The 60,948-nt window shown below is 32.3% G+C and overlaps 1 protein-coding gene across 1 annotated transcript; it reads left to right on the top strand.

The window, feature by feature from the left end:
- Positions 1–24,712: 24,712 nt before the first annotated feature.
- LOC104902172 (probable sulfate transporter 3.5) lies at positions 24,713–37,830 on the top strand. The gene is made up of 12 exons (XM_010689870.4): positions 24,713–25,131; positions 27,908–28,115; positions 30,963–31,134; positions 32,037–32,102; positions 32,982–33,095; positions 34,599–34,715; positions 34,874–35,000; positions 35,136–35,422; positions 36,325–36,515; positions 36,608–36,690; positions 37,082–37,158; positions 37,281–37,830. Exons 1-12 carry the CDS (start codon positions 24,816–24,818, stop codon positions 37,446–37,448), a joined length of 1,926 nt encoding a protein of 641 aa, XP_010688172.1. The 5' UTR covers positions 24,713–24,815; the 3' UTR covers positions 37,449–37,830.
- Positions 37,831–60,948: the final 23,118 nt, after the last annotated feature.

Below are 60,948 nucleotides of genomic sequence, written 5' to 3'. Positions count from 1 at the left end.
AGTCAAAATACGAATTTTAGAGAAGGAATTTGTGGCGGCAACCTAAAGGGTTTGTTGTTTTTATAATTTCTTCTCTAGCATAATACGAGAGTGCCTTTTGATTTACCGGAAGCAAAAGAAGAATTAGTAGCATGTTATCAAACCAAATATATACACATATATTTTTTGTATGACTTCATTTATAGATTATTCAAACGACAATAAAAAACTTTGAACAAAAGTCATTTACAAAACCAAAATATGTTTTCAGTTAATAAGATAATAAACTAGTTTTTAGGTCCGGGCTAAGTCCCGGATAAGGAAAATTTTCATTTATCAATATTGTACTTTAGAATGATAGCACTAAATACAACTTGGTCTAGTGGTTAAAACTTTAGTATATGAACTTGAGGTCATGGGATCAAAACCTATACCATGCAATTTCTAATTTTTTTTAATTGTATATGAATTACATGAACTAAAACTTCCTTAGGGAGAGCGCGACGTGGCACCGTTCCTTGTTTAGGAATGCCTTTTAATATATTTATATAGATTTATCTATATATCCTCAATATAAAAGAAAATTTTGGGGATTTGTGGATCGTTAGATCTCTCGGCGGGCTAACTGATGAGTGAGAATTTGGTCTCACTCATATGCATATTTTGGCAAGATTTACATGATAATTTTGGATCCAAATGCACTTTTCCCCTTAATTTCATCATTTTTCATCCTCTAACAATGCATGCTAGGTAGATGAAATTTCATGGTTCTTTCCCCTCTCCTTTGACCACTAACTATTGTTGATGTGTTTGTTTATGAGGAAAAAGGCAGAAAGGAAAACGGAGCGGGCGCTCCTTGTAAAAGAGGAGCGGGCGCTCCTGAACGTCCCTGTACATGACAAAGCAAACCAGAAAGTTGGAGCTAGGAGGGAGCCACCAAGGAGCTGGAGCTCCTAGCATGAGGAGCAAAGGAGCGAGAGCTCTCAAGGAAACAGGAGCGGGCGCTCCTTTATGCGTTGAGGATGGCAAAGGAGGGCAGAAACTTTGGAGCTACCAAGGAGCTACCATTGAGCAAGCGCTCCTTGGAGCACATAATACAAGGAGCGGGCGCTCCTTTATATTGAGGAGCGGGCGCTCCCCACCTGCTGGGCAGCCACTTTTGTTGGCAGAAACTTTGGAGCGACCTAGGAGCTACCAAAGAGCTCCCGCTCCAGCGCCTCATTTTGTTAGGAGCGAGAGCTCCTGTTTTACAAGGAGCGGGCGCTCCTTGTTATTTGCGATATTTTTATGTTAAACGCTGATTTTAGCCTCGTTTTTGTGGGGATATAAATACCTTTTTCACTTAATGACAAATTAACTTTAATTCCAGTAAATCATTTTTAGAGAGTTCTTAGCTTAATCTAGTGAGAGAAAGTAAGGTTCTAGAGAGAGAAAGTAGATTTTCATGGTTTTGTAGCTTGGATTATGACAAAAATTATGGTTTTTATGCAAGGTCTTCATTTCTTCTTCATGGTTTAAGTAATATCTCCTCTTCTCTCTACTTCTTATACTCTTATCTTTTTGTTTATTTAAGTTTTGTCTAAAATTAGTTTAACCCATGTTTAGATTTTAGTTTTTATCTTAATCTTGATTTAGTTGGTGTGTTGATTGTTTAGTTGTTCATGTTTGATTCACTTTCTCCTTCTATTAGTATTATTATGATGATATAATGATTAGTGAGTAGTTAATTAGTTGGGGGTTGGGGTGAAAACCCAACCATGATTGATTTTGGTATTTGAATAAGAAGATAGGGGTTCTTTGGGTTTCTTAATCGATCAATAGCATAACTATTATCTACTTGCATTCTAGAATTAGGATGTTTGTTGATTTATGCTTTAGTCAAGTTGAGAGAGGAGACTAGAGTTGATGTTTATGTTATTTTCTTACTTAATTGCTCATGAGAGTGAGAATTGAGTGAGGGTTTGTTATTTGATCCTTCCCCTACACTTCGCATTTCTTACTTCCTAAATCATGATTGGAAGGTGTTTATCCCCTTCTCCCAATGTTTTTATCAATCAATTTCTTGTCTAATCATTTAGCTTTTTCTTAAGACCTTAGTTGATTACTTAATCTAGTTCTTAGTTTAACAAACCAAACCTTTTGCTAAATCTTCGTCTTAGTTTGCAACAATTAGCAACATTGGTGTTCTTCTTGCTATTCCCTGTGGATTTCGACCCTTACTTATCACTTTACTTAGTCTAGTGATTTAGTTAGGTTTGTTTGATTTTAGGAAGCTAGTGACGACCTAGTTTTTCCTTTGTCACTAACCTACCCACTGGGTAAACTCAAATGCTCAATGGAACTACGTTAAATTCAAAACTGATCATTTTGGCCCGGCCTGACACACTTATTGGGCAGAAATTTTCGGCCCACGGTCGAGTCGGGCCCTTTTTTTTTTTGCTTTGGGCAGGCCAAAAATAACTTTTTAGTCTATTTTTTGGCATGACTGATTTTGGGCCAAAAAGCCCGCTCATGTTGGCCCGAAATAGCGAGCTTTGGGCACAAAATTTTGGCCCGACCAATAGGCAATTTTTTAAAAAGCGGCCTGGCCCGTGATCACCTCTAGTAAAATTGACACAACCGTGTAAATGTAAGGATCATTATAGAAAATGGCCTAAACACAAAGTTCCCCTATACATTAAAAGGGTCTAAGGCATTTATGGACGGTAAAACCTCTCATATTTCATGATCATAGCCAGAATGTTGTAGTCATATGACAAGTGAGTCGGTCCAATAATTCATTGACTGACTGGTTGAAATGGCCCACAATGGTAACCAGGCCAAACTATACATACTTGATAAAAAGGATGTGGCCTGAAATAAGCCCATAGACATATTAAACGACCCAAATTAGATAGAATACTTCTTCTTGTGTCACTTGGCCCTTGTATACTTTTGCCGAAGAGCTATAGGCTGGGTTAAGCCCGCAATTGTTTAGCTGGACATGGCTAGAAAGCCAGCCTGTTGAGCGTGTTTCATGGTAGGGTGGCCCTAATCTCTGCCTCTCTGGCCCACCAACAGTTTTGTCCCGGAGCGAAAACTAATAGTCTTATTTTATAAATAATTCATCGACAAAATATTACATGAATTTTTAAATTCAACCATCACAACCACAAAACTTTTATACTAGTCTATTATAAAGTTCATGAACATTATGAAATACATGATAGCTAACTCTTCTTGTTTTTTTTTTTTTTTCCTTTTTAACGTAATTGAAAAATCTAAAGAGTCACAGCCGTGAGACTAGGAGAGAAGGAGTTGAGAACTAAATGAAGTGATAGAAAAATATTAAAAATAGGGTAGTTTACTTATAAGAAAAGCAACTCGCTTAAAAAAGTTAAAATATTTTTTATCGTACTTCTTGTCAAAAAGACGGGGATCCAAAAAAAAGATTATGAGCTGTCGTTTAAGATGCTCCCCTTAAAGTCGGGCACTGCCCACCACCACGTCCCCGTGCTAGCTTTGATAATAACTTTTATGTGAAGAATAAAAGGGCCGGGCTGCCCGGAAATAGAAGGCGCCGAAGTGGTAAGATGCATAGAACCTTTTCTATAGCTCAGCAGGACCATTTTTGTGCATCACTAACTCACAACTAGTCACATTGTCACAACTATTGACCAGTGGCACTTTTGTGTGGGCGTGAAAGACATAATGGAAGTGCAATGATAGGGCCTTGTGGGGGGATGGAAATTTTGAGAGGTTGGGACTTTGGGGCCCAAAATAGAGACACAACCATCACTTCCATGCGACCTAATAAGATTTCAATTAATGAGTGTTTTAGGATAAGGCTGACAAATAGGTCGGATAGAGTAATTCGGATACATAATTAAGTCAATAACAAGGTTGAACTTTGAAGAATGTAATTAACAAGAAAATCTCAAACTTAAACATGTTACATGTATAATGTGTTTTGACCCATTTTATCCTAATTAACAAGAAAAAAACTGAAAAATGTAATTAACAAGAAAATCTAAATGAAGTATCCTAACTGATTTTCTGGTGTACGTTAAAGATGTTGGAAGAGCAAATTCACTAATAATATGCGTGTTTAGAGTTTTTCAAAATAGCATGACCTACCAATATAACCTCTTTTTAATATTTGTAACCAAATTTCATAATTATTGTGGTAATGTTTAGGGTCTTTCTTCATAATTAAGTCAAACAAGTTCTAAAAAAAAGTTAATTATTTTAATATTGGAATGAAAATTTTAACTTAACACATGTAATTAGACGAGTTAATCATGTGAAGTTATTTGATCAAATAAGTTAGGAATCCCAACCTTAACTTGGTTATTTCTCATCCACCTTTGTCACACACAAAGGTTTCTCTCTTGCCTTAGCGTACAAGGATGGCTTAAAGACCTGGAGAGGGGCCGAGGATGTTAACATCCAATGGCTGTGGAAGACAAAAACACAACCAAAAGTTACCTTGTTCCTGTGGTTAGTGTGGCGAGATAGACTACCCCACAACCTCCTGCTTTACATTAGAAAAATCGCCACCTCCCCGATATGCCCTTGTTGTGATAGAGAAACCGAGGATAGTAACCACATACTTAGGGGGTGTAGTGTCCCAAGCCGAGTTTGGAACCAACTATCCCCAGGCCACCTAGTAGACGGACCAATGAGTGAGTGGTTAGAAACCAATGTCAAGTGTGATGAGATTGTCCATGGATTAGAATGGAGTGTCCTATTTCCACTCCTTTGTTTTGAAATATGGAAGTCACGCAACGACGTTATCTTTAACCAAGAACCTAGGAGCCTAGAAAAGATAATAAGTATGGCCAAGAGGCAAGCATGGGACTTGAAGAAATATATCCTTCTAACACAACCTACCCCATTGGATGAGATATCTGTCGAATCTCCATCTATACAAACACAACCGAAATTTTTCATACACACGGATGCTTCATTTGGGTCTGATGAAATACCCATGGGACTAGGAGGTGTTCTTAGAGATCCAGAGGGGCGATGGATCCGCGGCTTTGTGCGGACTACGTATGCAGCCAGCAGCCTTGTATCTGAGCTGCTGGGTATTAGAGAGGGGCTTCTCCTCTGCCACAAAAGGAGGATCCAAAATTGCGTGATAATCAACGATAACCGGGTGGCGATTAATTCTTTGTATGAAACTTCTAATCATTGGTGTACCATTACTCCTCTAATTCTTGAATGTAGGGAGCTCTTGCAAAAGCTTAATGAAGTGAAGGTCGAGCACACAAGAAGAGAAGGGAACAAGCTTGCGGATTGTCTAGCGAAAAAAGCTAGAAGTTTAGATGATTGTATGAACATTACTAGGGAGTTTCCACAACCCCCTGATTTTTGCATGTCTACATACATCTCGGATTGTAATAACTCTATTTTTAGTACTTAATTAATGCTTTCCATTTTCACCAAAAAAAAAAAAACTTGGTTATTTCGAGTTAGTTTAGAAATAACTTTTATCCAACCGCAGGTAAGACGATGTTTTATTTAGAATACAAGTTTATTTCTAATTCTATTTAAAAATAAATCATATATGACTAGCTAATCACCTTATTCTAAAATCAATTGTCAAAAATCTTTTGTAGCCTATTAACAAAAAAACAAAAAAAACTATGTTGTATAGCTCAATGAATAAAATTCATATCATGATACTTTTTCCATTATAAATCAAAATAAAAATTCAATCAAAATTCAGCGAACTAGGTGCATTTTTCAAACAGATATATATCGATAGGAAGCAAAGGTAAGATTAATTTTACTCCAACATTTAGGTTTAGACTTTGACAAACTAACTAGTAGGGTAAAGGAACCTCGATCAACACTATGAGTGTATGAAAAATTAAAGAGATGCAGCTCTAATTGTTAACATTTATTTTGTCAAGAACATGATTCTTTTCAAAATAACAAGAAATATTTCCTCATTTCTAAAATAAATGAAACATTTACTATTTTTTGTCGTTTCAAAATAAATGAGTCGTCGTTAAATAAATTAACACTTTCGTGGGTAATTAGGTTTTCTTAATCATATACATAAATTTCCATTTTCTCTTCCATGCAACCTACTTGTCCATGAGTAAATAAATTACTCATACTTTGACTTTTGTGGATTGCGAATGGGCATGTCTAAGCAGTGAAGGACATAGATTCTGTAGTAGTGGATTATTATATGCGGCTTTTGGGTGAATTTAAGGATCTCCATTTAATCAACTCATGCAAGTGCTTATCAGGGCCTGCAGTTTATAAATGTGTTCATATTACAAGTCTTGCCAAACGTGGTAAGTGTTAAACTACTAATGGAGTACATGTAGATTCCCAATCTATTCGTGATTTTCTTCTTGCTTGTTGATACCGCCCATGATATTCTGGGACCTTGAAATTTACCTCCATAGTTCCATGCGAATATGCGATAGATGCACATATTTATCTATGTACGTAGACAAATCAATATAACTAGGTGAGTGCGTCTAAACATTGGAAACATGTTATAATTTAGTACTCTGTATCATAAACTGACACTTTATTAAAACATATACTTCTATAAAAAAAAAAAATATATGTAAGAAAATATTTACACTACTAAACCAGATCGTATATAGTCAACTAAGAAAAGAATTGCATCTCACTACTCAAGGTTGTGAGATGAATCCTTATCAGAGAAACTTTGAGGCATGGAGCTTACCCTTAATTCCCCGCTCCCAATGGCTTTCTTTTGCTACTAAGTTGGGTAGGTCGACATGCCATAGATTTCAGTCTAATAAGAGACTTCATTTACCATCGCTTATACGTGTGTGTACAATCATATATTGTCAATAAAAATCTAATGCTAAGACAATTAGAAAGTGTCTAATTCTGCTGGACAGTTAAAAAGTACCTTAGTATTTTGATTAGAAATATCCATCTAATGATAGAGAATTGCTGGTTCTAAGTCTTCCCTAGTTATTAATCAACAATATGAGAATCTTTGTTAGTGTATTCTTTGTAACAAATAGGGAATCCTATACTTCGTGTACCTTTCCAATCTAAACTTTGGAGGAGCTTCTAGCTCCCTCGCTTCCGTTGGCAAAAATTTTGGCCCACGTCATTTGTTTTGCTCGTTGTTATCCTCATTTCCATTCTATGCCGCCGTCCTTGGTGGTCACCACTTACGTCCCATCTTTGATATCTTTTCTATTTTTTGACCAGGTACCTCTTAGGTTTCTCGATATAATTCATCAAGTACCCATCTTGTTTTAGAAAAGCATTATTTTCCCTTCTGACTTAACAAAAAGCATAAAATAATGTCCTTAATGACTAACTCTGTTAAGTTTTCGTCAGTCACTAAAGCCAAATCAACCTAATTATCACAAATAATCCTAGTTATTCTAATTAATGTTAATTAAATAGTTAGACCTAATCAATTATATCCCCAACGACCCCACCTAAGGACCCCCATCGTCGGGTGTGCAAAGGGTAGGGTTGAACTGGAATTGAGATCGGATTGGATTGGAATTTGGACCAGACCGGACCAAGGATTCTAATCCGGTCCTAGGTCCGCCAAAAATCAGGATTTCGAGTTTCCGATCCGGTCCAAACCTGGAAAATTCCGGTCCGGACCGGATGGCGGAATTTTTTTTTTTTAAAAAAAAATTGTTTCAAGGTAAAAAAAAGTTAAAAAAACCTACTCAACCTACTCTTGATTAACTGTAAGATTATTATTGTTAGAATTAATAAATTTTAATGTATCTATTTTATAAATATTTATAAATTCCAATAAAATAATTTTTTTTTTTAAATTCAAATTCCGGTCCAACGGGTCCAAAACCGGACCAGACCACCAATCCAGCCAGTTCTTGTCGGGTAACGCCCCTAGTGGTGGGGGGGGGGGTGGTTTCAGGGATGGAGTGATGAGTGAGTGGACGTGGTGGCTGGACGGGTGAGGTTGGAGCTGCATCTAAGGGTGGCTAGGTGGGGTTTTTGAATTGATTAGGGTCTAACTACTGTTAATTAGAATTCAGGTTTAGAGTTATTTGGGATAATTAGATTTTGTGATTTTATCACAGCTAGCCGCCCTCAAAGCTACTTGAAATTTTTAACGAAACACGGATATGTCATGTTTTTATCCAGAATCTCCGTATCTCCCAACTTTATGAAATCCTGCTTGGTAACGTACATTAGCCACACAAAAAAAAAAAAAAATACAGCACGTTCACAAAGCCAATAGGTCGTTGGTTGTTTTGGGGACATATATATATGTATGTATAAGTATTATCCGATAGCTGGTGAAAAGTGAAAACTTGACAAAGTCGAGGGGAAAAGGGAAGTATATGATGCAATATTAGATCAGGGATCCTAATTAACAAAGATATCACGATAAAGTATTCTTTTGTAAGTTTAGTGGAAAGTGGGCTCATAATTCATTAACGAAGTTAGCCAAAAAAAACAATTACTGTATATGGACTAATAGGGTCACATAACAAACTGATAAAGATAATAGTAATGTACATCTTTCGGAGTGGGTTTTTCATTAGTCATATATAATGTATATAATATTAAGTGAGATACCATTATATTGCTATGAGAATAATATATTTATAGATTACTATCTTTCATATCTTGACGATATTTATATATTACTTCCTCAGTTCTTTTTAAGATGCAACATTTGATTATTTAATTTATTGTATATGGACTAATAGGGTTGCATCGCAAACTGAAAGATAATAATGTACATCTCTCGGAGTGGGTTTTTTCATTAGTCATATATAATGTATATAATAATAAGTGAGATACCATTATATTGCTATGAGAATAATATATTTACAGAATATTAACTTTCATATCTTGAGGATGTTTTACCTATTACTTCCTCCGTTCTTTATAAGATGCAACGTTTGTCTTTTTTGGTAAGTGGATTAAAATAATCAAATGTTGCATCTAAAAAAATAGAGGTAGTATTTATTATATACTCTTAATTGAAGTAGAAGAAAAACGAACGCTCAAACTAGATCTAAAGTTTGGAAAGATAGTTGCCGAGAAAGGTTTTAAAGGGAAATAATGTGAGTGTCATAACTAATCTACGTTGAATAAAGGTTCAACGAAAATCGTGAAAAAAGCTTGTACATGATGAGCAATTTGCGTCGGGTATGACACCGAATTTGACGCAAAAGGCCCAAATGCCTAAGCTATTTGCGTTGGATGGGAAACCATAACCGAAGCAATTTTTGCTTTTTTATCAAAAAAAAAAATTTCATGCCATCCTTCAACCATCAACCATCAACATGACCATAAACACGAAGCCAAAAACAATGAAATATACTGCAATTCGAAAACTAAACTAATTAAATCCAAAACAAAAGAGATTAAGAAGGGAAGGGTTCAGATCTACAGCTCCTCCAAAACAAATTAATTAGAACTTGGAAACAACAAACAAATCTCTCAATAACTAATCAAATACAATTATTCATAAATAAACTAACCAAATCCTAAAAATCTTAAAAACACTCTAGAAAACCCTAAAATCTATCATGAGTAACTAAAACAAACTAAATCAACGTTAAAATCAAACCAAAACAACTAAAAAAACCGAAAATTTCCACCGCCCACTGATTTCGTTGATGTTGTTCTTCTTCAGTTCATATATTCTTTAAGTTGCGCCGACGTTCTTGCTCTTCTTCAATTTTCTATGACCTTAATTGGTCCTTGAAGTTACTTCTTGGGTATTGCTGTCACTCGTCATAAGGGTGACATGTTTTTGTCTCAACGTAAGTATGTTGTTGAAATCATTGAACAAGCTGGTATGCCAGCTTGTAAACCCTCTTCCACTCCAGTAGACACTAAGCCCAAATTCAGTGCTACTTCGAGTTCATCATATGAGGATCCCACTCTCTCTCCGAGTCTTGTCGGGGCTCTGCAGTATCTCACTTTTACTCGACCCGATATATTTTATATTGTGCAACAAGTGTGCTTATTTATGCATGATCCCTGGGTGAAACACATGACAACGTTAAAGTGCATTGTGCGCTATATTAAGGGTACCCTTAATGATCATGGCCTTCATAACTAACCATCATCTTGTTCTACTCTTATTTAATATATCGATGCTAATTGCGGTGGCTACCCTGACACACTCGCCGCTCCACTCTTGTTACTGTGTGTTTCTTGGGAACAACTTAATCTCCAGGCCAGCTAAACGACAACCTATCTTATCCCGATCCAGTGCTGAGGCTGAATATCGGGGTGTTGCTAATGTGGTCTCGGAATCCTGTTGGTTACAGAATATTCTTCTTGAGCTCCATTGTCCTATACACAAGGCTGCATTGACATATTGTGATAATCATAGTGTCATTTATTTATCTGGTAATCCTTTTAATCACCAGGTGCACTAAGCCTATCGAGATGGAAATTCATTTCGTATACGAGAAGGTTGCCCGTCGGCAAGTACGTACGAGTCTTGCATGTACCATCTCGACATCAGATTATTGCAGATATCTTCACTAAAGGCGGCCTTCCTTTAGTCTTATTTGAAGATTTTCGTGACAGTCTAAGCGTCCGAAAACCTCTCGTTTTAACTGCAGGGGAGTGTTAGAATATATGTGGAAAATTCTTTGTGTAAATATCTTAAAGATTTGTAATCCTTGATTACCTCCGTTAGTTATGTTATGCAATTAGTTGTTTTCTAGTTTGTAGCTTAGGCTTATATATGTTTGGCTATTTCCCATTTGAATGATCAGGAAAGATAATTCTTTCAATAATCAAATATTACATATAAAAAATGTTATAACAGACGTGAGAGAGAAACAAATAATGAATGCAAAACAATGAAAATCAGACAACAGATTACGTGGTTCACCAATTTGACTTCATCCACGGACTGAGAGAGGGAGAATATTTTATTGATGATGATATGAGGAAAAATAGAGTTACAGATATTATATATGCTATCTTAGTCGAGTAAACGTTATTAGGTTAAATAGGAATTTAACCCGGTTAATAATACTTAACAAAACACGCGTCAAAAGTTTTCTCGCAAAGCGCGAGTCGCGGTAAGCTCTCGGCAGATTTAGCCGCGAGTCGTGTTGAATTCTGCGAGTCGCCATTCTTAAGATAACCCGACTATAACATATTCAAGGCATATTTTCACATAAAAAAACAGAGGGAGTATTGATACACTTGTTTATCCCTGTGAAGACTTTCGAAATAATTAAGATGACATATTTAGAGGTGAAATTTTGTTCCACGTGGAGAAGACATCAAAAAAAGAAACAGAAAACACCTACTACTACTATAATGAAATTGAAGACTAGATAGGACATCACTAAAATTGTAGCTATACAAATACATCAACATTCAACGGGACAAACCCACACAAAAATTTTGCTTTTATTTGCGTGCGATGACTTTCAACCTCCTATGCCACATATCTTTATTTGTTGTTTTTCTTTCATATGCCATTTCATCTACTACTATAAGCTGAGGCAAAAGTGTCAAATTAACACATGACACAAAAAAACATAACCAATTTTGACTTATACTATGATTATTATGAAGGTTTGTTGTCCAACTTGACGGTGTTGAAACTCCTGAAAGAATTTTTCTTCTTCACGTAAATATATTTATCGCCGCGTTAATTGTAGTCTTCTTTGGGGTGGCACACTCGGCACCACCTTTCACTATCATGTTTGAATGAAAACAATCGAAGATTGTATTCAAGCATGCGTGGAGATGGCAACGTAAGATTATTAATCCATATTTTGATGCGACTCGAATACGATTTTTTCGAATAACTTTTGAGAATAATATTAGCTTTCACCTTGAACATACTTCTTTTCTTCTAGATAGTTTTTTAAGAGTCAAAAACTAGAATTATTACATAATCATTATTTCTATTAACTAACTTTTACCATAACTTTACTAGTATATACTTCCTCCATTTCGTTTTAAATGTAACAAAATAATATTTTATATCTCACAAATAATACCCATTTGTTGCATTTAAAACGAAATGGAGGAAGTATATATGATTTGTCACTTGGATCTGATTAAAACCGTTTTAGGATGCGTTCTCGTCATCTTAAAAAATATGTTTCAGCTAATTTAATAAATTTTTATTAGTTTCCAATCAGATCCAATCAAAATCAACCAGGTCTCATAAATTCTAACAAGTTTCGATTGACTCTACTAAAGTTCGGAAGAGTTAAAAATTAGTAGATTAGTATTAAATGTGTAATAAAAGTGTCATGATAGTATATTAGTTTATTTTATTATTGTATTATAATCTATATTTTGTATTATAAATATTATTATATTAAATAACTAGCTAGGAGTATTAAGTACTCTTTTCATCTCAAAAAGATGTTTTCATTTCTTCTTTTTACGTTTTTGAATGCATGTTTGTATCATTACTATTTTAAATTATATATTAAAAATTGTAAAGTGTGATTTTCGTACGTATTAACCGAAACAAATCAAACAAGACCACACATGATCGACTATGTTTTATCTTAGACATTGGGAAAAAATTAGAAGATTTTTCAACTTTTGAATAATGCCAAAACTCTAGATTGGAACATCATTTTGGGACGGAAGGAGTACCAATATTATTAGTGGATGATTATTCGTACTATGTTCGTAATTGATAATTATGGGAATTTAATGGATAAAAGTTCCAAAACCATCTAATAAGTTATGATAAATTTCAATCAGATTTAAGAAATTTCAATCACGTCAAATAAGTTCTAATCAGGTTCAATAATTTTAGACAAGTTCAATTCAAATAAATTCAGAACTAAAAGAGATAATCTATAACTTTTGCCCTCATCCCCAACAAACATTTAAATTGCGGCAATACTTGAACCTTCGTTTTCTGATGGAAATTCAGTCTGCTAGACTGCTACTGCCAACCAATTGCATGATGGCTTTAGAATCACATGGGTATTATGCTCTACTATAGATTGATAAAGCTCTAGCCAGTTCTATGGAAGCATTCAAGCTCGAACATGTATCCAGGAGAGCAAACCACTGAATTGATCAATTTTCCAATTTTATTTTGTCTTTTTCTATTTGGCTTTAATGTTTCATAGAGCATCTCCTATGAATTCAAGATGATTTTTCTGTCCTTTGTAAAATGTCATCGTGTAATGCCACTTTTGTCTACAAATTGATATAGTAAATCAATAGAAAACAATGCTAGCAATTTCGGCGGAGGAGGGGAGAAAGGAACAAGAATCATATTGTAGCTAGATGATGTAAATAGCTAAAGCTTCTTATTTTTGGTTTTATTTTATTCAACTTATTTTTAATCATTACAAGAAAAAATAAGTTTCGATAAGTTAGGTTATATTTACTAAATTTAGATAAGTTTAGATAAATTTAGTTAAGTTCAAATAAACAAAAATAATTCTGAAAAAAATGAGCTTTTAACCTAGCTCCATTAGAATATATTTAAATACTCTATTTGTTTATAAATAGATTATTCATATTGACTTATACATTTGTCGATGTACAATTTTGACTATTGATATATTTAATTATCCTTTAGTAAAAAATTATAGAAAATTCATTGAAATTATACATACGTCGAGACAAATTCAATAACATCTTGTCTGCTAACATTGATTTTTATGTATCTGAAAAAATTTATGCTCAAAATAAAATATGTGACTAATGCAAAAAATCAAAGTCCATATAAAATAAACGAAGTATAATTTATAATACTTTTACTCGTGCAAATACCAGCAAGTGAGAAGCTACTATTTTGTAATTGCAATATGTGAATGGTGAAGATTATAATGACACTTTTATAATTTTTAAGGGAGGAAGAAGGAGAAACACCTCCTCATTTTCCAAATCCCCTACAATACTCATAATCATTCTTAAATTTATACAAAATATCTACTTCCTCCGTTTCTTTTTACTTGCAACAGTTTGACTTTCACGCCTGCCAATGCATAATTTCAACCATCAATAAGTTTAATTACCGATAAATAAAAATTATAAAAAGTATATATTTGGAAAATATACATTCATACGAATCCAACAAGATCCCACATGAATATATTTTTCCTTAACTATAAATTATCAAACATAAATTAAGTATAGTTGGTGAATAGTGTAAAAGTCAAACTGTTGCAAGTAAAAAGAAACGGAGGAAGTATATAATATAATATGATACTACTATTTCAAATAATCAGGACAAGCTCACCAGCAAGTCCAACATTGCTCACCGATTTGTAGTATGGATAAGCTAATTAGGATTAAAGTGTGGCCGTGTGGGCCACTGGACCTTACTAATTACTGTTTTAACGGAGAAAAATGTCGACGGACACGGTCCCAAAGGATTTCCAGGAATTTCTAGATAACGGTAGGAGGGATTATAGAACCGACTCGTCACGTCTATACGAATATATTAAAAAGTATTTTAAGTAAGTCTACGCGAATTAGAAACATGCTTAATATAAAATTCGGCTACGTAGCCTAAGTTAGTATACTAAATGTTATAATCAATAAGTTATGCAACATTAAATGATATATAACATGAAAATGTTAATAACTTGAGTTATCGCACGAGACTAAAAACTAGTTAAAAATTTGAGGGTTGGCGAAAGACATGTTTAGTTTCCTTTAACTATAGATACTTTTGTAATACTTTATGTGTATGTGGGTGGTTGTTTCCTCCTCTCAGTTGCTGGAGAGTTTATATTTTACGTGATTAGAAAACCTGAAATATCGGTTTTACTTTTTCTCCTACTTATTTGTTATACTACTGGAAAAGATACATTGTCTTGCATTGAAGGATAACCCTGATTAATTAAGATTATTGTATTTCGTCAAAAAACAGAGATTATTGTATTATGGTAGGCAAACTCAAACCATTAGTAGATTAAGAATTGAAATTAGAATAATATTATATTTTATATATATATATATATATATATATATATATATATATATATATATATATATATATATATATATATATATATATATATATATATATATATATATATATATAATAGTAATTAAAGGAACAATACCATTAATAATATGCTAAATAATAAATGTAACTACAATAACAATAAATCCTATTAAAGAAATGAATATCTAAAGATTAGTTTCATTCAACTTATTTTGTTTTATTTTATTTTATCTTAACTTAATTTATCTCAACTTAATTTATCTCATCTGTTCTTATCTTATCTTATTTTTTCTGAAATAAGTTAAATAAATTGAACAAAACATAACCTAAAAATGGAGTTGGTTAGCTTTTCTTATTATCTAACAGCTAGGTGCGCTAATCGAGTGAATCGATCACGCAGAGGGTTGCTCGACACGTGCTCGCTAAGCTTCGAGTCAAGTCGAGTTACTCACGAGTAGATCGTTCAAAGTTTTCGATTCACCTTGAATTCTAGGATTTTGATTATTATATCTTATTTTCTTTAATTTATGATTTTTTACCTTATACTAGATCAATTTATTTTTATTGAGTGTTAATGTATTTTTGTATTTCAAAGATAAATTAATTGAAAACAATTAAGTTGCGTGCAAGATTATTGTGTTCGAGCTTAATAGAGCGAGCTTGAGCTAACTCGAATCGAGATTGGATCGAGTTGAGTTCGAGCTGCTCAACTCGACTCGATTAGCACCGCTACTAACAAGTACTAACACACAATCATGTCATATATACAATAATACCTATATACCTATTGAGATATAAACCCTAAAGTTTATGTTTGGCACAACCTTGACTTATTTACTATGCTTACAAATTATTAGATATGTTCTTTATGTTATGGATCTTACTAAAAGGTATTTCTTGTGTTTTGAAATGGGTGAATGTGCGTGGTTAATTATTCAATTATTAATTGATTGAGGAATCAACTACCTAACTTCTTAATGTAACCATTAGGCTTTGTTACATTTACATATACCGACTTTCACTAGAATTTTGATGACATGAATCACTTTTACAATAATTGAAACATATTTATATAGTTAGAGAAAAATAATGTTTTTACATTTAGATTTTATTACAATTAATTATATTTAAAAAAAATTTAAATTTCTTAAAGTGATCAGGTCATCATTGTTAGATTAAAATTTCTCTAGAAAATTATAATTGAGGCTTAATGTTTTAATCAGTGAATGAAATGGGCCTAATTGCAACATAAGAATGTTTAGGGATTAATTTAACAATCAAGCAAATTTAACAGGATAATTTTCCACAAATCTCATTTCAAAATGTAAGGAACTCAAGATTTTAAGATTTATGTTTTCTCCTATTGTAAAATTCTACATGTGTCATTTTTCTATTTGTGTATCTATTTGTTTTTTTTTTCCAAAAGGATAACTTTAATAGTTGATTTATCTTACTATATATATATATTGTGATAAAAAGTCAAACCTTAAGATTCATATATACTAGTATTACGTATATGGGTACGTTGTAGCAAAGATACATATATGTTGGATGCGTGCAAAGTAGGTCACAGAAACACATTTGGATGGCATTCACATTGAAATAGGGAGAAATGTTGGAGTCATATAAATTCTATATATTGAATATAAGATGAGAGAAAATTAGGTAAGTTAGGTTAGGAACATGCAACGTCGATTAGCAAATATGTTGGTTATATTAAAATTTGTATGATAATTAAAATTCGTGTTATAATTTGAATGTAAATCATGTATTAATAGCAGCTAGACTAATGAATATGGTATTTAAATTTAATTAATAGAAAATATATACAGAATATTCTCTTCTTCAATTTAAAATATATTAGAAATCTTGTGTATATTCTCTATTTAACGTACACTTAAATTAAAATTGACTCGTCTAAGTAACACGTACCTTTTATACTTGTAAACTAGTTTTGAAGCCCGTGCGTTGCACGGGTTGTTTTTTATATATATTTTTGTTATTTTTCTTAACATTATTGGTTTTGTGTGACTGTATAATGAGATTTTTCAACACGATTTGATTTACATACTTCATCTCTGTTCCTTTTCCATTGCGATAATCACCACTTTGGGCAGTTTTAATATCTATTTGGACCAATCAACTTTTAGTAAAAAAAAATAACTTTAATTGTCAATATTACCTTTACTTTATGTTAATAGTTAGATGGATTATTGGCTATGAAATTGCATAAGAGATTCTGATTTGCATAGTTGATTCATAAAGCTAGTAAAATTCATACCATTATAGGTATGAAAGAGTATAACCTTGAATAAATTTTGGGTTGGATCCTTCTAATTGTCTTCTTTCAAAAATTATCGTTCGACGTCTTTTTCTTGCTTCTCGTGATAAGTTTTGGATCAGAATATTGGTGAGCCATTGTTGTAAGTTGTATTGTTGTAAGTATATGAAAATGGTCAATTGTTAGCTAAACATGCATATTTATAGTAGAGTGAATCATAGCCGTAGAGTGATAAACTCGTATCTCTCAAACTCTAAATTTTATTATCTCTCAAACTCTAAATTTTATTATTTCTAAATTAATAAGATGACGTTACAATTAGATAATTTATATGGGATATGACCATGAGATATTTTTGATGAGGTTTCCTTTGATTTTTTTTCCAGTTGAAACAAATGATAATTCGATTCTCATCATTTGAATTTATTGTTGTAGTAGATATTTCTTAGCAATTGTAACGCAAACAGAAAAAAATAATTGAAATAATATGAAAATATGTTTTATATTTCTAATAATAAAATAAAAAATATTGAAATAGATAAAGTCTTATCTCTCAAACTTATCTCTAAATTTTATTATCTCTCAAACTTATCTCTAAATTTTATTATCTCTAAATTTTTATTATCTCTAAATTTTATTATCTATAAATTAATAAGATGACGTCATTATCTCTAAATTTTATTATCTCTCAAACTCTAATTTTTAATTATCTCTAAATTAATAAGATGACGTCTCTAAATTTTATTATTTGTAAATTAATAAGATGACGTGGTAATAAATTTTTATTATTTCTAAATTTTATTATCTGTATTATCTCTAAATTTTATTATCTATAAATTAATAAGATGACGTCTCTAAATTTTATTATTTGTAAATTAATAAGATGGCGTGGCAATAAATTTTTATTATCTCTAAATTTTATTATCTAAATTTATTATCTATATTTTATTATTTTTGAATTAATAAGATGACGTGGCAAAATTTTATTATCTAAATTATCTCTATATTTTATTATCTATATATATATATATATATTTTTTTTTTGACGGGATATTTTATTATTTTTAAATTAATAAGATGACGTGGCAAAATTTTATTATCTATATTATCTCTATATTTATTATCTATATTTTATTATTTGTAAATTAATAAGATAACGTGGCAATCCTAGGTGGCGCGCTCTAGGCTCCCGAAAAGTTCCTCCTTTATATATATATATATATTGATTAGAGTAAGGTTGAGACCATGCACTAATGATTTTGGACTCATGCGTCATTCCTATTTCCATGTGTGATATGTTTTAGCATCATTCATGATGATGCTTTAGACTAATAGCTAACACGTCAACTTTATTTCCATTGAATTATCGACATTAATAGGATGGAGTAAATCAAATTAATTGGCATATAATATATATATATATATATTTGGATGAATTCATCAACTTTGAAAATATGATGAAGTCGGTAAACTGGCGGCTTCAGTGAACAACCAAGGAAGGTTTTATTTGATAGTGATCGACACACTTCAAAGTGTTGAAAACTGTTTTTACTCCATTTTCAATTTTTCATCTTTGATAATAGAGAAGGTGGGGTTTCAACCTTTGATGCAACACTAGCACTTGCTTAGTCTTCTTAGCTTGAATAAGATAGGTCTTTCACGCCCATTTTTGCTATTGTTTCGGTCTTTTGGTGGTTTAGAATCACCGAGTTATTTAGGAGTTTAGCCAATAGAATGATGTATTGGAAATTTAAAATAATACTCTTTCTCCTTCTATCTTGTTCAGAATAACACTCTTTTTATTCTTAACTAGTTATTAAGTCCGAACTATGTCTCGGGTAAGAAAAAAAAATTTATTTAATTGATTTAATACTTTATGATAATAACACTAAATACAACTTAATTTAGTGGTTAAGACGTTAGTACATGTACTTGAGGTCTTGGGATCCAACCCTGTACTATGCAATTTCTCAATTTTTCTATTGTACATGGATTACATGAACTAAAACTCCTTAAGAAGAGCGTCACGTGACACAATTTCTTACTTATGCACGCCTTTTAATATATTTATATAAATATAAGGGTCAATAAGAAAAAAATATTGAGGTATACTGTTAATGATATATTGCTACCTTTGATCCATTATATACATTATTATCCCTACATCAACGTAATTTTATTACTATTAAGTTATTCTTAATTTGCATACGATCTTCGTATTTTTAAAGGAAATAATAAGAATATATGAAAGATCGTACGTTGAATTAGGATAACCTTTAAATTAAAATGTTGCGTATTATCTAGAAATTAACAAGGAATATATATTATAACATACATCACCCAAATTAGAAAAAATTCTTATTGATATCAATTACAAAGAAGGTGGTGATCGAAAAGCTTATGATAATTGTCCTTCTTTGACATGTATTTGTCTATTAGCTAGCATTGAGTAATTATATTGTTCACGTCTAATTTTGAAAAAAAATTCTTTGTTTGTTTTTCTTATTAGTATGGTCAACTCTAAGGTTCTTGATTGCACGAAAACTATTTAATATAAATCCAATATTGAAAAACTTTGATTCAAACTTATAAGGATAAAGCTAAAGAAAATATATTAATTTAGTTGAGAATTATGTATTTATGTGACAAACACTAATGTAAATATGAATATGAAACAATTACTGAACATATCTCTAATAGGAAACTATTTACACCATTTCTAATTATGTAGGTAACATAATTAAGTAATTAACATAATATTTAAGGTAATTGTAAGCTGCAATACATTTTTGTAATACAAATAGAGTTCGTATCGCCATATTCCCTTCAATATGTAATCTGACGCTTCGACAACCTAGCACTAGGTTTTTATTAATCCATTTATCTATTTTGAGCCTTTTTGGCCTATTTCATTTAGGTTAATAAGAAGGATACTATTACTAAATAAACCTTCTAATTAACTTATGTCTCCATACTATATTTTCTTTACTCTCTCTTCTCAAAATAACAAAATCAATTTCCGTCATGCTTGTGCTGTGGATATAGCTAACACAATATAATTAGCTAACCACTTTCAATTTGTGTGTCGATTCTCCCTTCTTTTTTTTTTTTTGTTTATGGATTATTTCATTATAACCAAATTATGATGCATGATATTTAGAGGAAGTCAAATCCTGCTTGTCGATTGGAGTGATTAGGTCAAGGAAAAATAGAACAGATTATCATAGTACATCACTCAAAAACAGACTGCAAATTTTGCTAGTGTTATGTGGTCCTCGAGTTTGATTTATTGTTTGTCTTTGTTATTTGTTATCCATAATTTATGCATTTTTATTATACTACTTGATCACAAAAATTAGTATATTTTATCTTGTATCTTAAATATTTAGCACATATCATTTTAATATCTAGTCTTATGAAACTACTAATCTTAGGTACATATAGGTGTGTCGTGTATGAGTGTGATTGCACGTCGATTTCATATTATAGTAAAGACATACTAAAAAAATTAAAAAATTAGCGTAATAACCAAACATGATAGATCAGTCAAAAAAATTTGATGAATGGGTAAAATTAATTAGGTCAAATTTGAATTGTTCGGACTCGATTTAATCAAAACTTCTAATTGCTTTCAATAACTTTTAAACTCGATTCAAGTTGGATTGGGTCTCTCTACTTCTTACTATATATTTTCACGCAATACATTCTGGAAGCATAAGAATACAAATAGTCTACTGTGTGTTTAGCCGAGTTCCTTTCTCATTTTTTGTTTGTTTCGACGGCTTAAAACGGGAATATACATGGGACATGGCCAATTTGATTAAGAAAACAATTATGACTGGATGTCTATTCCTACTGTTCAATGGTCATAGCTTTCACAAAATTAGCAGCCTGAAACAATATACTTATATTAAAATTAAGAAATAACCAAATACGGCTAAATCATGAATTATACAGAATCGTGTAACAAATTAATGGATGGATGCTACTGTAGACGGATGTTAACCCATGCTACCTAGTACCTATGACTAATTATGAGAAATGTCTGGCAACTATGAAGCTATCAAACAACTTTTTTTTATTTAGTAAGATAAATAAACTGTGGGCCGCTGTCACATAAGAGTAAGAATATCGGTAGTTTGGAGCACCGAGTCTCAGCGCAGACTTTGGTGAGTTTGCCTCTAGACTGTCGATAATCTTGTGAAATGTAAAGCTGAGTGTGGGATTGAGTTTTGGAAGGAGGGGGAGTTGTAAGTGGAATTCTCCTCTAGGTGCCACTCAGAATTCGAACTCCTGATTTTAAGGTTATGAAGTGAAATTCCTACCAATTAAGCCAAGCTAAACTTGATAGCTATCAAACAATTACGTCATGGAGATATGATATTATTGTAGTAGAATTTCAGGCAGATGTAGTATAATTTTTAGTGGACTAACGAAGTATAGGAGTGAAGGGGGAACGATGGTTCCCTCCTATTACATTACAACTTTATCCTCAATAGTGAGAAATAATATAACACCCTAAATAATAATTATGTACAAAACATTTCAAAACAGATTCTCAATCAACTCAAAATCTTCCTGATCAATCAATGCATATCAACAAATTTAAAGGTCAAGCACAATCAAGACATATTGGACATCAAGTTTAACAAACAAAATTAAGAATGAAAAGTTGTCATGTAATAAACCATATACAAATACACAATATACATAATATGGAGTAATACATTGAATAACTATAATCTCAATAATGTTTTTATCTAAAAAAAAAATTCACTTTTTCAACCCTAAACACTTTAAAAAAAAACTCAAGAGGTTTGAAACATCACAACTTTTAATTTACAACTAGTGTTTAGGCCCGGGCGATGCCTCGGAGTATTACTCACAACCGTGAATACACAATAGACTAATAATCTTTTGAAAAGCATGCAAATTTAAATTAAAAAATTTTGGCCACATTTGGTTATAAAATAATCGTCAATATAATAAATGTACATAATGTGAAAAGATAAAAAAAAAAAAGACACCTAGAATTTTACAAAAAAAAAGTTATGTAAGTGCAATTTCTATTAAAAATAATACAAATCATGCAATTTCTGAAATCGAAAATAAAAGCAATCATTCTTAAAACCACACTTAAAGTGGGTGAAAGTATACATGTTCGTGATAATGATTCAATTAAAATTATAATCAATTAACCAATTTTATGACTAAATAACAGCAGTACTAAGTCGAAAATATCACTCCACACATAACGTGCATACAAAGCTAGTAGTACCATAAGAGTTTAGCTCAAGTGGCATCTCTTCACCTTCCTTATGAAAGATCATGTTGAACCTCTTGTTTGTTGTACATTTATGTGAGTTGTCCCACACTGAACAAAGAGGAGAGAAATTACCATATTACAAGTTAGATAAGCTACTCTTACTTTCTCCAATTAGTTTTAGTATGGAACCTTCTTTACGCTTCAAGTGGACAGAACTTGCATCCTTCTTATTGGGTTTTCCACACCCATTTTCAGTTCTATCAAATTTGTAATGGTATTAGAGCTTATGTTGTTGGTTCAATCATATCGGACATTTGTCAAAAGACTACTGAACGTTCATTCCCAATGTGTACCTTACCGGCCAGTGTGCTCTATCGTAATTGGTTTTAGTATGTAGCATCTTGGGTTCAATTCCAAAATGTAGCAGCGGTGTTTATACAGATGATTGTCATATAATAACTTTTGGCGAAATTCTATATGGTATCATCATACTTTGGACTTCTCCATTTGGTACCAAAATTATTTTCGGAAAATTGGATAGGAATAATCCCACCTTTGCCCGATCTACCAAAAATAATCCCATATTTGGATTATTCTGGAATAATCCCACCTTTGCTTACTAAATCGACTTTTTGGTCCTAGAACATTTAACAAGTTAGTTATGATATTTATCCGGTTTTCCCTTTCATGTTCATCTCTTTCATATCTCCCACCCCCACCCCCACCTTAGCCCGCTACAAAAACCTAATACCCCCACTACCCCTGCTACAACACCACAACCCTGCCCCGCCCCACCCCCACCCCAACCTCAGCCCGCTGTAAAATCTAACCACTACTCCAGTTCCCTGCTACCCCAACCCACCCTACCCTGCCACCTGGTTCCCCGACAAACCCCTGACCTTCCGCGTGTAGCCAACCCCGCCACCCCTCCCCTTTTTCCCTTTCGCCACATGACCTTGTCACTCCTCCCCCTCTCCTCTCCTCTCCTCTCCCTTCGTATCTTTTTACCCCCCTCTCCTTTCCTCTCCCCAAGCATTCCCGGCACCACCATTGTCGACGACAACCACCACCGCCATACACAACCATCACTCCAAGAAAGAGAGATCGTTCAATCACCACAACATATACACGTGATTCGAGAAGAGGGAGAAAGAGGAGAGAGACGTGAAGGAGAGAGAAGCGGCAACGGGGAGAGAGAGGAGGTGGGGGCTTGGTGGCTAGGGAGGGGCCCGATGGCTGGGGTGGAGTTCAAATAAAAAATTAACTTGGTTTACTAGTTTGTCAAGTTACAAGTTTTCGAGACCAAAAAATCGATTCAGTCAGCAAAGGTGGGATTATTCCATAATAATCCAAAGGTGGGATTATTTTTGGCAGATCGGGCAAAGGTGGGATTATTCCTGTCCAATTTTCCATTATTTTTTGGATTATACATGATACCATATAGTTTGGACTTAGTATCTATATTGTGCATCGAGAATAGTTCAGGTAAGTTTGAGAGTCATTTTGGCTCGTATGGGTCAAAATTGAAGTTGGAGAAAAACAACTATAACCACGTTTTACCTGTCAGAAAATGTCTTTGTTTTTTAGCGAATTGAACCTTAAATTTGATCGTGAAGGACAAAAATGACTCCCAAAACCTTAATTACTCAAAATTAGACAAACTTCTAACCATATTAATCCCAAAACTAATATATTGTTTAACATAATATTATAGTAGAGAATAAGTAGTCCAAACTATAATGATGTTATATAGAATCCAAAAAAAATTGGGTATCAAATAAAAAAGTCTAAAGTACACTCATACCAAGTGAAATTCCCTAACTTTTATTGTGATACTTCAAATAATTGTTTTTTTTAATCCATATGAGTCACGAAGGCGATACAAATACCTCAAATAATTGTGGTGGTATATTTGATGTTAATACTTAATAGTGATTATAGTGCTCCAAATTACTTACCTCTCCGGAGTGTTATCACTGCATGTTTCCTTGTATGTAGATATTTTTTTTCCTACCTTTTTGGATTGAAAATGGGAGATAAATATATACTTAATGAGTTAATTCATAGTTTAAAATTTTCAATTATTCACAAATCTTTTCACCACCCCCTCCCCCACCAAAAATAATAATGCAAAAAAATAAAAAGAACAAGAAACTGTCAAAAAAATTTCTTACATCTTATCCAAGTTACCTGTCAATCCTCTACAATCATTCTCCACTAATTTCCCAACATTTCACTCTATTTATACCCACACTTTTGTCCAACTTCTACACCTAACTCTCTTCTCTTCTCCTCTACTTCCTCATTCTTTCTATCTTCTCTGTTTTTTTCCTCTGTTACACAAAAAAAACCACCCTTTAAAAACTTCTAAAGTAACAATGGAGGAAAGAAAATTTGATCCAACACACAATGTGAACTTTGTTAAGCCAAGAAGTTTCTGTGAGAAATTTAAATCTTCCCTGAAAGAAACATTTTTTCCTGATGATCCTTTCAGTGGATTTAGTAGTGAACCCCCTAAAAAGAGATTAATAAAAGGGGTTCAATATTTTGTCCCCATTTTTGAGTGGCTTCCTAAGTATAGTTTCAGTCTTTTTAGGTATGATTTTCTTGCTGGTATTACCATTGCTAGTCTTGCTATTCCTCAAGGTATCAGTTACGCCAACCTTGCTAAAGTTCCTCCTGTCGTTGGCCTTTGTAAGTACTCCTTTCCATTGTATTACAATTTTTTTAGATGTCAAAGTTTATATAGTACTATCTCGGCATATGTACATGGATCGGGATTCTCTCATTACTCGAACTCGGGTACCCATGTACGACACGATACATATTCAAATATCTGACTTGGTTATTTTGTGGAACATTTTAGTTTGTTTGTCCAAATTGGAGTGTTCAAGTTTTCGAATGTTGGAGATCTGAAATGAGTAGTTAAGGTAAAATGAAGAGTGCGAGTAACATACAGTAATTGGACCATCAAGTTAGGTGCTCGTGATCTTGTAACACATGGTTCGTAACGGGTCTAATTGCTGACTCCTAATCTAGTAAGGGTTCGTTCGTGATCGTTTTTTGTTTTTAGTTTTCTGAAAACTAAAAACCCAAAACAGGAAATTAGAAAAAGTGATTAGTCGTCGTCAGTTTTCAAAATCACCATGTTTCTAACAAATTTGACTAATTTTTTATTCATTATAGAAGATATGATCATATGACTTCGAAAATCAAAAAACTAAAAAAACAGAATACTACAGTAATACCGAACAAGCCCTTAGTTATGGTACATGAATTGGAGAGAATAGTCTTAAAAAATCACTTAATATGAAGATCTCCGTGTTGATGTGGATCAAGCATTAGTGTTTGTGTGAGAGGCGCGGTTTTAATGTTTGCGGTTATTTCGTGTTTGTAGTTTTGTTTGGTACTTTTGTAGTAACTTCCAATTCTTTACTTTGATTTTGTTCTTCGTGGAATCATATAAAGTAAGATCGTAGAATAAACTATAAAGCACAAGGCATATAAACACTAGAAAAATAGGAGTAATGGGTCGTCAAAGAGCATCAAAAAGATGTTCAAACTTGATATCTAGTGGACCTACAACTTTAGTGGTAGCTAACAAGGTAAAAGATCATTGATAGTTTTATTATTAAATTTACATGAAGTTACATAATTTTGCATTACCCATCAAATACAATCTTATCGAGATGATAGTCCATGAATAGTACATAAGAATCTCCAAAATTCTAGTTGATTATCTTTATTTTATCATAAGATGCTTTTTTTATCTATTTTGACGGCTAATTTATCAAAAGTTGCTAATTATAATATTGATATACAATAAGTCAGATTGTTTAAATCATTTAATTAGATTTTTGAAATTAATTATTTCTAAATATATTCTTCGGATGAGAAATAATATTAAAAAAAAATTGTAAAATGGGATTTTGATTCCTTTTTGGAATATAACACACTAGTTTTCAATTCGTCATGTAGGATTCCTAACTCCTAAGTAAAGTTAGTTTTGATCCATAATAAATATGTTGATGTCCTTTTGGCAAACGTAGAACATCCAATAATTATCATGTCGTACTAGTTAATTCGTAAATTTTATCACTATATTTTATTGTAGCTTACATCAAATTTTACAAAAATTTGGGTTGTGGATTGCATTCCATATATGAATGAAGAATATGAATGAAGAATGTATTAGAGGTTTGTTGGATATATCTTCTTGGCGGATTATGTAGGTTTGTTGTATAAGATGATGCCCTATGATCCTATCAAGTGGATCGGTGCACCAAGGATGACCGTTGTGTAAGGATAGGGGATAGACTAAGGTACACGTCTAGTAATGTATAGCATCTAGATTGTGAATTATAGCTTTAAGACAACGAGACATGGGGTCTAAACTTTTTGAGTAAAACGAGTTGTTAAGCTCGAGCTATACTCTAAGTTAAATTTAATAACTCATAGCATAAGGAACGATTTATAATAGGCAATAAATCTTTCACGTTTGCTTCAATAATAATAGTAGATAGTCGTTTTTATTTGTATCGAGAGTTATAAAAGCCATTGATATAGAACAAAGTTGTTCTCCAACTTATTTATCAACCTTAACATGTTATAATCAAATATCAACTAAACTAACTAGCATCTTCTGAGTTATAACATATGTGTGTTTTTTTTTCCAAAAATCTATTGCATTTTGGGAGAACTATTGACCATGTTATTGTCTTTAATTATTAATATTTTTTTTTTGTTCAAATCTTCAATGATTAATAGAGTTGGACTTTGAGTAAGTGTTCATTAAATGTATAGGAGTACATGATAGGAGTTATAATTTAAATCTTTTTTCTTTAACATACTTTCTTCATTTTTTCCGATTTGAAATCTTGACATTAATCATCATTAGATAGAATATTCTAAATTATTCTCATTATATATAAAAAAATTATAGTTATGTGAGGCCTTATTGATTCGTCTTAATAAATACTTTATCGAGTAACACATACTAAAATTAAATCGAATAAAAAAAGCGAAGAAATTATTATTTCTAATAAATTCTTGAACAGGAAATAATGTTGCCATTAGTGGATAGTGGATAGTGGATAGTGGATACAATTATAGTTTGTGTTACTAGATATAATAGTTTTCGAGGAGTATAAACAATAAAGTCTCACATATATCATGTGTTAGGTATTATTTTTTTTCTTTAAAACGGTTTAATTTGATAAATGTTAATTTCTATGCCTTCTTATAGACCCAATTATTATAGAACTATGATTTTGAAGGAAATTTTTATTACTTAATTAGTTTAGTAAAGTTCGACTAAACAACTCTATTTCGATATTAGTACGATAATCCCATGTGATTTTCTACTTTAAACCTGTTTTACCAGAAAAAAAAAAAAGACTGATGATAAATAAGTGATCCTAATTATTGTATACGATTGGAAAATTAATGTCCAAAATTAATGTATGTGCAGATTCAAGTTTTGTCCCACCTTTGATATATGCCGTGTTTGGAAGCTCACAAAATTTAGCAGTGGGAACAGTGGCAGCTTGCTCTTTGCTCATAGCTAACACAATTGGAGAAACAGTTTCACCAACTGATAACCCATCATTGTACCTCAGCTTGGTTTTCACTGCTACTTTCATCTGTGGAATTATTGAAACTGCTTTGGGTGTTCTAAGGTAACGTTTTTACTTGTGTTTTTTTTTATTTTTTTGTTGAACAACTAATGTATCCACCGCCAATAGCAGTGACTAATCCTCTCGTCTCGGGTGCTCCACTTAAGGGTAAAGGGCTGGCCAAAAATCTCTTTCCGTTCCCAAAGGTTGAGGATCGAACCCCCGACCAATTGGTTAAGGGACAAAGTGAGCAAACACTATGCCAAGACTATTTGGTTTGTGCTTATATATTATACACTTAATATTATAGTAAATGGCGGATTCATAAAAAAAAATTAGTGGGGTTAAAGCGTAATGATTAAATTTTATCGGGGTCAAATGGTCAATTTTTCAGTATAATTTTCAAAAAAATCAAAATTTTTAAAGAGAATTTTCGGAATTTTACCAATTCAAGTATTCGCCACTGATTATAGTATTTTCTTCGTTCCTATTTGTTCTTTTTATTTTGACTTTTTTTTTTCCTTTTTCAAAAAGATTCTAAATACGAAGAACAAAAATGAATCAGAATAGCAGTATAGATTCACCACAACGTTTTTTAAGTAGAAATGAAAAGAAATAACATTATTTTTTGGCGATTAAGAAATAACAACATTCAATTTACGCATTTTTGTAATAATAGTTGCAATATTTTTCTCTTACGAGGAAATAACCTAATTTATTTTTCTCTTTACTTTATAAAATTGATAATAAAATGGAAATGGAAATGAAAAGTTTAGGTTGGATTTGTCTCTAGCTAGAGGCTAACATGGTGTGCTAATTTTTATAACAAGAACAAAAAAAGAGTAGGATTAGTTTACTATATATTTTAATACAACGTTTACACCTTTTATTAAAAAATAAAAAGCTTAGTCCTTTCGATTTCTTTTGATATGGATTGCCTTTTGGTGACAAAATATAATTATGTGCATAGTTTGTGGGTTGGTTTGTCAAATCGCTTTCTTTAATTTTTTAATATGCTTCCAATCGCATCGGAATACTTTAATGATTTAACGCACAAAAAGATTACTAGTTGAGACTTGAGAGAATTTGGGAGGTAGCTAGTTCAGGTTGTATCTAAATTTCCCCTTTCTTTTTGCTTCGGGGTCCATGAACATAGTAAGAAGCATTTTAACTTTTTACAAGGTTTCATGAATGAGTCATAATCATATGATTTCATAACGGAGTACTCAAGCTAATACTATTATTAATTGTGTTAATTAATAAATTCTATGATGAAATGATTAGGGAAGGTATATTTAAATGGAGTAGCTTTGGATTTAGAATTTGTCTTGTAAGAGACCGCCTACTTTTAATTTAACATTAGGCAATAATAAACACAATATTAAAAAGAAAATTAGTCTAATATTGACTAGGTTACTTTCTTTCGGTGACTAGTTTAAGAGTTTGTCTTGTAAGAGACCGCCTATTTTTAAACTAAAATTAGGCGATGGTAAGCCCAATATTAAAAAGAGAATTAGCCCAATAGTGACTAGGTTAATTTCTTTCGGTGACTAGTTTAATCCATTTAGTAACTAGGTCTAATTATATATTAAAATTAGACCGTCTCTTTTAATAATTTTTGCTAGTTTAGTCCATTTAGTGACTAGGTCTATTTTTATATTAAAATTAGACTGTCTCTTTTAATAATTTTTGTTGGATTTATTAGGTAAAGAATATTAGGAAGAAAGCAATTTTTTATAAGAGGATGTGAGGGTTAGACCATTAATTAGAAAAGAGAACAAATAAAAATTACATATAGTAAGGAAAAAAGTTTAGAAAATAAATTGTTATACAATTTTTTATAAAATAAATAAGGAAAATGATATACATAGCCCTTAGGGCTATGTATAAGAAGTTTAAAATAGAAAAAAAAATTGGAATCAAGCATTTATTACCTCAAATGATGTGAAATTTTGTCATGAATTCATAAATTGTTTCCATTTTAAGACATGTATTTAATGCTTGTAGCCCTAAGGGCTACATATAACATTACCCAATAAATAATTACACAAATGAGTAATTTGACTAAAAAAAATTGGTTAGATCATAAAACGAGCTTTGCAAAAAATAAATACAACCTGGTAACTCTTAGTAATTATAGGAGGTTAAAAAGACCATCTGATGTTTTCACGAGATTAAATTTATATACTTTATATCTCACATGAAAAGATTATCCTAATCAAAGTCTCATAATTGCTTTAGTTGAATCACAAATCATGATACAAACCTTGGAATTAACTATAAAATAATATCAATTACTCACCTAACCTTTCGTTTATTACTATTCTAAATAATATAACATGTCAAGAACATCTGCCACAATTATTCCTTAGAGTTAGAGGTGATGACATTTACAGTGAGATTTTGAGCTAGTATTCCAAACGATGTGATACGTTCTCGTGTTATATACTCCATAGTTTAGTTTTTTATTCAAAGGAAAATTAAAGATGATGTAGATTGTTTTTTGAACATATGATCAATAATGACCACATGCCTAGGCATCTGTAAGGTACTGATCATGACAAGTATTCCAATTCGAGGGAAACAACTGCAAAGAAAGAGGACAATTGTATTAATTAGAAGGCATCCATAGCATAAAACTTGACATTTTTTTGCAAAAAGCATACATAACAATTGTGCCAATTACTTTCAAAAAAAAAAAAAAAAACAATTGTGCCAATTAGAAGTCATGCAAGTTGTAACGCACATCTTAAATTTATCATTGGTGTAACTGTTATATCATAATTAATAGCATGGATAATCCAATTACGTATAAGAGTTCAATATATTTTCTAAAATATCCCTTAAACTGTTTGTTTAATCTTCAGTTGTATGCAAATAAAATAATTTGTTGTTTCATATCAATTGCAGACTGGGAATTCTGGTGGATTTTTTGTCACATTCAACAATTACTGGGTTTATGGGAGGAACAGCAATAATTATAATTCTACAACAGTTGAAGGGTTTTTTGGGCTTAAAACATTTTACGTCTAAGACTGATGTAGTCTCAGTATTGAAAACCTTGTTCAGCCACAAAAATGAGGTATAATATTGCATTATTTTCTATATCATTTATGGCTGTGTGCCTGTGTTTGTCCTTTCTTGGCCCTACTACCTTTTTCTTCATGTTATGTCGCTTTATTAGTATTCTCTGTTCGTTTTTTTATTGCTACATTGTCGTATGCACAACAATTTATGTAATATCATTTTTAAATTTTTTGGAATGTATTTTTTGATACATTTAATGTAAAATAATAAGAAAAAGTAATACTTTTCAGTGGAAAAAGATAAGACTAAATATAAAAGTATTATTTATAGTGGACCAAGTACCTGAGTAAGAAAATATAGTAATTAAAAAGGAAAAAAAAATCATTTAAGAAAAATGTAGCAATTGAAAAAAACGAAGAGAGTGTAACTAATACTTTTTCTGTATATTTAGATACAACATTTGTCTTTTTAGTGATATGAAATATTTTTGGTACCAATGTTTACAAGGATTTGATAATATTTACTGTATTTAACTTTTGTTAATCTCTCATCGGGTTGGTTTTCTAGGTTATGCATCTTTTTAATCTATTTAGTGGTCAGTCGAGTTCGAATTGATCAAATACGATTTATGGGTTTGAAATTTATTCTATAAATTGGTTTTTGTGCGCTATTAATTTATGTCAATTATTAGGTTGAGTCAATTTTTGTCAGGCTAATCTGTCTTCAGGAAAAATGCTAAGTCTTGGACCATTGAATATGTTTATTGTTTGTAATAAAGATAGAAGAAGAGAAGTTTTATTTCTGTTGGAAAAAGTGGACCCAAGTCATTAAGTTGCAAAACTGATTTTCTTCGTTACCTGCATGATTGTGAGCAGATCAACCTGAAATTATGGTCAATTAAAATAAGCAATTATTGATTGACTGAGTTGTATTTTTCATGTTTGAATTCCTTGGCAGTGGCGTTGGGAGAGTGCAGTTGTTGGCATAATCTTCCTGGCTTTTCTACAGTTCACCAGATACGTGGTTAGACTTCCTTACTCTCTTACTTAAATGTTCCATGCATGCACATGTGTTCAACCTACGATTTATAACTCTCAACACATGATGTGAGTAAACTCGCATCAATAGAAAAGAAATGAGTTTATTTATAAGATAAAGAGGATATTCTCCTTATTGTCATATGGTTTTAAGGTGAAACCTCTTCATTTTTGTGAATTGACTCTTTTTCCTTATGATGGTCGCGACTAGACCTGGGCATAGGCCGGGCCTATTCACGGGATTGGCATGTGGGCTTTCGGCACTGGCGGGTCGGGCTGCGAACGAGCCCGTGAATGGCGGGTCGTGCGAAATTTTCAGATTTTGTACACGGGCTCGCTCGTGCCTCCCGGGCCCAACTCGTGTCTTATGTTGTTTTTTTTTTGGCAATTTTAGACTAAAAAACAAAGAAAAGGGGAATTTGCTCCACGGACCATATAGGCGGGTTTGTGCCGGAATGACCGGAAATAAAATTTCTTGACCGTGGTAGGCCCACATCCCATGTAGCAAATAACGGGTCGGACCGGGCCTTGAGCAGGCCCGCGTGCTGGTCCGACCCATGCCCATCTCTAGTCGGGATGTTTTCCATTTTTATAATAGAATGATCGTTTTAATTCATTAATAGTAACATAAACTAGTCCTAAATTTTATAAATGACATGCGAATATAAAAATCCTAAATCCCTACGGAATTCACCATGAATTGGGAAAAAAAGCATGATTTAGTGTATAAAATATACTTAGAGATTGGCTCGTGATGAAGGGAATATACACACTGATTACATAATCGTAATCTTGTATAAAGATTCTTAAACTCGTGATTTCATAAATTCTAATGTATATACTTTAATCTTGTTTCTTTGAACAGAAAACGAAGAGGCCAAAGCTATTTTGGATTTCAGCAATGGCTCCTCTGGTCACTGTTATAACTGGCGGCCTTTTTGCTTATCTTGCCCATGCAGAGAAATTCGGTATCGATATTGTGAGTTGTCTTTTTGTTATTTAGTGTTTGATTTTATTTTGTATTGAGAGATTAAGACAAATTTTCATTTTGGTAATTTTTGTGATTAATTAGTGTGTGTTTCTGTGTTGGTGGGCGGTGAGTTTGACAAAATTATAACATTATACCCTTTTAAGATTTTTTATAACACTATTTGGTTGCTCTCACTCGTCAATGTTGTAATTGACTCGGAAGCGTGACAAGTGATATTCTAGAACGAAATATATCACCCAATGTTCTCTCTTATCATCCTTAAGAATATCTTAGGCTGACTCTCAATTAGGGGCATGCCCGTCTCGAACTATATAGAGGTCCTGTGTGATCTCGTATTTGAAGAATTCAATAATGTAATAGTTCATCCATATTTCACATAATCATATTATGAAAAAAAAATAGTCCAAATAAGTAGATAAACTTTTTCTTTTTACTACTTGAACTTTCTCTATTTTGGGGCCCTCACAATTAAGGGGCCATGTTCCATGGAACATGTTGAACATGCTAAAAGCCGCCCCTGATTAGGGGGTCAAGTCTAAATATGTTTTCTGTATATAAAAAAAAGATAGGATGGTAGAAAAATGCTAAATAAAGGTTTTAAGATGGGCAACAATTTTGCAAGTCATTTGAGATAAGTGCAAAGTGCAACATTTTCGACTTATTTTGACTTATTTAGGACTGGTAATCAAGTCAGGTTGGGTCAATTTTAGATTGATCTGATTTAAATATCAGATCACTTATCCCTAATCCAAACCCGACCTGATTCTATTTCCAGGTCAAAAATCATAACCCAAACCCGACCCTATCGATTTCGGGTTGACCTGAAACCAACCCAAAATGACCTGAAATGAAATTCAACTGTACACACTAAGTTATGAAAGTATGGGCTAATGACCTGGAATAAAATTTAGGTGATCCAAGAAATAGGCTTGGCCCAATACAAATAAGATTTACAAAAGATAGGTTGCATAAGTTATGAAAGTCTGGGTTAATTTCAAGTTGACTCGGCCTGAAAAAATCCGACTTCTAAATCAGGTTATTCGGGTTATTTTCAGGTTCAAAAAGTCAACCCGAACCTAACTCGTTATATTTTCAGGCCGGGTTGATCGACCCATTTTTATTTCAGGAAGAAAATCTCAACCCAAATCCGAAATTTTCAGATCGGGTTGGGTCAACTTTTGCCAACCCTAGACTTATTCCTGAAACAATAAATTCTATTGGTTCTAACAAATTTCGTTAAGCTATAAAAATAAGTTCATATAGGTTCAGATGTCAAAATAAGTTAAATAGAAACACGCTTAATATCATTTCAACAAGACCTAATTACATCCCGTCAGGTTAAATGACAAAATCTGTTTACATGAATGAAGGTCTTTGACATAGTAGGTTTTAATTTGTACTTAGACTATCTTAACAATTTTTATGTTACAGTTCTACTACATTCAAAGCAACTTAAATCATTAACTTTATGGTTGATGATGTATATTGCAGGTTGGTCATTTGAATAAAGGGATTAATCCATCCTCCATTAACCAATTGAACTTTGATCCTAAGTACATTGCAGCACCTATTAAAGCTGGTATCCTAACGGCCGTCTTAGCTCTTGCTGTAAGACCACTAATTCTTCTTTGCTTCTTAATTCCCTTTTGCATAATCACTTCATTATATTTCTATGTTCATATTCCTAAACATTAATTAAACCTTTTTTACATATATAATCAGGACTAATTTTAATAAAACGAATGTAATGTAATGTAATGTAACAGGAAGGTATAGCTATTGGAAGGAGTTTCGCAATAATGAAAAATCAACAAACTGATGGCAACAAGGAAATGGTCGCTTTCGGTCTCATGAACATTGTTGGTTCCTTTACCTCTTGTTACTTAACTACAGGTTTGTCTAACTAATTACACATATAGTACTACTATGCGTCTATGTTGAGATACTAAGGATGTCTTGGCCTAGTGATTAAGATTGAGGTGATGTGAACGATAGATCATAATATTTTGCATGAATGTGTGGATGCAGGGCCATTTTCGAAGACAGCAGTTAACTTTAACGCTGGATGTAGAACACAAATGTCGAATGTGGTGATGTCGCTTATTATGATGCTTACTTTGTTGTTCTTAGCACCATTGTTTAGCTACACTCCTATGGTTGCTCTCTCTGCAATTATAATGTCAGCGATGTTTGGTCTTATTGAGTATGACAAGGCGATTCATCTCTTCAAAGTCGACAAGTTTGATTTCTGCATTTGCATGGTTGCTTTCTTTGGAGTTACCTTCATTAGTATGGATATTGGCCTTGGCCTCTCGGTACGAATAACTCCCCATCTATCAGTATCTTTCATATTGAAACTAATTTTATTAGTATACTAGTTGTTGAAACATGCTTGAATTATCTTCTGCTAGGATCATTTGTCTATGAAGTTTAGCATATAGTTTATGCTTTGGGTCCAGTTTAGACACATTTATTTAGGTTAATTATAATGTTATTACATTAATATAATAAATAATAATAATAAATAAATAAAAAGTTTGCCTCCATTATTTTGTAATTTGTACTTGTTATAACGGATGTGAGGAAAAACAAATAATGAACACAAAAAATAATAAATAACACACAGACTTAACGTGGTTCACCAACGGAGTGTTGGCTATGTCCACTGGCAGAGAGAGAAAAGTTTTAATGCTCTTGAAGAATTCTAGATTGCAGATGTGTTTTCGCACTAATGACGACTTAAACTAATTAGGTTAAATAACATATTAAAACCGCGACTCGAAAATCGCAAACCCACGTCAAATTGACGCTCGCCCAGGCCAAAATTGCTCGGTCGGGCGCGCAAGTAAATCCAGCAGCGAAGCTTGCAAACATCCCACCAAGTCAGCCGGGCAGGTTCCCTCGGCCAGGCGGCAGCAACCCGAGCGGGCGCCCCCACCATAGGTCGATGAACCTGCCCGACTGACCGGGAGAGCTCCCGACTCGCCTATTTTCTTCGCGCTTCAATCAGATTTAAGACATATTCTCTACAATACTCTCTCTTAAAGAGTATGAAACTTGTCGTCTTTGTCTGTGGACGTAGCTAACACATTATTAGTAGACCACGTTAATTCTTGTGTTGATTGTTCTCTAATTTTTCGTTGCTTTATTGCGTCTGTTATAACACTAGTAAGAAAACATTAATTTCCTTGGTATGAATTATCTAAATATTTTGCAGATTGGTTTAGGAATAATAAGGGCACTACTATTCACAGCAAGGCCAGCAAGTTGTAAGTTAGGGAACCTACCCAACACAAATCTTTACCGCGACATAGAGCATTATCCTGATGCACAAGGGACAGCAGGGATCCTAATTATTCAGCTAGGTTCACCAATTTTGTACTCAAATAGCACTTATGTTAGAGAAAGGTGAATATCATCAACCTTAATTATATTTTCAGTATTTTCTTAGATTTTTCATATGGCTAAATTATATATCTACTTTTGCTTATGTCATGAAGAGTTCTAAGGTGGATCAGAGATGAAGAATCAAATACAGATTACCAGGGGGATACAGTGGAACACCTTATACTGGAACTGGGAGGTATGCACATTCATCTTGCTTTCATATCTCAACTATGAGATAAAGAATATCATATTTAATCAAAAAAAAAAAACCATTTTGCACGCGCACGCACACACATAATCATAAACTAATCTTTACCTTTGTTTGGATACGATGCATTGTACATTATCTATCATACTTGATAGAGACGAGAATAACTTAATAATATACTTCCTCTGTTTTTTTTTTTTGTAGATCTAACATTTGCCTTTTCTATATTATCATAATCAAATGTTGCATCTAAAAAGAAATAAAGATAGTATGATTTGACCTTTTAATATAGAATATTATACGCAATTTACCAACAAACGCAAATTTGTTTATATTATTTTCGTGGTGACTGATGATGGGAAATTAATATTGTTTATAGGAGTAACGGCTATAGACATGACCGGAATTGAAGCGTTGTATGAATTGAAAAGACTCTTAGGACCAAAAGATATTAAGGTATTCCAAGTTTCTTATCCCTCTTCAATATACTACTTCCGTAACATAATAACTGCAACAAATATAAATTTATGGATTGTTCCATTTAAGCTTACTAATTATAAATTTACATGAATATGTAGATGTTATTGGTAAACCCAAGGATTGAAGTCATGGAGAAGTTGATAACTTCAAAGTTCATTGATGTCGTTGGCAAAGAATATGTGTTTTTGTCAATTGATGATGCAGTTGAGTCCTGCAGATTTAGATTGGGTGGCCCAAGTAAATTAAATGGGCAAGATCATGCATGAAACCTTCTTTTTTTTTTTGGGTTAAAAGATGGATAAATTTAAAGGCTTTCTACCTAATATCCAAAATGGGCTTCCAGTCTTTGTAACTATAGACGGCCCAATTCATATACCTTGGGCTGAATCAGTGGGCTGTCCGATCTCAAAGAGAGAGGGCCGAGAAGGGAAGAGAGAGATGAGATGAGATGAGGTGATATGTATTTTTGGAGGGTATATTGAATTTGTTTTCTTTTTCTTTTCTTACTTTTTAGAGCATAGCAATTGTAAAATTTATACTTCATATATATGGTTGTATAATTTTCCAATGAAGGCCATATTAAAGTGCCGAATGTATTTTGCACAACAAGGCTCCTAATTTTAATCATATTCTCTCATTTTTATAAAAGTGCTCATAATTAGATTTATGTTTATACTCTTTCCGTCCCAAAATACTTTTTTTAATAAAATAACAATTGGTAATTAAACAACAACTTATCTACGAGTCTTGATAAGTGTGAAGAGTATTTTGGAACGGGGGGAGTATTAATTATATAACTCAGTTTCAGATTGGTGAATGATTGAATTTAATCTTAATATTATAGTTGAAAATAAATCTTTTATTAACTACATTCTTCATTTGTAAACAGAAGGACTTCTCATTTTATACAATGTTAAACAAGACTAGTTTATACACAAACTTTATATATCCCAGCACGATTAATTGATAAAGTGAAATTATAAATGACAACATTTACTTGAGTAACTTTGACATTCTAAGTTTCTAATATGACAAAAAAGTTTGTGATCTTTTTTTCGAGACAACAAATTCAAAAATAGTAAAGAATTCATAGAGTTTTAATCTTTTTTCACATAAAGGAGGAATTTTTTCCTTGGATAATGCAAAAGTGGGTTTTAATTCTCAAAATATGCCCAAAAAAATTAAAATTCCCTGCGTACTGTCCACGTAGGACGGCACGCGAGAAATTTTTTTTTTTAGTAAAACCGCTACTTGCAGTAGCGGTTTACAAGTGCCGAGAATTTTTTTTTTCAACTTAGGTGAAACTGCTACTCGGAGTAGCGGTTTACAAAAAAAAAATTATTATGAAAACTGATATCGGTTTACCATATTTTGCACAGGTAAACCACTACTCAGAGTAGCGGTTTATATTTATACACCGCTACTCAGAGTAGCGGTTTATTTTAAAATTAAACCGCTACTTTGAGTAGCGGTTTCCGTGGGTTAAAACAAAAAAAAACAATTTTCTCGCGTGCCGTCTTACGTGGACGGTACGCAGGGAATTTCAATTTTTTTGGGCATATTTTGGGAATTAAAACGCACTTTTGCATTATTCAAGGAAAAAATTCCATAAAGGAGTAAGGAATATAATCAACAGTAATTATGTTTGTGGATAAGTAACAACAATTAAAATTAACAAATAGGCAAATACTCTTCCGTTTCAAAAAGCATGTCTACTTTGACTAATTTTTTCTCACAAAAAATTTTCATATTTCTTTTGTTCTAAAAAAAGTAAAATAAAAGGAAGTAAAAGAAAAACTGACAGAGTATTAATAATGTAATTTACATAAACCCTACTTACATTTCCAAGTTGATTTTTTTTTCATTGCCTCTTAAGTTTTGGAAAAAAAAAACAGCTCATCAAAAAGAAGGAAAAACGAAAAGACTATAATACCCTCATCTCATCTCCTTCAAAACCTAAACACAAAGGACATAAATGACAAAATCACAACTATAAAATCACACAAAGGGTCTTAAAAATTAGGGTTCAGTAAGAATGAGGCTGGGAGAGGCTGTGGGAGTTTCTAAGGACCGTTTGCCACTCTCCTATGATGACCAACACCTTTGGTCTTCTTTAGCCGATGATTTCCCCGACCAACCAAACGGCCCTTAAACCATGCAAGATAACTTCTTTCTTCATCATCATCATCATCATCATCTTCACCAACAACAACAGCAACAACAACATTACAAATGTGTCATTTCTGCTTCTTCTTAATAATAATAATGATAATAATAATATGAGGCAGTGATGATTTGAATCTTATAAAAGTAGTCAATTTCAGTTTGGTAATTTTTTTTTTGAGATGTGGTAAATTTTTTACTGTTTGGCTTGGCAGCAATTAATTGTTTTTGAGTCTTTGCATTTGTTTTGGTGAAAAAGGGAGATTTTATCTCTCTTCAAATGCTTAGATCAAATACTGTGTTTTTTTGCTTCGCCGCTAATGGTAGATTTTTTACCCTCTTGAAAATTACTTCACCAAATTGTTTGATGAATTACAGATCTGAGCCTCTTCTTCCCCATAAAAAACGAAAAGTTGGGTAAATTTTTTGGGTGATGGGTAATTTTTTTGGGGGGTAATATTTTAAAATTCCTTTGATCTTGTTTTTTTTTTTTTTTTTTTGGGTATGAAAAATGCTACATTGTTGAAAGGATGGATCTTGTCCACAAATTTTGTTTGAAATATCTGAGAATTGTGAATTGTTGAATATGTATACTTCATATTGGTTGTTTTATGTTTGATTTTGGGCATATCAAGTTTTAATTGCATCATATATTCATAAAATTTGTCATATCTAAATAAAAAGCTTAAATTTTGATTAAAATTTGTTAGAGGAAATTAAAAAGTTTTAAACTTTAACCTTACAATTTGGAGGAAATTTTTAAGCATTCCTCTGTACAAATTACAGCAAATAAAAATGCCCAAAGACGGATATTAAATGTTTTTGTGTTCATAGTTTGGCTCTGGTTCAGATAAGTGTTGTGTTCTTTCCACTTGATTTAGAAAGATTTAGCTAAGTTTTAAGTAATTCATAATGAGGGTTAATAAGTTTAGTACTCTCTGTTTCATTTAAATCTTATACATTTTGATATTTTACACTATTCACAAATTTTACTTTGACCATCATTTATGATTTATACGAAGATGAAAATATAGTCATGTGAGATCTTGTTAGCTTCATTCTAACATGTTTTTTATTATTATGTACTTTTTATAATTTTTACAAACACAAAACTAAAGATATATGTCCTTAAAGTTTTTGCATTGGCATGGATAAAAAGTGTAAGTGTGTAGATTAAAATGTAACGGAAGGAGTATAAGTTAAGTAATACTACCTCCGTTTCATATTAATAGTTACACTTTCACTTTTGACACTATCCACAAATTTCCCTTTGACTATCATTTGTGAGTTATGGTTAAGAGAAATTATAGTCATGTGGGATCTTGTTTGATTCGTCTTGATATGTAGTTTTAGAATATCGACTTTTTATATTTTTACAAATATAAAGTTAGAAATATAAAGGCTCAAAGTAGTGCATCGACATGCGTGAAAAGTGTAAGTGTAACTATTAAGAGTTAAGGGTACAAAGAGGACCCAAACTATCAGGTTTTTCACCATTCAGGACCTACAACTATTTTTTTTACCCTTTGGGACCTGATGACAAGAATCCGGCAAGTTAACTCAACTTTAACTCACCTGAGGTTAACTAGAGCAAAAAAAAAAGCAAAATTAAATTGAAAAAGTAACCGTTGGAATTTTTGGAACTTTAGTTCCTGAAATACAGCTATAAAAACAAACAAACAAACAAAAAAAAAAAACAATTAAGATAAAATAAATAATACTTAATATCCAAAAAGTACAAGAACACCACAAAAATAAACTCCATTAAAAGTTCAATCTCCATTCTCATCTTCTCCAAAGCTTAAAAAAAAATTGATAATTAAAACCCCAAATGAACAAGACTAATTAGATCCTTTTTTTTTAGTTTTCTGAATGAAAATGAAAACCCCATTTGCCAAATTCACATTTATCACAAGCCCATTAGAAAAATTCGAATTTATTGCTCCATTCTTGAAGATCTAAAGAATTCGAACAACAATACAAAATAATACGACCCAAAAATAAAAACAATTCAAACAAAAAATAATAACAATTCGAAAGAAAACCCAAAAAATCTGAACAATTGCAACTGAAAAATAAGAACAACCCCAACAAAAAAAACAAAAAATCAAAACAAAAATCATACCACAAAAATCAAACATACCCATAAAAATTCGAACAATACAACAAATCCAAAAAAAAATCCACAAGAAAAAGAGAGTTCAAGAGTGAGAAAGATAGACCATACGACGAAGACCAACTTCGAGATTCATCCACATTGAACATATCTTGTGCTAAAAATCCAAAAAAACGAATTTTTGGGTTTGAAACATCTAGATTCAAACTGAAAAATTCGATTTTTGGGTGTGAACATCTTCTTCTTCCAATTTGAATGATTTCAGATGTTTTTTCTCAAAAAAAAAATGAAATCGTAAACCATAAATGGTTCAAACCACAAATAATGATCCATTAACTCGAAAAAAACATAAATAAGCGAATTTGTGGTAAATTTTGGTAGAAATTGGTGAACAAATGAGGAAGATCTGGGAAGAAAGAAATAACGGAGGAGAGAAAAAAAATTGGGTTAGGGTTCTTGAGTTCTTAATTTTTTTTGGGAAAAACAACAAATGATAGCTTTTTGGGGTTTTAATTGTCAACTGGGCCCACAAGTTAACTAAGGTTAACATTTATGCTCAGAATATCATTTTAGGTCCCAAACGGTGTACAAAAAAAGATCAGGTCCCAAACGGTGAAAAATCTGATAGTTTGGGTCCTCTTTGTACCCTTAACTCTAACTATTAATTTGAAACGGAGGTATTATATGTTCTTCTAGGTGAGGTTAGATGCAAAGAACAAAGCTAGTCATTCATTTTTTTAGTCCTATATTTTTATTCGAGTTGATATTTGAGAATGATCCAACAATATTAGTTAATAGCATTTTTATTTTATAGACCATAAAAGAATTGTAGTCAAAATTAATAGATGAATAGTGTAAGTATTTTTGTAGTAATTTCTAAGTAATTTGATTTAAGTCAATTTAAGATAGATATAGACATATCGTAGTTTTATACATAATAGTCATTTCTTTTTTTATTATAATAAATAATCACATATTATTGCCTTATAGGTTTTTAACTAGTTACTAGGTTCGGGCTATGCCCCGGGTAAGAAAAATTTTCATTTATTAATATTGTACTTTGATATGATAATATTAAATATAACTTGGTCTAGTGGTTAAAACTTTAGTACATGAATTTGAGGTCATGGGATCAAAATCTATACTATGCAATTTCTAATTTTTTTTATTGTACATGGATTACATGAACTAAAACTCCTTAGGGAGAGCGCCACGTGGCACCGTTCCTCCTTTACGCATGCCTTTTAATATATTAGTATAGATAGATGAAAATCAAGAGTTAAAGCTAAAAAATTGTAAATCAGTAAATCAATTGCCAATTGAATAACTCAGGGTTTCTGCTTTGCAAACTGAAATGAAACATACAAAGTACATACGTATCAATCCAAAACCTTCATAGTGCATAATTTACATTTTCTCACTTTTTTTAATATTTCACATTTGCATAGTTACATTTTTCTCAGTTGACAACAACTTTGCAAAAAAAAATGTAATTGGGAGCATATAGTTTTTTATAGGTTATTCGGAAACTAGTTTGTAATGGTTAAAGTTTCAAAGGCAATTGTACATACTGATATGTAGGGTCAATGCGAGCAGCAGGTGAGCAGGTGATAGTCTAAGGCTATGTTTAGTTCACCTGAAATTTTCTGATCTGAACTTATCTGATCTGATTTGAATTTATTTTTTCTGATCTGATCTGATCTGATCTGAACTTATTTTTTCTGAACTGATCTGATTACAAGATCTTATCTTTTAAATTTCTCTCAATATATAAGAAAAAATATAGTCATGTGGGGTCTTGTTTGATTCGTCTCAATTAGTACTTTATTAATATTCAATTATTATAATTTTTACTAATATGTAATGAAAGATATTTAATAGTAAAAATGAGTTTTTAAAACTGACTGATCTGATCTGATCTGATCTGAACTTATTTTTTATGATCTGATCTGATCTGATTAGATCTGAAATAAGCAAAAATAAGGTGAACTGAACATAGCCTTAATGTTGACATTACTTTCGATTTCAAAGGTTTTAGGATCGAGTTTCACCCTTTTTGAAAAAATGTAGTCAATGCGATGTGGATTGAATAACGGGATGCAAATCAATTTTCAGTTCTGGAGCATGCATAATAGAAAGCCTTTGTGCATAAGTGCATCCTTCCATCCTCCCAAAGTCCCAACTAAACTCTTACATGTCAAAGAAATGGGCTTCGGATTTAGACCAATCAAAATATATGGCCCAAAATCTTTAAAGGCATATACTGATCAATAGCAAAATCCTGGTTTTGGACTTTGGGCTATATATTGATCAATAGCAAAATATTTAAAGAGTAATTCTGCTTTTTAAAGGCGTTATTTTCCTTCATAGCATGCTGGCTGATCAATCATCATCTATGTGTAATTGAGGGAGAGGTGGTAGTTTAGTAGAGTACCATTCCAAATTTCAGGACATTGTTAAGAGTTCGAATTCTCATCCCAATAATATGTTGGGGCATTTGCTTTTGGATTGTTTAGCCTTGTACAGACATAGGAAGGCTAGCGGATAAGTTCGATAAGGAAGCACGACAAAAAGCCTGAAATGATTTCCACTAATCGGGCCGACGGAGTCCGATTACTTATTATGATACGTTTTCGAAAGCGGAACGACCCAACGAGTCAAACTCATCGCTATGCTATGACCTATAGGCTTTTTAAGCCATCCGAGTTCGTTTAAGGCCTGAAATCAGCCTTTAATTATTTTCGAATTTTATTATTTCCTTAATTTCGTATTAGGGTTTTGTTTTAGGTATTTAAACATTATTAGGTCAATGTTTGGAGGCAGTTTTTTGACTTTTAATAATATCACAGAGTTCATACTCTTTTCTGGTGGATTCCAAAAATTTTACAGATTTATCACTTGTAAATCTGTCTGTTCTTGATCGATATTAGCGCTTGCTTTTCTCCATAACTTCCGACTGCATCATGTACCTAACCTCTGACCTGGTGTACCCTGAAGGCTAGTAGCCTAACAAGGATTGATTTTCGGACGAATTATCTTTCCTAATAAAAAAAATTATTTATGTGTAATTAACTTTCTTGGAGCATGACGGGATTTTGGCCTGGTTATATTGAGAGAAAATTCATATGTAAGTTTATCCCACACTGAACGAAGAATGAGATGATAATTAACATATTCCTATATAGTCCCTTTAGTTTTTATTGATTTACCCACTTTTCTTTTTGGATTGTCCTTTATTAGTTTACCCACTTTTTCTCTTCTGTTTTTGAAATGGTTCAACCAATTGTTTATTATTTTTACTTTTTAACTCTACTTTCTTGTCCCACAATATTAACATCAATGCAATATTGTTTATTCTCTTTTTTTCTATGATCCACACTTTTTTCTCTTAAAATTCCACGCCCAAATAAGTCGGTAAACTAATAAAAACATGAGGGAGTAACTTATAATAGGTCTAGTCATTAGTGGAACCAAATTTTTATTATCGGTAAGGATCTCTTGAATCTAACGTTTTGAATGATCTAGCATTGGGTTTTGTTACTTTCTATTCAAAAATATGTACACTCCTTAAAAACTAATAAGATATGTTCTCTTTAAAAACACACACACCCCCAGCCAAATTATTGTTGATGAGATACATAAATCTTCGTTTAGATTTATTGTTTTTTCTTTTGTTTTTTTTTTCATCATGACAAATTTTTTTGTCAGTAGTGTTGTTGTCCAGTATGTGAGAATTGAGAGTATCAAGTTGTGAAGAGTAGAAGTAGAAACTGTAGAAGTAAGGTCACAAAATGACTTGTGCTTGTGTAATTACTTAATGAATAAAAGTGTTTGTCTATGTAGCATGAGTATTTTTTCTAGGACATGTATTCGTACTTGTACCCGCACCCGATACAATACTTCACGTATTCGTACTTGTACCCGCACCCGATACAATACTTATCCTATATGATATGCGTATCTTTTCCTAAAATTTCAAAATCTTACCGTTTTATGTCCCCGTATCCGAATTCGCACCTGTATCCGTCTATGTATTCAAGTTGTTGTATCTTTCAGCTTTTATTAGCTTGGTTTATGCTGATATCAATGTTAAAAAATGATACAAGGTTCTCAACTGTTGAAATTTTTACGGTACTAGGTAGTGATAAAGGCCATGTTTGGTAATTGGCTTTTTCATTGGCTTTTGGCTTTTGGCTTTTCAATTTGGTCAAACAGCCAAAAAAAGTGTTTGGTTATTGGCTTTTTGGTTGGCTGAAAAGCTGGCTTTTAAGCCAAAATGAAAAAGCTACATGGAGCAGCTTTTTGGATTGGCTTTTGGCTTGTTGGCCCACAAACTCTCTAATAAACAGCCAACAACCACACTTAATTTTGCCAAACACTTTTGCAAACAGCTGGCTTAAACAGCCAACTTAAAAAGCCAATACATACACCCAATGCTTCCAGCTAGTCAAACAAGCCAACTAAACCAGCCAAAAGCCAACAGCCAACAACCGATTACCAAACTACCCCAAAACCTTTATATATATACACCTATATCACTTTATCATTCTTTGGTCAAACTATCATGTTCATTTCTTGGCATTTCAATTCCAGAGCTAGTGAGATTATTTCACTTTGATTATCTTAGATCAACTGATTCTGATTGTCATAACTTATAATATATTATCCGTAGCAGTTGATCCCGAAATCTAATACTTCCTCAATTCTGAAATAAATGAAACGCTTTTCTCTTTTATATGAGAGTTTTTTGAGGGAAGCGTTTCATTTAGTTCTAAATGGAGGAAGTAATTTAGAATGAATTTAGATCCATATTTTTTATTCGACACTCATTCTACACGACCTAAGAAATTTCCAATGATAATAATATCTTCTTGAGTTCTTTCAATCTTAGTCATTATTAACCAGGGGTCACTTTGTTTTGTCATGATTATTTGGATCTTCATCGTAGAGAAATTATTATGCACATCTTTATAAACTATAAAGTATGCAACTTGTAGGTTTTCCTGCTTGAGTACTTAGCTTCCTGTGTGAGATCATTGTCAAGAATAGTATTTAGGAGTCGTTTGGTTCATTATGTTTGGATTTGAAGAAACAGAATCAATTATCGATTCCCTTTCTTCTTGTTTGGTTCGATCCCACATGGCCACATCAGTCCCTTACCATTACTTGGTGCTAATGAATTCCCCCAATTTGTTATCTTCCCCAGGCCTCCCCCTCAAGTAACAAAATCCATTACTTGAAGGTAATGGTTACTCTTCATTTCCATTACTTGGCTTGAACCAAATACTCAATAAAGGTAACCATTTTTTTTACCATTCTCCTCCTCTATAGTCTATTTGTACCCATTCTCTTTTCATTTCATATACTAGTATTGAACAAACTACCCCTTAGTTCCATTCCTTGTGAATGCTTTTAATTTTCAAGCAAAATTGTGTACGACTTGCAATGGCAATGCACAACAGGCTTTTTTTTTTTTTAACATCTAATCCAACTAGCCAACTACACAACAAGTAATGTCAAGTACATCTGATTTTAGTAAGCAACCTTAAAAGTGCAGAAATTTATTAGATTACAATTTTGTTTTGTATCAAAAGGTAAGTTTAGTCCGTTAATTTATTATATACTTCCTCCGTTTCTTTCTACTTGCAACGGTTTGACTTTTACACTATTCACCAACTGTACTTTAGTTTATGTTTGATGATTTATAGTTAAGGAAAAACATATTCATGTGAGATCTTGTTAGATTCGTCTGAATGTATATTTTCCGAATATATACTTATTATAATTTTTATTTATCGGTAATTAAACTTATTGATAGTTGAAATCATGCATTGGTAAGTGTGAAAGTCAAACTGTTGCAAGTAAAACGAAATAGAGGAAGTATGTTCCAAGAACAAGATATTCCCTCTCATTGAAAAAGCTCACTTGCTCTCCACATGATCTTTGTTAAAGGACCAACTCAACCAAAAGCTTAAGCTTATGGTTGAGGCCCCAGGAATAGATCTATACTCTATCACGCCCCCTCACGCAAGAGTCCTTTGGGCTTGAAATGTGGATGCAGCACAGGTCTCCCTCATACCTGGCGCTAAATATTCCACTTAGCAATGAAGGGGTGATGAGATTCGAACTCGTGACCTTTATGTCACACTGGCTCTTGATACCATGTCAAAGGACCAACTCAACCAAAAGCTTAAGCTTATGGTTGAGGCCCCAAGAATAGATCTATACTCTATCAATCTTTTTATGAAGAATGAAACATTTTGTTCATAGAATTAGAAATTCTAAAATTTAATATGTGTTTAACTTGACGTACAAATAGATATGAAGTTCAAGAATAACATTGACATTGTGCAACCTCCAATAAAGTTCTATATCGTTCACTAGTTAGATAGGTGGAATTTCATCAATGGGAAAATCGAGAGCAATGTGTTCAAAACTAAACAAGATAAGAAATGAAATTTCTAAACATTTCATCTTTCACGAAAAATAATATTTGTAGGAGTATATGAGTATATCTAATCAAACGACCACTAAATATAGAGTTCACTCATGGTACACCCAGGGGTATTTTGGTAATAAATTAGAACTTCAGGTGCTCATTTGACACCAAATTTGCTCATATGGGCATTTTGTTCATTTACTCATTTGCTCATTTTGCTCATTTTGTAATAAAAGTGTTTGCTCAAATTCTTAAATGAGTAGAAATATTTGTTCATTTGCTCATTTATTCATTTTGCTCATTTGCTCATTCGCTCATTTTGCTCATTTGGAGAAAATAGTCTTGGGTGTACCATGAGCATGGTACACCCAGGTGTACTATAAATATTCTCCTAAATATAACTGAATTTTTTCCTTAAATAATGCAAAAGTGGGTTTTAATTCCCAAAATATGCCCAAAAAAATTAAAATTCCCTGCGTACCGTCCACGTAGGACGGCACGCGAGAAAATTGTTTTTTTTTTGTTTTAACCCATGGAAACCACTACTAAAGTAGCGGTTTAATTTTAAAATAAACCGCTACTCTGAGTAGCGGTTTATAAATATAAACCGCTACTCTGAGTAGCGGTGTATAAATATAAACCGCTACTCTGAGTAGCGGTTTACCTGCGCAAAATATGGTAAGCAGATATCAGTTTGCATAGTAAACCGCTACTGGAGTAGCGGTTTAAAAAAAAAAAAAAAAAAAAAAAAATTCTTTTTATAAACCGCCTACTCCGAGTAGCGGTTTTACCTAAGTTGAAAAAAAAAAATTATCGGCACTTGTAAACTGCTACTGCAAGTAGCGGTTTTACTAAAAATAAAAAAATCTCGCGTGCCGTCCTACGTGGACGGTACGCAGGGAATTTTAATTTTTTTGGACATATTTTGGGAATTAAAACCCACTTTTGCATTATCCAAGGAAAAAATTCAAATATAACTAATGTTGTTAGCACTATGAAATTGATCCTTGTAGCTCCTGTATTTTTTTTGACAAAGGGTAGATGACTTCCTCAACCTCGGGTGTGTGTATGCACTATGAAAGTTTTCTTCTTCGGAAGAAATACCTGAATTGAGTTGAGGTTATTGAGCTCTTTGTGGATTAATTATGATATGAGAATATTAATTATCAAAAAAAAAACTAATGTTGTTAGCTGTGTAGAAAACATAATAAAAATTCCTTTCTCCACTCACAAGGTGTAGGGATTCTAAACCTCATGAAATTCAATGTTGGTAGTACTTTTTCTTGGTTACCTAGAATCTTATACAGTTATATGGACTTGTAAGTTATATCCTGTCTTTTGATCTTTCACAAAAATTCAGTAACGTATAACTTTATTTATCAGCAATGAAATTCTCAGGAAGGATAAAACTAAACCTTTTTCCGAAAATAGGGCGCAATTTTTTTGTGATTTAGCTTTGCATTAACCAAATGGATTATTCCAATAGGAGCAGTTGACAATTGAATCCAAATTTTCCCATTATTTTTGTATTCGTAATAGTGCGAAAAGAAGTCCTGGCTCCAAGTTGCTCATAGCATAGATCTACGATTTTTTGAAAATTAACTGTGTTAATTAGATGCAGTTACTTTAATCCGTCGGCTGCATAGGCCTTGACCATTTGTTTTAATGTTGGTTTTCTACTATAGTTGAATGACTAATCAACTACTTTTTGTTTGTGTATGGTTCTTCTTTACATGCACCAAAGATATAAAGTGTTGATATGATATCTAACGCCGAAAACTGTATAGTTGCCCTTTCTATTTAATTTCTCCATGCACCGACACTGTTTTTTTTTTGGTTAGTTTGATTATGTTCATGAAAAACTCAGAGATTTTTATGGAAATGTGTCCTGTAAAGAAAGTGTCCTACTATCTCTTAAAGTTGCAGGTACCAACCTACAAAGCTACAACAGTGTTTTGCATTTAAGCATCAAATCTTTATTATATGTAGGTCCTTAGGTTTTATGTATCAAACTGTACTGTATATTCAACTGTTTGATATACTTCTCTTTTTTCCCTTGTTTATTTTGGAGGGGTTGTTTTAGGGTGGCCTGCAACGTACACGTACATATCTGTTGGAACATCCCCACAAAAGATCTTGCTTCGTGTAGAGTCTATGTAAATTGTGTATTAATCTTGTGATCTGTATGATACTTTACAGAAGCAAAGGCTCTCGTGAAAGAAGCATATATCCAATGCTCTCTTAATTATCTATGAAGGAACTAGCTAGGGCTCCTTTCTTTTGCCCTATATCGACTCGAGACGAGCAGCAGGTAATAGCCTAGTGATGTTGGCTGCACCTCCGATCCCAGATATCCTGAGATCGAGTCTCACCCCCTTGCAAAGATCCTCAATTTCCTCCCTTCTTGAGTTCTTGCAAGGGACTTCATCTTACCTTTTAAAAGAAAAAATATCAGCTCGAGACAAGATTTTACAAGAAGATCATATTTGCGTTATGTTGAACTTATTTTGACCTCATTCAAGAAAGTTCTGTTCAAATAAGTTCATAATAAGTTTAAATAAGTCAAAATCAGTCGAAAGAACACACTAGAATCAAGATTCAAGCTGATTGTCTAACCGTTGGGCAACTAATATGTAGTGAAAAGTCGAGTACTAACTTGGCCTTTCTTTGACATTAACCAAAATAATCTAACTCTAGTTTGGTTCATTAAGGACATCTTAGTTAGTAAATTGAACAAACAAACTAACTTGTTTGGTAAGAAGTTGATTTTCTCAAAATTACTACAACTATAACTTTAGGAACCTTCCCTCTCTTTTTGTCTTTGATTAAACAATAATATATATACCAAAGTAAAAGCTTTAGTATGGAGATTAATAATAACATAATACAAAAAAGTCTATGTTCCAAAATGTCATGCTGTTCTTAAGTTTATCTCCTTTTTTTAGTTGCTAATAATTTGTGTACAAAAGCAGCGCATTTTCTTGCCTTTCTCCTGCGTTTATACGCGTTTATGTATTGAAAATAGTTGTTAAAATATTTTCTAAGGAATATTCTTAGTCAGTCCTAATCATCAGGTTCAACCTATGAACTGATAATTCTGGGCAAAATCAAAGGTGGTCGTGAACTTTAGGCTCATAATATAACCACTGGAGGTGTTATTTAGTGTCTTTTTGTGAGTTTTGTGTTAATCTGGTGGGACTATGAGTTGGCAAAGTTCATAAGTTTGTTTAATATTCTTTTGGCTTACTTGGGTATTGTGTTACATGATAAGTGCGTTTCTAACGCACTTTATGACCTTCTTTTGGCTTGTTTTAGCTCCCTTTTCCTCCTTTTCTTCCTTCTTTCTCCTCACTTTTCCCTTCTATTTCATTCACGTGATCATACTTGGTCATAGTGACATTTTGCTAGATTTTCGATCTATTTCGATCGAATTTCTAGCACATATGCTTTCACCATGTTTGTTCGTGTTTCTATTGCAGGTATTGCCCTCTTCGGGGTCGAGAAATGCGAGACATGGCATAAGGGATGAGCTAGAGGCTGAAAGGTAGCCTGTGAGGTGCGCTTGGTATGCCCCGCACACGATGGTGCGCCCGCACAAGCCACTGGTGCGCCCGCACCATCGACCAATTTGGAGCACAAAACAGACTACATTGGTGCGCCCGACCTTACATTTGGTGCGCCCGCACCTTCATCTGGTGCGCCCGCACCTTAATCTGGTGCGCCCGCACCTTTTGACGAAGAGAGTTCCACCCTGAGGCAGGAGACTCAGGTGCGCCCGCACCTGAAGTCTGGTGCGCCCGCACCTGAGCAAGGTGCGCCCGCACCTCCTTTTGGTGCGCCCGCACCTCACGATCCGGAAAAAAAAACAATCGATCATTAAACCCTCTTTTCGAGAGGAGTTGGGAGTTACGCTTTATTCTAGTTTTCACACAACTTTTTAGGGTTTGTATTAGAGAGAAAACACTTGAGTTTTCATTGGTAATTGAGATTAGAGATCATAGTTTGTGATTCGATTTACATTCAAGGTACTTTTTATTCAATTCAATTCAAAGTTTTAGTTTTTATTTCATTCTCTTGGTGTTTGTTTATGTTCTCATATTATTTAAGATCTTCATTCTCTTAGTTTAATAATTGCGATTTCTATTAGTTTAATCATTTCTTAATCATGTTTAACTTAGATTAGTCATAGATTCATTGTTTAATTGCTTTAACTCCATGATTAGTGAGTAGTTTCATAATCTAGGGTTAGGGTGAAAGTATGAATTAGGGTTTAAATATGATGTTGATGTGATTGTGATTATTTAGAGAAAATTATGCATTGATCTTGGTGTTTTGAGACCTTAGGATAGATATTGATCACATCTATACTTTGGTATTTTGATTTCAAACGTTCTTAAACCGGATTTTGAACTCTTTTATCATCCCCAAGAATCAACTTAATTTCTATACCAAGATATTGGATGGAAATTAAGGGGATCCTTCATTAGGGGTTTTCCAAACTTATCGAATCGCTTAATCAATTAACTAAAGACCATTCGAGAGAGGATTTAGTTGATTGATTGAGTGATTACTCTTGAGGACCATTCGAGAGAGGACTCAAGTAATTTAGAGGAAACTAAACCTTGCATAATCGTCTTGTTGCTTCGCAATCGCATTAACAATCATCATCCGTTCTTATTCATACTAGTAACCTTAACTCTAGTGTCTTTTATTTGATATTAACTCGTGATATTTGTTGTTCTAGTTGTTAGATAGTCTTAATTGTTACCAAACATCTTTCAAACCCCAAATACCTTTCAATTAGGTAGTCTAGACTAGTAGACTCTAATCAATCCCTTTTCCCTGTGGATCGACCCTTGACTTGCCCTTACTATTCCCTTAGTAGTTGCTTGTTAGGATTATAAATATTGTTTGGAAAGCGGTTCTTAGTGCCTGAACGACACACTAAAAACCTCTTATCATTACACTATGCAAATCCAATGATTTTGCGAGTTTATCTTGTTGGCGCAATATGACAATTTTACTTAACTTTACATGCTGAGAAAAAGTAGAGCTGATCAACTCAGCCGGCCCGATTTTGGGCAGGCATTGGGCAAAATTTTTGGCCCGTGGTCGGACTCGACTCGACTGTCTTGATTTTTTTTTTGTTCTGAGCAAGTCAAAAATGAACTTTTTAGTCTATTTTTCTGGCCCGATCCGATTGACCCGAAAAGCTCGATCATTTTAGCTCGAAATAAAAGGCTTTGGGCACAAAATTTTGGCCCGGTCCGACCAGTGGACATTTTTTAGACGCGGCTCTACTCGAACCCGACCCGACCCACAATCATCTCTAAGAAAAAGTGATGTATTTTTACAGGTTACTATTAGCTATCTTACTCTAAACTATTTTAATTTCATGGCCTTCTCCTACCAGAAAATCTATATGATGTTATGTCACAACTGAAACTTTGTACTAGAAGTATATATAAAGATATCTAATAACTTCAATAGCCTTGTTGTTGGCCCTTGTTTTCTGAAGCATTAATTGATAACATTGTCCATAAAAATTAAATTAGATGTTAATATAGGGACAAGTTAAATTTCACCATCAAAGATTTGATTGGTTGTGGACATAATAATCCTCTATCTCACGTGATATCTCATTTAGTGCTTGTTTGGTTGACATTGTTTAACATGGGAAGTTAGAATTTCTAAGAATTATAATTTTTTGATGTTGTTTGGTTGACAAATTCATGGGAAGTAGAAATTCGTAGGAAGTTCTACTTCCCACAAAATGGAGAAAATTACTTATTTTACTTAAGGGGGACCTAGGTAGGGGTGAAAGTTATTCGGATAAAATCCAAAATCTAATCCAATCCAATCCGAATTAGTAACTCGGATCGGATTTGAACTGTGTTCGGATTGGACTCGGATTGAGATTTTTTGAAAAAATGGATTTTCGAATCGGATTGGATTGAAGGTAATCGGATCCAAAAATCCAATATAACCAAATAGTAATGTGCCTTTTATTATGTATCTGGATTGGGCTTAAGTGCTTAACTGATTTTTTTTTTATAAAAAACCTATGTCATAGCCCAATACACATAGCATTTCAACCCTTCCCCTAAAATACTAAGTGCACTTAATTCCTCATTTTCTAAATTTACTAAGTTGTTGTGCTTAATTCGTTTCACCGAAAAACTAGAGTTTTAAAAATATCGAATTTTCGGATCGGATCCAATCTAGAGTATAAAAATTCGGATTGGATTGGATTCAAACCCTAATTGGTTTGGATTCGGATTGAAAAATTGAAATCCAAAATTTATTCGGATCGGATTGGATTAGGCCCTAATCCAAACCGCACACCGAACTTTCACCCCTAGACCTAGGTAAGTGGAAATTCTCATAGGAATTTTTATTTTCCACGAATCACCAAACAACATTTAGCAAATCCTAGAAAATACAATTACACGAGAAAATAAACTTCCAAGGAATTCATACTTCCTACATACAACCAAACAAGCAATTAAGTGTTCTAAACGATTCTCTTTTTGCCATTTCAATTGCTAATATGAAGAAAATATTTAGGGTACTAAGTTAGTTTTGAATTGATGATGTGACATGATTTAAAGTGATTAGAGTGAGACACAACACACAAGATGAGATATTAAATTAAATATACAATATTTTCCTCGAAATAAATGACAAGTTAACCATCAACAATCCTCCGAATCACCACTAAAAATATGACTTGACCACAAGTTAACAAGGGAGTCCAGGGACTTACCATCAAATGAATAGCAATATCAACATGCATGCTCCCATGTCTGCATGAACACCCATTACCAGTTACCAAACTCGACAATTTACACAACAACATGCATATGATACATTCTTCACCACATGAGTTAGTGCCACCGATTTCCTAAAAAAACACAGACTTTACCACACAATTCATTATTACGGCCTGGTGTATACATATTTCTGACTAAACCACGATATTATGTGAAAATAGAAACGTCAAACCCGTTCGGTATTACTATGGTTTTCTGTTTTAGTCATATGAATATATGATATATGTCCTATAATGAATAAAAAATTAGTCAAATTTATTAGAAACATGATGATTTTGAAAACTGGCAACTAAAAAATGAAAATCACTTTTTCTGGTTTCCTGTTTTTGGTTTTTAGTTTTCAAAAAAACTGAAAACTGAAAACAAAAAATGATAACGAACGAACCCTAAAGGACACACAATATTTGGTTCGTTTCGAGATTATTACTTCTACAGTCAAAAATCATTATACTCATCAACATAACCCCACGAACATCTTAAATTATAGTATAACTCTCCAACTTACACACACCATAAGCTGTGTATGTTATCGCCCATTCATCAATGATTTTATGACTTTGAAAGATAAACAAATTGATCTCAAGTAAATTGCTTGTTTCCCAAATCATCTTCTGACTCTCTTTAAATTAAATTTCTATGTCAACCACCGTTAGCGATCAGGTAGGATACTACAGACATTTAACTACTAATATATCCTACAGATATTTATCATATCTTTAATTAATATCCTATTTTATCTCTAACAACCACCATATTTGTGATGGAAATGGACCTAGATTACCAACTTGGTGTAGTAAGTAAGTTAATAATCACGAGTTGATAATCTTCAATAATCTTACATAGTATATTTGGTATATGGTATGGTAGTTGTTCTGTTACATATGTGTTGGATTCTTTTATTCAAACTTTATCCCAAAATTGCCATTGTTCGTCAATAATCATTGATGCAAACAAACAAAAACTACTACTGGCCCATATACAAAAGAATCAACATTCATCTGCTCCATTTTGAATATCATTCTTTGTATATTGACGTTACAACTTACAATATAATAGAAGTACGTGGTAATGGTAAAAAATAATTAACGTAGGACAATAAGTGGCTGATTTTTTTCCCGGTATGGTGAGAAAAATATTCAAATATTTAGTGGGGCAGTGGGGACTCGAACTCCATACGTGTATTACTCAACGAATTTAACTTCTACTTGAGTGCTCGACAATTAGAGTAGTATACGAATCTGTTTGGTTTAAAGGATAGCATGTCTCAATAAGAAATTTGTTTAATTCCCATTTTCGTTAACCTAGCTTTCTGTTAAATCGAATGATTAAACGTTTCCTAAACGCTCTGTATTTTGTTTAATTTTATGAAGTATAGGAAAAATTGGCCATAATATCATAAACTATGAATTCGGTCATATAATACCACTAACTTTGACTAGTAGTCAGAATATTCTAAACTTCTGGTTTGGGTGCAACGAATGGTATAAATGACGCCGGAGACAACTTTTCTTGCCGACGGTAGGAATATATCTCTGTTTTTTTTTTTTCATTTCTCCTTTTTCTTTTATTTGTCTTATTTTTTCATCGATTAGAAGCCTAAGACACGTGAGTATGTGTCGAGAAAATTAAAATTCTGCGTTATTCATGACACTCGCGCAGGTCAATAGTTTGTGGTGTTTTGGCTACTAGTCAAAGTTGGTGGCGTTGGGTGCACATTCGCCATAGTTCGTGTTGTTGAGGCCAATTTTGCAAAAAATATATCGTGTAATATATAGTTTCTTCGTTCTTTTTATTGCAATAATTGAATAGTTACACTATTCACTCACCATCCTTATCATCATCTATTGCGATATTTACATACAAAAAATATAATCATGTGAGGTCTTATTAGATTTGCCTGGATATAATTTCAAAATATAAAATTAATTTCTATTATAAAGTAATTAAAGATATTAATAGTCAAAATTTATGCGTTGACAAGCGTGAAAACTCAATTTATGTTGCAATAGAAAAAGAACGGATAAAGAAAAATGTAAAGTAGATTGATGATTGACTTTTTGTATAGATCACTCAAAAGCTGACTCTATATACTTATTTTAAAATCTTTAAAAGATAATATGTGTGTAACACCCCCAAATTTCTCTCTTTTGGAAAACTTATTTTAATAAATAATCCTTGAGAAACTTGAGAGTATTACCGCCACGTGATAACGTTGAAGGCTTTAATACTAATACTAACTGAACTTAAACTAATGCAGCGGAAAACTTAAATAACTTCTCTTTATTAATGTAAACTTTATTGTACAACTATACAACAATGGAAATAAATAAAATAAAATAACAACTCCTTGACTAACTATGATTCCTCACTAGCTCCCCAATATGAAGTATGCATCAATCAACCTGTAATATCTGCTCACCAAAAGGGTCATCACAGGGACAAAGCCATAAAACAAAACAAAACAAAAGCGTGTCAGTAAAAATACTGAGTACATGTATATGCGGAATATTAAACACTTTATTTAATTAAACCTTTGAAATATTTAATTTCAAAAAACCTTTCTTGGATACTTGATAATACTTATATAATATAAAGTATATAACCTTGATAAAAATCCTTTTTCCTTGCCTAGGTACCTTGCCTAAAGTGTGCACACCCCCAAGTTTAGTATTCCTTACTGAGTCTATTACGAGGGGTTACTACCTTGTCCACATGACTTATACAAAAAGTACATGGGTAAATAATATAATAGCTACCGTTCTTGCTAATAAATAACAAGCCGTGGCCTCTTTATAAATTTTGATCATAAAAGATCATATATCTAATAAAAATCCTCCTGAAATAATCCTCCTTTAAAAAGAATAATAATTCTTATAAATTAGCCATATAAAGGCGTAAATAAAATATTTGCTCATGAAATCATCTTGGAAAATTTTAATGATACATTAAATAATAAATTTTGTATTAATAACAAATAACACCACAAAGAAAAAAAATTGACTAATCATGCGTGGGTGTTGACAATCCTTAGCTTGGAGAAACAAACTGACGCAATGTTGCAACTAAGGTCTAATTGTAGACTATGAAATCTCATATTAAACGTGACTTTACTAATAAATTTAAAAATCATACTATCAACTCATTGTAAGCTACTAATGATCATACAAAAACTCAAAGAAGTTCATAATAACTCATAACGTTTAAAGTCAACTTCATAAAACAGATGTTTCAATTCAGAAAAACAAGAAAAAAAAAACATTATACTACCTATGTAAATAACATTTAAAGATCTACGTATACACGCACCTTGAAAATTAATAACTACTAGGGAGAAGAGAAAAGGTAGGCTAAGAGGAGAGAGAGTTTAAACTTGAGAAAAGAGATTTATTTCTCAAATTTGGTGTGAAAAATATGATGGGTGAAGACCCCTATTTATACTAGTTGGATGGGTATAAACGGAATAGGGTTAGGAAACTAAAAGATAAATTTAAGAAAAAGATAAACTAATCTAGTTAGGATATAACTAATATTTACGCTTATCCAACTAAAATTAGGAAAAGATATAAATTACCCCATACACGTAATTATAGAAGGTAAAATAGTTAAGATAAGTTAAAAGAAAAAAATAAACAAAACTTTATCATCACACGCTAAGTTTCTTAGCCGTGTGAGTTTAGTTCTTTAAAAAAAAAGAATTTCTTTTTCCTTTTCTTTTTCTTTTTTTCTTTTAAAAATCTTTTGCAAACCTTTTTTTTTTTTCCTTTTCTTTTCTAAACCTATTTAGATTTCTTTAAAATATTTTTAAAATTTTGTTACCAAAGTACTTGGGTTATAAAACTAGTAAACTTAGAGCCAATATTTATTTGGGCTACAATTTATTTATAAATACTCAAAATCTTTTATAAAAGCTTTTTTTTTTATATAATAAGCCTTTTTAGTAAATAAAACCTTTTTAAAAACTAAAACTTTTATAAAAATATAAATAATAACTTACTAAAAATACGGAGTATTACAAACTACCCCCCTTAAAAGAAGTTTCGTCCTCGAAACTTGAAACAAGCAAGTAAGAAGTAAAGCATGTAATTCTCATATACCACAAACTCTCTATAAAAATAAGTTGGCTCACATAATAACTCATAAAATAAGTCAAAAGTAGGTCAAAAATAGCGTTTTAAGTTAAAAGCGCGAAACTCTATCGTATTCTACCCCTCTTAAAAGGAGTTACGCCCCCGTAACTCGCTAAGGCTTAAAACTTGACTTAAAATTATTTACCAACTTTGTAATACAAAAACAATACAAAAATTGTTGTTGGAAATGTAATAGTAAAATCACTTGAGAGACAACACTTTCAAAAATAACTTTTAAACTTTAAAAAGAATAACCTCTATGTCAAGGTATTAATTAAGAATATAAATAAATGCCTTCAATAATAGATCAACATAATAAAGAAAGTATTTGAATAAGTCCAAAAGGTATAGTTTATGACAAACTGAAAAGTTTATACAATTTGAGTAGGAAATTTTTCCAAATTCTTGAAATAATAGAAATTACATACTGATATAAAGACAAGTTTTGTAGGAAAACTATTTGAGCAAATACTAATATATTATCAAAATACTATAATATAGTGAGAATAGAAGAACTTTATAAAACCTTTCGTAAGCTTTACTCGAAAATTCAATATTAAAACAACATTTTCCTTCTGTTTGTAAAATACGTTTGCTTTCTCCTCAAAATTTAATCAGCTTCACATAACTCATGAAGGTCTCACAATGAATATCAAAAAAAAAAATTACCCGTGATCCTACTTTATTACAAATCAAAATCAAATCAATTCATCATTATTCACAAGCAAAACTTGTTAGTATATATACTAACACGACATATACTTGAAGAAAAAAAAAGATAGGCTTCCTTACTTAGGTCCTCAAAACTAAAACTCCTCAAAATTCATCTTCAAATTTCTCTTAAAGTACCATAATTAATATTCTCTCAAAAATAGACAGTACTCAACTAGGACTTGAGATAGTAACTAAACAATCTTTTCCTGAAAATTCATACTATCTTCATTTCAATAAAATTAACTCCTTCACATAATATTAACTCAATCTTAAATCAATAATATAAAAGTTCGACTATTCTTTCCAAAGTCAATTACCTTGATTGACTAGTTTCTTCCCTTTTCCTCTTTTATTAAGCTCCAAATTTCTCCCAAAAGAATATATTTCTTCTATTATTAGAGTCACTTATTTCAATAAGTGATATACCTAATCCTTATAATCACTCTATCTTTCATATTGCCAAAACAACAATTATACACTATCCTTCAAGCAAAATTTTAAGACTCCTCCCAAAAAGAATACTTCTCTTAACACCAATAATCCTCAAAATCAACTTAGAATACATTTGGGGAATTCTAGTATCTTACTCCACTTGTTAAAACAAAAATGATCTGAAGGAACCTGCTTAATAACGATAACTCCTTTTAAAACACTTGCAATTCAGCATAGGGAAAATTCCTTAATTAAACCCTGCTTCATATATGGTATCTCATATACCTATAAGGTCCTCATAATATTCGTTATTTTGTCACCTTTTAAAGGTTATCTCTATATCATTGCTAAGATGTTGTTGACTATATCCATAAAAAAAAAAATATAACTTGTCTAAATCTTCATAATTCCTCCAATATGGTATAAGCCATTGACCTCCTACTTGTTTCCACAAATTATGAAATTTTTCTTCCTTACTCATGTCACCAAACATTAAAGATCAAAACTTCAAATGACTAATTTCACAATTCTTAGCACATAACATAATGTATGGCATTCTTCACTCCTACTAAAAAACATAACTACTAAACTTCTTTTTCAAGGAATAAACTAGAATAATCTTCACCTTTGATGAATCTCAAATAGTCAACTTGGCTTACTTTGAACTCATAGGTTCTCCTAACACTTATAAATCAACAAAATAAACATATTAATGTTTTACACAATGTATATAAATCACTTTGCATGAATTTGATCACATGCATACATGTCATATAAGACATTAAATAACCAAGTTCATCTCATAGAAAATATACATTCCAATAAAAAACGTAAGAGATAGTACTCTCACAACTTGCAAGTAGCTTTTCTTAATAATATGTCATGAAAGACAGAATAATAACTCAATTCTTATAATAAACAATAAACCCTTTCTTTTGCTTA

The sequence above is a fragment of the Beta vulgaris genome, chromosome 8 (genome assembly GCF_026745355.1).
Source record: "Beta vulgaris subsp. vulgaris cultivar EL10 chromosome 8, EL10.2, whole genome shotgun sequence".
Taxonomy (NCBI): Eukaryota; Viridiplantae; Streptophyta; class Magnoliopsida; order Caryophyllales; family Amaranthaceae; genus Beta; species Beta vulgaris.
The sequence above is the reverse complement of the archived record's forward strand: the minus strand, read 5'-3'. Positions and strand labels throughout refer to the sequence as shown.

What these genes read in the sequence shown, in the direction of transcription:
- LOC104902172 (XM_010689870.4), top strand. Translation starts at nt 24,816, where the DNA reads ATGGAGGAAAGAAAATTTGATCCAACACACAATGTGAACTTTGTTAAG. An exon ending in TGTTCAGCCACAAAAATGAG is followed by an intron (nt 31,135 to 32,036) that starts GTATAATATTGC and finishes ATTCCTTGGCAG; the next exon opens with TGGCGTTGGGAGAGTGCAGT. An exon ending in TAGGACCAAAAGATATTAAG is followed by an intron (nt 37,159 to 37,280) that starts GTATTCCAAGTT and finishes ATGAATATGTAG; the next exon opens with ATGTTATTGGTAAACCCAAG.